Source organism: Magnolia sinica, chromosome 13, assembly GCF_029962835.1.
Source record: "Magnolia sinica isolate HGM2019 chromosome 13, MsV1, whole genome shotgun sequence".
In the NCBI taxonomy this organism is placed as follows: domain Eukaryota; kingdom Viridiplantae; phylum Streptophyta; class Magnoliopsida; order Magnoliales; family Magnoliaceae; genus Magnolia; species Magnolia sinica.
The window spans coordinates 1,169,008-1,229,955 of record NC_080585.1 but is presented as its reverse complement, the minus strand read 5'-3'; the positions used below and the strand labels follow the sequence as shown (position 1 = coordinate 1,229,955).

The 60,948-nt window shown below is 40.7% G+C and overlaps 5 protein-coding genes and 1 long non-coding RNA gene across 10 annotated transcripts; 4 read left to right on the top strand and 2 right to left on the bottom strand.

Annotated features, from left to right (window-relative positions):
- Nucleotides 1-5,768: 5,768 nt before the first annotated feature.
- On the top strand, nt 5,769-12,132 carry LOC131222333 (heat shock 70 kDa protein, mitochondrial-like). Its single transcript, XM_058217358.1, has 5 exons — nt 5,769-5,938; nt 8,511-8,587; nt 8,747-8,825; nt 9,983-10,549; nt 10,634-12,132. The coding sequence occupies exons 1-5, from the start codon at nt 5,858-5,860 to the stop codon at nt 11,864-11,866; spliced, it is 2,037 nt and encodes a 678-aa protein (XP_058073341.1). The 5' UTR covers nt 5,769-5,857; the 3' UTR covers nt 11,867-12,132.
- Nucleotides 12,133-14,774: 2,642 nt separating this feature from the next.
- On the bottom strand, nt 14,775-20,277 carry LOC131222334 (splicing factor U2af small subunit B). 5 transcript variants are annotated; one of them, XM_058217362.1, is made up of 3 exons: nt 19,128-20,277; nt 16,228-16,286; nt 15,442-15,549 (listed from the first exon to the last, which is right to left on the bottom strand). In XM_058217362.1, exon 1 carries the CDS (start codon nt 20,064-20,066, stop codon nt 19,227-19,229), a length of 840 nt encoding a protein of 279 aa, XP_058073345.1. In that variant the 5' UTR covers nt 20,067-20,277; the 3' UTR covers nt 15,442-15,549; nt 16,228-16,286; nt 19,128-19,226. The 5 variants fall into 5 exon arrangements, with proteins under 5 accessions (XP_058073346.1, XP_058073345.1, XP_058073343.1 ...); XM_058217363.1 differs by lacking the exons at nt 15,442-15,549; nt 16,228-16,286 and adding an exon at nt 14,775-15,091; XM_058217360.1 differs by lacking the exons at nt 15,442-15,549; nt 16,228-16,286 and adding an exon at nt 16,296-16,484.
- A 5,115-nt stretch (nt 20,278-25,392) lies between these two features.
- On the bottom strand, nt 25,393-34,229 carry LOC131222332 (mitotic spindle checkpoint protein BUBR1). The gene is made up of 11 exons (XM_058217357.1): nt 34,039-34,229; nt 33,885-33,944; nt 31,612-31,756; nt 31,342-31,499; nt 28,997-29,078; nt 28,835-28,905; nt 28,705-28,767; nt 27,931-28,087; nt 27,726-27,808; nt 26,067-26,150; nt 25,393-25,617 (listed from the first exon to the last, which is right to left on the bottom strand). The coding sequence occupies exons 1-11, from the start codon at nt 34,227-34,229 to the stop codon at nt 25,554-25,556; spliced, it is 1,158 nt and encodes a 385-aa protein (XP_058073340.1). The 3' UTR covers nt 25,393-25,553.
- Nucleotides 34,230-47,814: 13,585 nt separating this feature from the next.
- LOC131222331 (calvin cycle protein CP12-3, chloroplastic) lies at nt 47,815-48,573 on the top strand. The gene has a single exon (XM_058217356.1). The coding sequence runs from the start codon at nt 47,899-47,901 to the stop codon at nt 48,301-48,303; it is 405 nt and encodes a 134-aa protein (XP_058073339.1). The 5' UTR covers nt 47,815-47,898; the 3' UTR covers nt 48,304-48,573.
- A 155-nt stretch (nt 48,574-48,728) lies between these two features.
- Nucleotides 48,729-51,719, top strand: LOC131222330 (uncharacterized). Its single transcript, XR_009159999.1, has 2 exons — nt 48,729-51,014; nt 51,200-51,719. It is a non-coding gene; the product is annotated as an uncharacterized LOC131222330 (long non-coding RNA).
- Nucleotides 51,720-57,781: 6,062 nt separating this feature from the next.
- Nucleotides 57,782-58,588, top strand: LOC131223949 (vacuolar iron transporter homolog 2-like). Its single transcript, XM_058219547.1, has one exon. It carries the CDS (start codon nt 57,782-57,784, stop codon nt 58,586-58,588), a length of 807 nt encoding a protein of 268 aa, XP_058075530.1.
- The last annotated feature ends 2,360 nt before the right edge of the window (nt 58,589-60,948 follow it).

Sequence of the window (60,948 nt, the reverse complement as noted above, 5' to 3'; positions counted from 1 at the left end):
TTTTTTAAAAATGAGAGAGTGAGGAGTGGTATGTAAGAGATAAGGCATGGAAAGTATGGGTCTCTTTGACTTTTGGGATGAGAGGAATAAGCTAAGCATGGGTTTTATTAATTAGTTGGTGGGAGAGGTATGGGTGATTGATGTGATATTGGGTAGAGATTCTTTTCTTGAGATTTGTAACGCACGGCGTTTTTCTCTAACTGAACGCGGGCCCACATCTCCTGGCCAAGGTATCCCCTCGACGCGCGAGATGTGACATTGGAACCGTGACGACCGTGCGGTCGCACTGGTACAAGTCGGTCGAGTCGACTCAGATATGCAGGACTCAGCTTAGGATCGCGCGCAAACGTTGGTTATAGGTCGAGGGTTGCCGGAATTCGACCGGGAGGACCGTATGAGTATGCGGAACGGTACGGTCTAGGATACGGGTCTTACATGATCAGCCGATCAACCATAGTATAAAGATCGACACTCGACCGTGATTATATCAAATCCGATAGCACGGAGCCATCCGTCTACGGCGAATGGGGCCCACTTATTTGGGTTAACCTACTAAGGGAATGATGAGAATGGGCCTAACAAGGCCTAAGGGAAGGTCACAATGTGGGCATCCAAACATCATTGCTCATCAATGTGGACATCTAACCAACATTGCTCCCAAGGAGTAGCCTACATAGGGCCAAACATATAATGGGCCCATGGCCTTATGTACAATCACGATGTGCCTCATTTACATCACATAAGCCTCGTCATATGGACCAACATACATCTCATCAGGCCGCGAATACACAACAGGTGGGCCTCGCACCTGAGCCTCAAATATATCACAATGGGCCTCTTATGTCAAGCGGGTCACATCACATGGGCCGCATTATATGGGCTGCACTAACAGGTTTCATGTATATCAAATTGGTCACACCAATGGGCCAAATGTTTATCAAATCGGGCCCACCCCTATGTATTTTGAGACCTGACCTATTTATAAGATAACATAGAGATATATGATATGAAAACAATTATTAGATTAATTGGAAACTACCGTGGCCCTTAGAAGTTCAAACGGTGGATGTCACTGTCCACTATTTAAATGGTGGGGTCCACTTGAACTTTAGATTTGACCTGTTCTTTTGCTCACGCCATAAAATGATATTACAAGTAGTTAGACGGTATGGAAACAACACATGCATCATAGTGGGCCCCACCACCCAAACAATGGGCCGTGAAGATAAAACACATACTTCCTAGTGGGGCCTACACGTAGAATAGCAGTGGGTCCCACATAACTGGACGGTGTGGATTTTATCCACATGTACAACAGGTCCCACGGACCTAGCTGACGCCAAGGGAGCAAGAGCTGCTGGGCATGCAGCCTCAACTGATTAAAGATATAGAGGTGGGTCCCACGTAGGGCCACCCTCATATGATATAAAGTCTGTGTGTGTGTGTGTGTGTGTGTGTGTGTGTAAAATATAAAGTCAGCTGCTATATATGCAGCTTTTCTCAATTAAAAGGGAGAGGTGGGTCCACCTAGGGCCCACCATCTTACATATATATATATATATATATATATATATATATATATATATATAAAATAAAATACATACATATGATCTATGCTGACATCTAGGCCATTGGACAGCCTGGACAGTCACACGCATCAAGGAGAGCCCCACACGTGGGGGTGGGTCCCACCGTCCAAGGATGGTGGACACCACTCGTACATGATGGTGTGACCCACTCCAAATGGATGGATGGATCACGTGGGTGGATCCCATGGACCCCACCATCAGTTGACACTTCTCTGCTAGTCACCCTCACTAGGGAGCCGTACTAAGGCCTCAGCGTTGTAACGAGGTATCTCCACTCAGTCTGCCAGTTGAGCTATTAGATCTGGGTGTGGATGGATATCACGGAGGGCCCCACACGGACATAGGCCCCATCGTCCAGGGCGGTGGACTGTTTGGATAAAACACATACCCTATGGTGTGGCCCCACACGTGGGGTGGAGGGCGTGGATGGGTCCATGGACCCCACTGCCAGTTAACGCTTCACTGTTTACCACACCCCCTGTCAATCCACACTTCGCTGTTTAGCACACCCCACCACAGTACACACCTCACTGCTAGTCCACGTCCAGCGTCCCTCGACGCTGGACAGTGTGGATATGACACAGGCATCATGGTGGGCCCACTTGGACGTGGCCCACCAGATTTGGATCAATCCGATATTTGTGTTTCTCTTACATCCAAGCCCACCCAAAGGCGGTCAACAAGGTGGGCCCTACAGATGGGACAGCATGGATCATGCATCATAATGGGGTCCACAATACATGAGAGAGAGAGAGAGAGATCGGCGAGGATGGAGGGGCCCCGCCACTATAGGCCCCTCTTTGATACAAAGCCTACATCAAGGTGGGTCCCACCATAAGTGGGCCCTTACATCACAAAAATTAAAGAGATGAAGATTCAAGATCACCCACCGGCTTCTTCTTGCTCCCTTGGTTTCCTTTGCTCCTTAGCTTCGATCCTAATGGAGGAGATGAAATTTTGATGGTTGAGATGAGAGATGGGAGAGTGGGGAGGTGGGCCACACTTGTTGCTTGGGAGAGCTTGAAGAGGCTTAGACGTGGGATTGTTTTTCTTGTAGTTTGAGTTGCTTGGAAAAGATGGGAGAAATAAGAGAGAGAGAAGATGAGATGGAGTGATGGATGGGGGAGAGAGGGATGGGTGGTGTAAGAGTTTGTTGACTTTAGGGGTAAGTTGTGTAAGAAAAGTATGGGCTTGTGTAAGAACTTTTTGACTTAGGGGTTGCTTGGGAATGGGTGAAAGGTGATGTGTACTTGACATGAGATATGATGTGGTTGATTGATTGATGGGATTGATTTGACATGTTGTAGAGATTTTCTTAGGTTTTACAACACGCGGCGTTTTTTTCGAACCGAACACGGGCCCACATCTTCTGACCTGGGTATTGCCTCAGCGCGCAAGTTGCGATATCAGAACTGCGGCGACGGCGCGGTCGCAAGGGTACAGGTCTCGAGTTGAGTCGACTGTGGTTGACGGCATGCATCTCAGGGTCACGCGCAAATGTGGGATAAAGGTCAAAGGTTGCCAAAATTCGATCGGAAAGACAGCGGAAGCCTATGGAATGGTACAGTCTAGAATATGGGGCCTACAAAACGTCTACTATTGAAATAGAGGATTCGATCCGAACTATACCCAACTCGATCCGACTCGGTTTCCTTGACCGAGTTGGACTCAGTTCGGGTCAGGCCAGCAGTGTGACGGATCGAATCGAGTCAGAGGACTTAGACTCAGTCTCGGATCGAATCGAGTTCGATTTGATCATTGAAAGTTTCGAATCGAGTCGAGTTGGACCCAATCCGGTCCGACTCGACTCAATTCCCACCTCTACGGCTCTAACTGATAATAGAGATTAACTCGTTAAATTACTACCATTGAATACTTTTCTTTAAGCCTCTAATGCATTTTGGAATTATCACGCTCATTTTTTAAGTTTTATGTGGCCCCTTGACAAGTTCTTCTAAACTAGCGGCCTGATTTTTTCCATATGGATCAAATTTCCCACACGCTTGATAGTCTGACACGTGTAAGGCATGTAAAGGCGCCCGAGTGTGTGGGAGGGAAGCGGATTGGCTGGTGTACCACACACAAGCGGACGCGGATTTCCTGCTAAGGCTTTCCACAGGAAGTTTTTGCGCTGGGAACTTAGGTGGGGTCCACTGTGATGTTTGTGAGAAATCCTCTCCATCCATCCACTTTTTGAGTTCATTTTAGGACATGTTGCTAAAAATGAATCGTATCCAAAACTCAAGAGATCCGTGCTAAAGGAAAATGTGGTTAGAGAAACTCCTACCATTGAAACCTTCCCGGTTTCAAAAGTAATGTTTAGATGCCATCCATACCGTTAATAACATCATTCCTATTGGGATGAACTGAAAACAAAAATATTATCACAAATCAAAACTTCGGTGGCCCCACGAATATTTCAACTGTGGACGTTTAATTATCACATTTTAGGCTCTCTTGAGCTTTGGATAGGGTTCATTTTTGACAACATATCCTAAAATGAACTCACAAAATGGATGGACGGAGAGGATTTTACACAAACATTACATTGGCCCCACCTGGGTTCCCAGCGCAGGAACTTCCTGCGAAAATCTGCATCCCACTCCCAGTTGTATGAACGGTTCAAAGGATATCAAAGTTACATGGCCCACCGCGATGTATTTATTATATCTAAACTGTTCATATATTTTTAGAGTTCATTTTAGAGCATTACCCAAAAAATGAATCATATCTAAAGATCATCTGGACCACACCATATATAGCAGCAGAGAAAATGATTTTCACCTTTAAACAATTTGTAGGCCCAACATAACAGTTTATTTTACATCCAATCTGTTAATAAGGTCACAAATACCTGAATGAAGAGGAAAAACAAATTTCATATTGATCCAAAACTTTTGTGACCTCGGAAAGGGTTTCAATGGTAGATGTTCAATCTTCCACTGGTTTTTACAGTGTGTTCCACTTGATAATTAGATCTATCTTATTTTTAGTCTCAAGTCTTAATACGATCTCGCAGAATGAACGGACGGTTTGGATATAACACATACCTCATACACACGTAACTTGCTGACGTCACTAGAACCGATATATAGCTGGTGTGAGGTACACCAGCCAATCCGCTTCCGTGTGAGAGGCGTCCGTGCGGCCAGCAAACCTCCACAGGAGACGAGGTTTGCTCGAATAGATGTATTTTAATGTGTACATCGGAATTTCTTTCATTGCAATTTAGTTTTTTTTTTTTTTTTTTAATGACCTAAACCGTTTACGTGAAAGGGCGCCCCTTGGATGGGGGATGCCAGAATAATTTTCTCAGATTGAGTATTTCAACCCTTTGATTACATTAGGGTTACATTTACCGTACATTTTCTAAGAAAAAGGATCCAATCTCGAAATGACCGAAATAATCCAATTAAAAGGAGAATGTTGGTTTTTTATCCACCTTAAAAGTTGAAATTGATTGTATAAACGGTTTAGATGATTAGATGATAATCCAAATACAAAGGATTAAGTTCCAGTGTATCACATTTCAATACGTCAGGCTGTATTCGAGCAAACCTAAGTTAGTAGGTAGGCACGCATCTTTTCGCACGCGAACGTTGATATGGAGACGTCCGTTCCAGAATCGTCCCCAACACTTGTTTTCCACAAGCCGGTGAAATACCCAAGCATTATGGGGCCCACCATGTTGTATATATAAATCAACTCCATCCATCAGGTGGAAACCCTCATTTTAACCGTACATGCACAATATCAGCCCCTATTGTAAAAATCTGATGGCTCCTCTGCTGGGAACAACCTAAAAGCTCGTGGTGTGGCCCGCCTGAGTTTTGGACAAGGCTGAATTTTGTATATTGAATTCATCACTACGAGTTACACCTGGTTAACGGCTTTGACGACAAATACACAAATGGTAGCGCCACACACAGACCTACGGTTGACATCCCATATCAATCAATAGTTCCCTTGTTTTGTGGCCCACTTGAGCTTTGTATATGGCTAAAATTTTCAGAAAAAATCTAAAATAAAATATATAAGCTGATGGACGGAGAGGATTTTACATATTCAACATGGTGGGCCAACAAAGTTGGGGTGTTGTACGCATTTCGGGTCTGTTCTTGTTCAACTCTTCTAGAAGTTTCGTTGGGACAGCGTTAAAATGCGACTTTCCCCTTGTACAAGCTACCACGTCCTAATAAAGCTTTCAAGGGTTTAGGAAGGGGTTTTTCTCATTTCTCTGTGTTGCGTCTTCGCCGCCTCCCTCTCTAATGGCCATCGCTTCTCTACTCGTTTCCAGGCTCTGCAGATCAAAAGCAATTGCTTCTGGTGTTTCCTCTACCTTGGCGCAGGTTAGCATACGCCCTACCCTCCTTCCTTCTCTCTGTCTTGCAAATCTTTCCTTACAGGGTATTCCTGGCACCTTGGCGCAGGTTAGACATTTTGAAATGGCTCTAATCTGGTGTGAAACATCTCAGCGGTCCGCCCCAGCGGCCTGAGTGTACGGAACAAATGGCTGGCTGGAAAAAGCTTGCTTTATAAGTATATATTCGTTTCGTTCACTGTGGCCCACCTGATGATTTAACTGGCCTTTTAAAAAAAATAAAATAAAATTTCGGCCATGGTATCTGACGGTATCGCGGGCCTGATGGACAGCTCGGATCTTTCGTTCTTGGACATGATGGACGACTCGGATCAATCTTAAGAAAGATCGATCTGAGCCGTGCATCAGGTCCGCTATACTGTATAGGTTCCGTAGAGGGGCATTCTGGGGAAAATTAGAAAATCTATGGTGTCATGAAGTCAGGACACTGTAATGGAGGGTTGTGATTGGGCCCGGCTGGCCTTGTTCAAGTTCAGGTCCAGTATACTTCTCTAGCCCATGTTTGGATTGGGCCTAGTGGCCTGAGCTGGGCCGAGTCCTGAAATCTCGAGTGGGTGCTTAGCTATAGCAAACTTCCATAGGCTTGGGCCAAGACCTTATCAGCGGGCTGGGTAAATCCTTGGCGTGGGTTCTTAGCTCATGGATTGGGCCTTGACAACCCTCGGCTCGGCCCAGAGAAGCCCAGTTGCAAGCTGCAACTTGGGTTCTGGTCAACCTGAACCTGAATGACCCAACCCAAGCTTGGATTGGATTGTCAAGGTCCTTTGGTCAGTTGGGTTTGGGTTGAGCAAATTCAGGTTGGGTTAGGTTGGGTGGAGAATAATCATATGTATTTGAATTGGGTTGGGTTGAGTACAAAGGAATTCAGGTTGGGTTCAGGTTGTTCAAGTATTAGAGGACTTTGGGTCAAGTTGGGTTGCAGGTTGCGTCCGCTTGAGGTTGGGTAGGTCTCAGGTTGACCCTCAAGCCAACCCAACCTGCCTAAGTTGCACCCCTAAACACCACCTCATGCCTTGATGTATGGGCTATTATGTATCTCTGTGTATTATAAGACATTTAATTTGGTTAATGAATGTTATGAATGTGTCTGGGTTCATCATCACCACCACCACCACTAAGTCTTATTCCAAATGATTGGGCTTAATTATGCAATTCCTCATTCAACCATTCCACTCTATCATGAACCATATCCTCCGTTATGCCATAGGTCCTCTGGTCTTTTCTTACTACCTCCACCCACGTCCCTTTGGCCCTTTCCCTTTCCCTTTCCCTTTCCCTTTCCCTTTCTAGGGCCTTCAACTTGAACCGACTCACTCTTAATCATTATAGTTCTTGGTCCTTGTTGCATATGGCCAAGCTGTCAAGGTCTACTTTCCCTCATCTTATTACCAATTGGTGCTACTTTTAAGTTCCCTCGAATGCATTAATTTCTAATTGTATCCTCCGTCATCTTGCCACTCATCCATCTCAACATCCTCAGTTGAACTACACATTGTATGAGGGTTAGTATTTGCTTAACAGGCTGGTGGCATTCAGGGAACAACTGACAACAAAAGAAAGGCAATAGGCACCAACGGGCTGGGCTCAACTAGTTCAAAATTTGGGCCTGAACCAACTTCAGGTCCGCCTGTTGCCAACCCTAGGCACCAAGGTAGTTGGTTGCAACATACATTATGATGGAGTGAATAAGAGATAGGTTATTGTTCCCTAGGGCCCCTATCTGCATAGGCTGTCTAGGTCATGCTTGTACAACCCGTGTAGGTCATGGTGTCTTGCACTAGTTGTTTTATTCCTTTTTTGTCAAACACCTTGGTATAGAGAGTAGAGATGGACTGTTGCACATGTGAGGAGATGGTGGCAAATTAGCACGTATGTTCATTGACACATTTAGTACATGTAGGCCATTTGAAGATTGATGGTGGCATTTGTCGTGTGGCACATGCGCGATGCTTGCACATGGATAGTTGCACATTTGGCACATGTGACGCATGTTCGCGGAACATGGTGTTTGAGCACTAGACATGGGTTGTATGGGCTTTCCTTATCTTTATTGCAATTTTGTAGAGTCGTGTTATTCTTTCAAACAATTAAATTTTGGGGTCAGTCCACATTTTCCTCCATTCCTATGCATAACTGAGTTTGACAAAACATGGATGAGTTGTTTGCCTGGGAAGCTTGTGAAAGACATAACTTTGCTTGCATCCAAACAGCCCCTTAGAATTGACACTTGGATCGTGTTGTCCTCTAGAATGGATATTTGGTTTCTGCATTGTATGAGCTTGCATGCTTAGCTGCCTAATGGTCCACTAGGATATATTGTATTGCAAACCATTTCCTATACTTGAGTGAAGGGTGTGGATGTTTGGCATCAAATGAATCAACTGCATGATCACAAGTCTGCTGTAGTCTGTGATGGGACCAGTTCTCTATGGCTTTCAATTTGGAAGATATGGAGATTTTGGTCATGTTACGTGCATTCAAAATGAAAGACTATGGAACCATTTGATTATTTGACCTTATTGTATTGTGTTCCCTATCAGGTTTCTGGCAATGCGAAGGTATCACATGGTACATCCCTTTTGACACAAAGATGGGCAGCTGCAGCAAGGGCTTTCAGGTACAGTTCTGAACTTCTAAAGCAAGCTGGCATGTTTACTTTGATGGGTGGTTCTTTAGTTGTACTCTTTTGCTTCCTTGTTTTCTCATTTTCTTCGGTAGCAGCAGCTGATTTTTTTATTTTTTAATTTTTTTAAAAATCCATTAATGGTTGACTCAGCTCAAAACCAGCTGGAGGTGATGTTATCGGGATAGACCTGGGTACTACAAATTCATGCGTATCAGTTATGGAGGGGAAGGTATGTTTTAAGTTTTTTATGGAATGCGATAAATGTTTGTTCAAAAGAATGAGAGACATAAGGCAGATACACCGAGTGGATGACCTTCTTGATATGGTGTGTTCAATTTGAAAGTTTGAATCTCGCTTCAGCTGTTCTTATGCAGGAACAGAGTAGTTCTTCCAAATTGTCTGATAGATTGGTTTTGAACGCGAAATTGTTTGAATGAGAAGTGTGGCTTCAAATTCTTTTATTATATGGAGCAGTTCATCTAATGTTGTTGGATATGTTGGTTTTGATTCTCATGAAAAGTTTCAATGAGAAGTCCTGTTTGAGAATTCTTTTTCTAGTATCATAAATGTTTTAGAGAATCCTATTTGTGGCAATCCTTAGAAAGTTAATACCTCTTTAAAAAGGCTTGTCGATTCATATAAAAAGAAATCTGCAAGGTTATTCTTTCAAATTTAGAAAGATAATTTATTTGCCCTAAGGTATTCTCCTAAGTGTGGTTCTGGAGGTTTGGTTTATCATATTTCTAAAACTGGCTGACTCGAAGGCCGAGTCAACTCAATTCAGTGAGATTTTGAGCCTAGCCGCAGGTAAACTTGGACCTGGAAGGATTCATTGGGTCAACTTGATGACTCTGTCGACTCAACGTGACTCGAACCAAGTCGCTTGCCATGTTTGAGAGTTGTTAAAAAGAATACTAAGGGGCAATGAGGTTCAAACCCTAAACCTTTTCAAAGTAATCAGTGCTCTTTACCATGCAGCGATTCAATGCATTGCTGTTAAGTTTTCTGTATTATATTACTTATGATAAACCATTTTACAAATTTACCGTGGTGCCTTTTTTTAATGTAACAATAATAAGTATCGAGCCTAGTTGGGTCGTCTTCAAGTCAACCCGCCTACCTGAATGTCGAGTCGAGTTTTTGGGGGTTTTGAACTATGCAGTTGATATGAAATCTGGGAATGCAGAAAACGTTTTCTTGTTGTTTATATGGTTGAAAAAAACAACATTGATGAAGAATCTAAAAGCCTTTCAATCAAGTAAGATTTAAAAATAGTGAAGTCAACCTAAAGCTCTGCTGAGAGCGTAGAGGAACATCACTCCTGTTAGATACTTTTTGTAATAGCTTGATGTTCACCCAACTGAAGACCTGGACCATTTACTGCAGAACCCGAAAGTGATCGAGAATGCAGAAGGTGCAAGAACTACCCCATCTGTAGTCGCCTTTAACCAGAAGGGGGAACTCTTGGTGGGTACTCCTGCAAAGCGCCAAGCTGTCACAAATCCTACAAACACTCTGTTTGGTACCAAGCGCTTGATAGGAAGAAGGTTTGATGATGCACAAACCCAAAAGGAAATGAAGATGGTTCCTTACAGAATTGTCAAGGCTCCCAACGGTGATGCCTGGGTAGAAATGAACGGACAGCAATACTCTCCAAGCCAGATTGGTGCATTCGTCCTTACCAAAATGAAGGAGACAGCGGAGTCCTATCTTGGGAAAACTGTTTCGAAAGCCGTCATCACTGTACCAGCCTATTTCAATGACGCTCAACGACAAGCGACAAAGGATGCTGGGAGAATTGCTGGCCTGGATGTGCTGAGAATCATCAATGAGCCGACTGCAGCTGCCCTTTCTTATGGAATGAACAAGAAGGAGGGTTTGATAGCCGTCTTTGATTTGGGCGGTGGGACTTTTGATGTCTCAGTCCTTGAGATCTCCAATGGAGTTTTCGAGGTATGTATTCTTTATATTTCGCCTTGGCCTTCTGTTACTCTTGCAGCTCTCTTTATTTAGGGTGACATTTTTCACTGTTTTCAGGTTAAAGCCACAAATGGAGATACCTTCTTGGGCGGTGAGGACTTTGACAACACTTTGCTCGAGTATTTGGTGAGTGAGTTCAAGAGGACGGATTCTATTGATCTATCCAAAGACAGACTGGCCCTGCAAAGGCTAAGGGAGGCGGCGGAGAAGGCGAAGGTGGAGCTCTCCTCCACTACACAGACAGAGATAAACCTTCCTTTCATCACTGCTGATGCCTCAGGCGCCAAACACTTCAACATCACACTAACCCGCTCGAAATTCGAGATGTTGGTGAACCATTTGATAGAGAGAACCAGAAACCCCTGCAAAAGTTGTTTGAAGGACGCAGGGATATCAGTAAAAGAAGTTGATGAAGTTCTTTTAGTCGGTGGAATGACGAGGGTACCCAAGGTCCAAGCAATTGTTTCGGAGATTTTTGGGAAGTTGCCGAGCAAGGGTGTGAACCCCGATGAGGCGGTTGCCATGGGAGCTGCCATACAGGGCGGGATCCTGAGGGGTGACGTCAAGGAGCTCCTTTTGCTTGATGTCACGCCACTGTCCCTTGGTATCGAGACTTTGGGAGGGATATTCACGAGGCTTATCAACCGCAACACTACTATCCCAACCAAAAAGAGTCAGGTTTTCTCCACTGCTGCCGATAACCAGACCCAAGTTGGCGTACGCGTCTTGCAGGGCGAGCGGGAGATGGCTGCGCACAACAAGCTTCTCGGGGAGTTTGAGCTGACCGGCATTCCTCCTGCACCAAGAGGCATGCCTCAGATTGAGGTAACCTTCGACATTGATGCCAATGGCATCGTCACTGTTTCTGCGAAGGACAAGGCGACAAGCAAGGAACAGGCTATCACAATCAGATCCTCAGGTGGGCTCTCTGAGGAGGAGATCGAAAAGATGGTAAAGGAGGCAGAGCTCCATGCACAGAAGGACCAGGAGAAGAAGGAGTTGATTGATATCAGGAACACAGCAGATACCACCATTTACAGCATAGAGAAGAGCTTGAACGAATACAGGCAGAAGATCCCTGCAGAAGTTGCAACAGAGATTGAGGCTGCAATCGCTGATCTGAGGTCGGCCATGGGTGGTGAGGATGTGGACGCGATCAAGGCGAAGCTGGATGCAGCGAACAAGGCAGTGTCGAAGATAGGGGAGCATATGCAGCAGGGAGGGGGAGGGTCAGGGTCTCAAGGTGGGGACCAAACTCCTGAAGCTGAGTATAAAGAAGCTAAGATGTAGGAAGGTGAAGGTCAATTGTGTTTTCTATCTATTTAAAGGAAGTTAGGATTGTTGTTTTTTTAATCTTTGTTTTATCTTCTCCTCTATCTAAGATTCTAAGTAGGGGTGTTAAAATGCAATAGGTGTTTTAGAGCTGAGTAGCTGTATAGGCCATTGTCTCTGGGAACACTTTCTCTAGTGCTTCACAAACCACCCCCCCTTTCCTGTGCTTTGAAACGGACATTGATTGAAATTGATTGAAATGAATGATTTTTTAGGCTTCTTCATATATTTCTCCTTCCTGCTGTATTCTCAGTTTGAAAATAATGATAACTAAAGAATGTTTATTTTACAAAACAATGGCTATTGTTTTTAAGAAGTTTAAAATGTGCTTCTCAGAGGGTTTTATTATTATTATTATTATTTTTTAAAGGAATAAAGTAGTAATAATAATAATAATAATAATAATAATAATAATAATGTATTATTATTATTGGAAAGTGGAGTCTAGCTTTGTGGGGCCCACGTGTTGTGTAAGTCATCCAACCACATGTTGGCGTAGCCCACCGGTGATTCGATTGGCCTTGATTTTTTGGATTCTACCACCCATCCTGTTGTTGGATGGGGTCGTGGATGTCATACGCAGCCCCCACAATGTTCAACTCCGTATTTAGATAAAAAGACATGAGTTATTTCAGTCATTTTCATGTTTTGCAAGTTGAAATTTTAAAAGTTCGAAAGTAATACTAAATTTTGTGAAATTTTACAGGAAAGATCCACACACACGTATACATGAGAAGGTCTCAAGTCCAGCCGGTTGGACTGTTAAGTTAATGGTCCACCCAGCCAATAACTTCCAACCTTTTATGTGTCTGAGATCCAACACGTCCAATACGTTGGCCTTATCACGAGGATCTTGTGAAAAAAATATAATATATATTGATTGAGTGGACACTTCTTCTTTTTTTTGCTATTTATTAATGGCTAGAAATTGTTTTATATATTGTGGCCCCCTGATAAGTAGATAGGGATGGTTTTTTGCATTAGATGATCCTCACGGTGGGACCAACCTATTGGAAGGGTTGGATGTCACATGCACTTAATAGGTTGGATGTTATCTGCTAATTTGATTGTACTTTGTGGTCCAACCGTGATGTGTGATGGACACCCATGTCGTGCATTTTTTAATATTCCAAAACTCAGGTGGGCCTCACTGCATGAAATTATGGGAAATTATGCCTAGAACCTTTAAAAGCACTTGGTGGGGCTCACCTGAGTTTTAGAATGGGCTAAAATGCTAAATTTTAGTATGACCTCCCAACCAAGTGGGACATACACAGTGGATGGTCTAGATTTCTAAACCGCGTCTCACAGGCTGTACATACAGTCAGGAAGGTTTCAATGGGTAGGCATCCACTCTCAACTGTTGTATATGATGTGGCGCGCCTATGTCAGGAAGGTTTTTAGGCTCGCTCACCATAGAAGGGTGCATCTGATTATCTGGAATTCAGGTGGACCACACCATCTGAATTATGAAAAATCATACCTAAAAGCACTTGGGTTTTGGAATGGCTTAAAATTTGGTGTGAACTCTCGTCCCAGTAGGGCACACAATGGATGGGCTGGATGTCTAAAGCACATCTCACCGGGCTTTATATATAATCCGAAAGGTTTCAATGGGCGGGCATTCACTCTCAACTGTTGTTTGTGGTTGTCATGGATTTGGCTGGATTTTTAGGCCCATGGCTGACCACAGAAGGGTGCATCTGATTAATAGTACGGTTTGCGTATTCCTCTTATCATTTCAATTTCTAGAAATGTGGATATGAATTTATTTCTGAAAGGCTGTTGAAGGTTGGGAGGGAGCCCTGGGTACTTGATGGTTGCTTCGAACATTTTCATGGGAAAACCTCGCACCAAACTAAACGGAAGAAACTAGTGTAAGCTTTCTATATTCGAACTTACTTTTCTTGCATCTGCTTTTTTTTTTTTCCCGGTCCACGCGGGTAATATAGGAGATTTGTACCACGAAACAGGCAGGCCCTACCATGAAGGTCATCCTTTACAAATATCAGGCTCATCCATTCATTAAGTGGGCCATATGCGTCATGTTGATTAACAGCAGCAGCATCAGTTGCCCTTTTATTGCCATGGTACAACCCATCCGATAATTTTCATGCCAGGTTATAGTGGTGGGGTGTAAACATTAATCCCCATGGACAGCCTAAGTTTCTATTTTTAAGGTTATTATTATTATTATTATTATTATTTTTTTAATGTGCGAGTACATTCCCTTGGCAAGATAAATGTCCGGGTTTTTGGAAGCGGATAAGCATATACTGAGTAACTAATTACACAGCTCAACCCCTAAAATGAACTGGCAAAACAGATACATTCACCGTGGGCCCAACGGAGTTCACTCAGATAAAAGAGGTTCCGGCGTTTTCCGTTGGTCGCAGTGGGGCCAATTTCAAATTATCTAAATTTTCATGTGATGAACCCCTACCAGGGGCCAGACAATTTTCCGAAAAACCTATTGGTCGGACTTGAAGATCCAAGCCGTCCAATCTACAGGGAAGACAAATCAGGTGGTAGATCATCGTCAAAGCCACAATATTTGTTTCTTCTCTTGCATGACCTCCAAATTCAGTGGCCTTACACGTGGCGCATGTATGAGAACCAAGCGTTCACTTGCTGGGCTCTCTAGCAAAATCACACCGGTTTGTTATTCTGCTTGCGAGAACTGCAAAAAGGTCCAGACGTCACTCATTCAAGGGGCCAAAGGTCATCACAACAGCAGCTAGAATGAGCTGACTATAGCCCGACAGATGAATAATCCACAGGAGGAGGATTCTTTGTGAGTGGAGGTGGACCAGCCTGATTAAATGTGTCATTCATGCAAATTCAATTGTCCACCACAGCCCAAAACTCAAAACCTAAACTGATCCAATCGTTGGAATATAAAATGCATGGCTAAAGCTTATAGACTACGTTAAGGAAATCCTCAAAAGTCGGTATTAACCCTAAAATCCTAGTTATGGGGATTTCCTGCCCAAAATGACCCTTAATCAACACTCAAAATTCAACGGGAAAAATCTGCCAGTTGCAGGGCCAAGTGCAGATCCAGTGCTAGGAGCACGAACAGTTACTATCATTCCATGAAGCTTGAATTCAGTAGTCCATGCGGCATCAGCAATGGGGTTTCCTGTTCTTGTACACCACAAGTTAAAAGGTTGTGGGGTCTCTCTGTCATAAAACAACCTCAATGGCTCAAACTCCACCACAATGTACAATAAAAACAAAAAATTAGCAAAGGCAAGGCGTTATATAACTAACTCCAAAATATAAAAAATTCAACCATCTCCCGTTTCAAATTCAGCATTTTGGTCACATAGCGCCAAGCATCTTTCTTCATGATTCTCTGACTGAATGGTTGCCACAGTCCAATCAACCTGCTTTGTTTGTGTGGTGGCCCATCAGATCAACAGTCCCAATCACACACGTCTGACATGAGATGCATAGGCCTTTCGTAATGCACTCTGCACAATAGCATTTCTCACTCTCTCTCTGTTTTTTCTTTTTTTTAAAAAAAATAAAAATCCAGCGCATATATGATGTCATTTTCTAATTTTCCTAGTCCCTGTGCGTTCCTCATCAGCTGTCCTTCCTGCCCGCCTATGGGAGTCTGGGGTAACTTTCGGCACCTATTTGGATGCCAAAAAAATTGTCCCATAAAAGATATACAGGGCAACTAGCCATGGGAGCTCTATCTCAACACCCATATTTGCTCGGGTGATTGGGGAAGGACTGACAGCGTATCCTTGAAATCCAAATAAAAAAGGTTGAATGGACTGAGGATGCATGTTGGATAGTGGTTCATCAAGGCATGTGCATGACATAGGTTGTTTTATAAACACATATCACATGTGCCACCATCAACCTTCAAGCGCCCACAAGTTGTATGTGTCCATGTAAATGCACACATGCAGCACATGCCATCATCTATCAACCACTCCTCACTTGCGCCACCATCAATCTACAAATGGTGCACATGTGCAACATTTTCCATGCACACATGAGCAACATTGCTAGATCCTTCCCTATTCCAGACTTCCAGGGTGTTTGACAAACATGCAGATGGAATGTCCTTACATGCTATGGGACAGTACACAAGACAGCCTATCAGGGGCAAAAACTTTTCCTGCATCCAAACGGGACCTAAGGGCACAATATGCACACAACTATGTGCCAGGCTGCCAGCCCTAAGTCCCCGGCACCCGAGACCAAAAGATGGGCCAGGTGAAACCTATAACCTTAAGATCCCCCCATAGGCCTCACCCAATTTATCTGTAATGACATTAAAGAAACATAACATAGCACACCTCTGAAACCAGTTAAGAAGCTTTAGGTATTACGTTCAACTAGACTAGACCTGAAACACCTGGAAGAAGGGGAAAAAAAAAAAGTTAAAAAAATCATTGAGCTAGGGCATGATATACTTACCCCAATCATTTTTTGTACTACAGGAGCGGGTTATGACTCTGTTCCACCTTCCAGCTCGAGAAAAAACCTAATAGTCAAGTGAGATAGGACTCTATTGCAAAGGTAGTTTCATCAGGTGGGCCACAGTACCTAGATACTGTACAGACATGTAGTGCCACAAAGGAAAAGAAGATATATTATGTAAACCAAAAAAGCGCATTAGACTTCACGAGAAATGAACAAAAAACACAAGATAACGTGGGTAATAATGAGGGGCTAAGAATGTTTTGTTTTCTTCAGATCAATGAACTGTGAGTGACAGGAAAACTTCTATACTTGATAAAATAATCCTTTTTTTAAGGTAACAAAGATTTTATTAAGAGGAGCACTGAGATGGCGCAAGCTAATAACAAACTAGAATGGAAAAGAACAATCTTTAAGTCCTTCAATACTAGAGGCCCATTCAATTACAAAGTTCATTGCCCTTGGTCACACCCGCTCTACATTGCTACTAGCATTTCAGAAACACCACCTGTTTCTTTCCTCGCATATCGCCCAAAGGCACGCTGGAAGACTAAGGCTCCAAATATCCCTATCCTGCTTCTTAATTCCTACATCATGCCAAGCCAAAAGAAGACCACCAACTAACCCCGGCATAGCCCAGGAAATGTGAACACTCCTTTAAAATGCGCTCCATATTTGATGAGCAAATGGACACTAAACAAAAGGATGGGCGACTACTTCGGCATTTGACATGCACACATAAGAAAATCCTTTTTGTATAAATGGCTACTAAGAGAAATATAGCAATGCTACAGGTTCAATTTAAAGGATTCCCAAAATCAAGCTGATCACCATATCATGTAGACCATGTGTGTCAGATAATGGATGGTTTGTATAAAATGTTGAGCAAAGCATTCAACATGTTGGATGAATCCAGACAAATGCATACGTATGTGTGTTACAAAATTAAGAATGGCATGTATGTCACATAGATTTGCCATGTAGGCACATGTTCCTCGAATCCAGACACTGATCATCTAATGCATATATCAGGCCTAACCACTCGTCAAGACTGAGGTAACCAATGCACGCCCCTATTGGTACTAGTCAATCTACATTTTAGACCCACCCAATGAAGAGATGGATTTGTTTTACAAATCATCCCTGATTTTTGTCTTCAGTAGAGAGAGAGAGTGAGAGAGAGGACCTGTTGATGCAAAGAAAACAGCCGGTCTTCACTCCTCTGAAAGGAGGGCAAGGTTTACCAGCAACCACTTCTTCACTTCTTAGCATCAGAAGAAGAGTGTAGGATCGGTTTAGAAAAGACTTTAGAAGGAAGAGAGATACATGAAAACAGCCGTTCTTCACTCCTCTGCAAGGAGGGCAAGGTATAGCAGCACCCACTTCTTCACTTCTTAGCATCAGAAGAAGAGTGTAGGATCGGTTTAGAAAAGACTTTAGAAGGAAGAGAGATACATGATAGATGGTTTTGAATAGTTTTGAGATGGTGGACTTCTGATCATGGTGATGGTGAGAGAGATTGTGAGGGGAGAAATAAATTGCACACTGTTATGAACAGTTGTGAGAAAGAAAAAATAAAAAAAGAGAGGAGAAAAAAAGAAGGAAAAGAATATGAAGAAAGAGAAGTAAAGAAGTGGATGCTGCTAAACTGACGCAGCCCTCCTTACAGATAAGTGATGAAAGAGGAACTATTGTTTTGTATCATCAAGATTAGGTTTTCTGTTCCTGTCATTAGTTAATTGCCAAATGCATAAAATTAATATATACATATAATCATATAATATCATGGAATTCCTCAACATGGCCTCCATTTCCTCTTCTGCACATACCATTAGTTAAGCGGCAAATGTGTGTGTGATTATGGTCATAGAACATAGTGGGAGCATCAACCACGGCTCCAACTAGTTCATAAAGACCTGGATTTTAACAAGTGGATACTGAAAATGACAAAAACAGTGACCGCAACAAAATTGATGTAGTAGCTGAATGTAAGAATGAGACGAGGGCCCTTTCTTTTGAAAAGAATTTGAAGGTAGGCATAGCAACTAGGTGTATGGCCTCATATGTAAGGATGTCACTAGCGGCAGTACAAAGTTTCATTTGTTGTCATCAGAACACAATTCAACGTATTTCTAGAGTGCCAGTATAATGATCCTCTTTTTTATAGCCATTTCAATTTAGACAACTTAGGTGGGGAAGATAAAGACGAGTTCGGCTTCCACATGGAATCGATATGTGCACATCACTATATATTTTGAACCAATAAGCAATTCCTACAGAACAACAGGCACCCATGGATATGGATTTTACCATAAAGCAATTAAAATTTATTCTCCTAGCTTTTCATAGTAATAGCTTTGATTATCCCAACAAACTTTTATATCAGAGATTGTTTTGAGAGTAACTCCAATTTCTCTTCATCAATTGCCACATTTTCCTACAAGTTAAAGCAGAAACAGGATGGTGGGCAAATGGCAGCAATGAACATTCATGAAAAAACAGGCAGCCACCTACATGATTACCAAAAGGCAAAGCTATTTTAACTGAATAAACATATGAAAAAACATTAACTGGCTATGAAAGCATAAAATAAGATCAACAAGACCTGAAAAACCTTCAATAATCATTCTGTAGCCTGATGCTAATAACCTAACAAGAACAGTGCAAAATATCAGACATCAAAATGCTCATTCGTCTGCTGAAAAAAAAAAAAAAAAAACAACATTTTCAATGCTTGAAAAGCACATGGAAGATATTTTAAGCCACAGATAATTACCAGGGATGAGCAGAACAATACCGAAACCAGCTACAATCCGCAACGAGTCCTTTGTAAACACAAACTCCCAACAAAAGAACCAAAAGAAACCCATGCCCATCATTGATTTTGCTCTTTTTCCCTATTCCACTGTTCAATTCTAGCCCTTCGTTCTTCACTCCCTTCTCTAATGGGACTCCTGGCCCGCCTCGGGCTCCCATGCCTCCGTCTCCCACCATCGCCCTCATGTCTCCCATGCCGGCCCCCGCCCCTCCTCCCATTCCCACGGTAATCCCCGCCACGATCCCGGAAATCCCCACCCCGCCGATCCGAGTCCCTCCGGTGATGCTGCGGGCTCGAGCTCCGGCTCCGGCTCCTGCTCCCCCTCGACCTCCGGTACCTCCCGAAGAGCTTCCTCCTCAGCTCCCGGCCAATCTGCTTTACGTGCATGAAGTTGCAGTACCCGCCACGGTTGCAGCTGTTCTCCTCGAACTGGCGGCACGTGGCCTCGCGGAAGTCAGTGACGGGGGAGAAATCGACAATAATGGGGCGGCCGGAGTAGAAGCGGCCCTGGAGGGCCTGGACAGCGGCGGCGGCCTGGTCCTCCTCCTTGAACTGGACGTAAACGTTGCCGACCATGTGATCAGCGAGGTTGTCGCAGATGTTGAGGCTCTCAATCTCGCCGAACTTGGAGAGCTCCTCGAAGATGTCCTCATAGAAGTCCTCGAAATGCTCCTGGATCTTGCGGGGATCGATGGCCTGGCCCTGAGGATCGAGGCCCGGCGTGATCATATCTGGCCGTTGGTACATGTTGGACAGAAGAATGGTGGGGCTGATGGTGGGCCGATTGTGGAGGCGGGAGCAGCGGTCCCCGTGCCTGCAAGCACCGATCTTGAAGTAGAAAGGGCAATTCACACGGTCCTTCTCCGTACCGAAGATCGACGCTAGGTGCTCCGCCATGCCTCTCAGAAAACCCTAGCTAACTAGCTCTTCGACGAAACGAAACCTTAGATTGCAAGAACTTGGCGATTTTTAGAAACCCTAGGTTTTGAAATCCCGAGAGGCGCTAGGGTTTCGGGAAAGAGAAGAAACCCTAGATTGAGAGAGAGAGAGAGAGAGAGAGAGAGAGAGGGAGGGAGATTTAGGGTTTCGCCATTGGTGGTCGGTTGAGTGGGGAGTGGCTTCTCTTTTCTATATTTTTCGAGTTTTGACATTTATCACCCTCACTGTTTGCTATACTCCAAGTAACCCCCTCTTTTTGGTATTGCCAAATAACAGCTTCCTATTTTTACATTCGTCGTTGGTGTTGACTTTTAAACAGGACTGTCCAATGATAAATTTGCCCTTTATTTGGTAAGTACGGAGAAATTTTCATTATACACCTAAAAAAAATGAAAAGGTTACCAACACCCTTTCGGCAATTTTGATCCACATTTAAACATTTGAAATCGAATGTTGTGAATGGTCCATCATTGGACGGTCTAGATCATGTGCTCGTGTCGGAGTTTACGTAGCCAGCTGCTTGCATCTCTTCCAAAATAAAAATCTCTCATCTCATGTGGTCATTAATTAAAGCTAATAATCAATTATGTTATTGATCGTGAACTCTGACAAAAGTCAAAAGACGAGGTGTTTTTAAGATTGTATTGGAAAAAAAATAAAATGATATTAGTAAATGAGTTCGGATCTATTGTTTATGATAAATAGGGATTTCCTGTTTCATGCGTGAGTGGGCCACGTCATCACTGAGTGCTGCATTAGCATTAAATGGACGCAGCATCGGTAGCAAGGTGGGTACTGACAATGCTACGTGGGCCCCGCAGATAGCTGCATTAGCATTAAATGGACGCAGCATCGGTAACAAGGTGGGTACTGACACATGCGCACCTTTGTACACGTGCCATGGGTGTCTAATCTGAACGGTCCATGTGATGCGGAATCCCATAAAACCTCATAGTGCAAATTTTCACCCCGATCTAATATTCCAGTGGGCCATAGCAAAGAAAAATGCAAATCAAGGGAGGAAACTGTTTTCATTTTTCATGGCCCATCAAAGTTTGAGATCAAAGTAAAACTTGGGCCCTGGGGGTTTCAGGAGGTGCTGCTTCACATGAACGGTTCAGATTTTGGATCCACATCACGTATGATAGGTTCTCAAAAAAGTTCGTACGTAGTACGTACGAACCGGTTCGCAGGTGAGCGTTTCCCTATATATATATATATATATTAAATGATATTATCAAGATATACTTAAAAAGGGAAAAGGTACCATGCGACTCGACCTCACTATTAGCTCCCGTGAGGTCGAGCTGTGTGGGCCCCACCGTAATGCATGTTGACCATCAACACCGTGTATTTGATGGGTATCTTCTAAATTATGGGATATTCCAAAAATCAACCATATACGGAACTTAGGTGGGCCATACCATCTAAAATCATGTGAAACACCGTTAAAACATATAAAAGCACTTGGTGGGACGCACCTAAGTTTTGAATGCTGCTTAAACTTGGTCTTAACACTTATGCAAGTGTGACACACATAATGAATGGGCTGGATTTGCAAACCACATCTCGATAGGCTTAAAAAACTGATTATGAATGTTTTAATGGTGCACGGCCCCTCCCCACTTCTATATGTAGTGTGGCCCACACAAGTCACAGATTGACTTGATTTTTGAGGCCTAGGCCCATGATGGAATGGTGCATCTGACTGATGGGTTAGATGTTCAAAACGCTTCAAGATGGGGCCCACACAGCTCGACCTCATGGGAAAGACTCATGAGGTCGAGCGCATGGTACCTTTTCCATATATATATATATATATATGGAAAAGGTTCAATACGATTGAGCTCATGGGAACTTCCCATGAGATCGAGCTGTGTGGGCTCACCATGATGTGTGTTGAACATCCTACCCCATTAGTCAGATGCACCATTCCATGGTGGGCCTGGGGCTTAAAAATCAAGTCAACACGTGACTTATGTGGGCCACACCACAAACAAAACTTGAGAGGGGTTACCCTCCATTAAAACATTCATAATCATTTGTTGGGCCCACTGAGATGTGGTTCACAAATCCAGCCCATCCATTATGTGTGTCCCACTTGGATCAGGGGTTAGACCAAGTTTCAGATGCATCCAAATTTCAAGTGGGCCCCACCAAGTGCTTTTATATGTTTTAGGCATCTCTTCACATAATTTTAGATGGTATAGCCCACCTGAGTTCCGTATACTGCTGATTTTTGGGATATCCCATAATTTAAAGGGCACCCATCAAATGCATAGTTTTGATGGTTGACACGCATCACAGTGGGCCCACACTGTTCGATCTCTTGGGAAGTTCCCATGAGCTCGACCATATAGAACCTTTTCCCATATATGTGTGTGTGTTATCGGAGCCAGCCATCTATTTTTCCATATCATTATAGAGCATAATATCAAAAGTGAGGGAGATCCAAATCCCGAGTGGACCACACCACAAGAAAACAATGGAGATTGAATGCCAACCATTAAAAACTTCGTAGGGTTTAGTGTAATGTTTATCTGCATCCAACCTGTTGATTAGGTCACGCACCCCTAGATGAGGAGAAAACACAATTATAAGCTTAATTGAAAACTTTTGTGGCCTATAAGAAGATTTTAAATGTGATCACCACTCTTTATTGTGGTGTGGTACATATGAGATTTGGATCTGCCTAAGTTTAGGGATGACAACAGAGAATAGTCATAAAAAATGAATGGATGGCATGGATAGGATGCACACATCATGTCGGGGCCCACAGAGAACTATCAGTAGCTACCTCACAGTGGATAGGCTAAAATGCTGATAGTGACAATGTGGCCCCACCACAATGCAGTATAACAGAAAATTTCTATTTAACACAAACAAAGGATCCATTCCCTTACTAAAAGGACATGAGAGTTTTTTTTTAAAACATCTAGCAAACCGAAAGGGTGTTACATGTCAAGAACCGTTATTTTCTTTTTATCAAAGTAAGCACTTTGCTGGTGTGCCCCACGCCCACCACATGAGTGTTAAGATAAAGGGACCCACCTTATATGGGCCATAGGGAAAGGATACCGATGTTGGAGAATATTTTAAGTGTGATGGATAGCAAGAGATATCATAAGGGCCACATTTTGCTACCTGGCCCAAGTTGTAGATGAAACTTTTGAAATGCACATTTCTCCTTTAGTTATTAATTATTTTATTGGGTATTGTTAGCAACACTTCTAAATCTTTTAATTCACACCTGAATGTCTAATTAACATGAACTGTCTATTCTTTTATACAACAAAGGACAAGCCAAAGTACAAAAATCAGGCCAAAACTAATAAATCCTAGACATTTGATAAATAGAATAAAAAATAGACAATCAAAATTAAGCAGAAAAACAAAATAAGTCTTAATCATTATTTTGAAACATATCCAATATATCCTGCTATGTTGTTTATGATTCCAAAGGAATAGTTTATTCCATGATTCTAATAAATTGGTCATATTAAGGGTTAGGGTTATCTGATTGACATGATTCTTGTACCATGCTTTGCTCCCAATGGTGGTATTGAATGACTACCGTTTGATGATTGGTGTCCGCATGGTATTCACAAGGTGGATGTTGACTGGAGACCCAGTGACTCGACTCAGCAGGGTCATTTTGAAGTGTGTGTTTTATCTATGCCACAGTTTATTTTGCCATATCATTTTAGGGCACGGTCCCAAAAATAAGGCAGATTGAAAATTCAAGTAAAGCACATCACAAGAAACAGTAGGGATAATGACACCCACCATTGGAACCTTCCTAGGGTCACTATGATGTGTATTTGCCATCAGCATGATCATAAGGACATGCAGACCTCGTTTTTTTTTTACTCGCACCCACCCACACACAAACCACACATGGTGGGCCCCAACCGATCAATGAGAGAGATGGTAGGATCTCTTTCCATGGACATTCTCTGGGGTGATGTTGGGAAGAAAGGCTGCAGACTGGAGCCAGAGAAAAACACTTGTAGGGTCATAACGACTCACCACTATAGTTGAAACAGTGGTGCATGCGGCTGTGTTGGTCCATATCATAAGCTATGGCAGTGGCCTGTTGTAATTAAGGCTATTGCAACTTGGGTTTGGATCAACTGGAACCCAAGTTAGGGTCGGGTTGTGCAGGTCCTCAGGTTGGTTCAGGTCAAGTAAATTAGGATCAGGTTAGGTCGGTGTAGGTAATAAATAAATGCATTTGGGTCAAGAGTGCAGAGGGCTTTAGGTTGGGAACGTCAAGTTGGAATTCCAGTGGGGTTCGGGTTGGGCTAACGTTGACCCTCAGTCGAACCCAATTATGGGTGGCAATGGGCCTTGAGCCCACCCAATCCAATGAGTCTGACCCAGCCGTCGACTGGTCTTGGACCTTCTAGGTAGGTCCGTTAGATCAGGCTTAGACCTCGTATGCATGGCCTGATTAATTTTCGGGTCGGGCTTGGCTCAAGTAATTTTAGCCTGACCCCAACCCTGCCCAACTTTATTTGTACATATCTTACAAATAACCATTGGTTTCATTTTTCTAAAATGTTTATTTCCTTATGCATGTTTAACCAATTGATAAACAGATAGATTAGAAAAATCCAAGAAAAAATAGAGTTTTATATCAATTTTCAGGCTGGATCCGATCAGGTTGGGCCTAGGCCCAACAAAAAAGTTAGGTTAGGCTTGGGCCTGTGATGCTAGATCCGTGCTAGGCTTGAGCCTTGGGTCTTAACATTAGATTGGGCCCAACCCACCCGAGTTGCATCCCTTGGTTGCAACTTGCATCCAGTGGTGCACGGACCCTGCCTCAGAAGTCAAATTGACATAAAAATCACAATTTTCTATTCATGACCTAAGAAACTGTAATGGCCTGTTTGTTTTTTCAAAGCCAGTGAAAATACACTGGAAACAGGTAATTATTACGGTTTGCCGTGTTTGAAAATTCATAGGTATTTGTGCCATTGAAACTAGTTTGAAAGAGATACTTTTAATTTTTGAATGGTACGGTAATGAATATGATATATCCATTCTGTTCATCTATTTTACTACAATATTTTGAAGCGTGAGACAAAAAATGAAGCAGATACAACACTTAGGTAAGAAGAGTGTGTAGTGAATCATCAAAAAAGGGGCTTGAGGCAATGAATGTTGGGACCATCTATTTGTGCACATGGCAATGGTTCCAGCCTATCCAACCATTGGGCCAAATTAGAGCAACAATGGAGGTTACCAAAAAAATTTGTAAATAGACAAGTACCACCAAAGATTGTCTCAAATTTCTGTTTCTTCAATCAACATTCCAGCATTAGAAAAATGGAGAGCAGACGCTGAAGTATAGTTTACAACAACAACCAAACACATAATTGAGTCAGAGAAGCTTTAGAGATGGAAGCTCACCTAAGGTGCTATAAAACATACAAAAATATATCACCTGGGAAGACTACTTGGAGGAAAATTGCGAAGCGGGTTTTCTTTCAGCAGCTCTGTTTCTCTGCTCATGTCAAGACAAGAAGAGTTTCATCAGTTATGTAATAGCATAAGAGGTTTGCCAACCCCACATTAACCACTCTCCCCACCCACACACCGGACATGCCAACCTGGAACACAAGTGGGATGTATAATCCGTGCATAAGCTGGGCCCCACCATGAAAATGAACTGGGACAATAACAGGCACACCTGCTAATCAGGCAGGCCCGCTGAGCACAATGAATGTGGACTGTTGACAAGTACTTCAGAACTGTCCATCATTTTACGAGGGTAGCGCGCCTGATGAATGGACTGGTCTATTTTTGCACAAGATTATCTGCAGGGAGCCATCCGCTTCATGCATGGCTAACATGTTGCACTCATGCCAGGTATGCTGTGTATGTGAATGATGCATGTGGAGCTAGCAAATCTCATAGCAGAGTATTCGGGAGACAAATGTAGATATTGCATACTTTTTGAGGTTTTGGTTGTCCCCTCGTCTTAGCTGCAGTATCGAAGGGTCCACACATTCTTTGTTGTTAACCCCTGACAGTAATCTGAGCATAATAAAGTAGAAGAGGAAAAAAGTCCATGAGCAAGACAGCAAAATGCATTAGAATTTTGCAATTGTGCCGTAGGAGGCCGTCATAATTCCTGATTTTGCTATGGTATTTACTAGACAGCAATTATTTGTTAGTTTTGTTATTTATCTATGGAGAGTTATTTGATACTCTGTCAGCATATGATATCTGACACACAGGCACTAAGAAATTGTACACATGGCATATATTAAGAGAAAAATAGGACTGCAACAGAGTCACAACCAGTATATCAGGTCAGTTGAACAATCCGAACAGCTAATTTGTAGACGCTTGTTTGCTAAAATAGGACCATTGTATAAATTTTCATTTCAACCATCTAATCAAATAGGTTTAATATTTGGTATATGATACATTTAAACTGGGACATAATTTGGTCAGTTGTATGTTCACATGTACAATCTCTTGGTGCCTGAATACCATCCATCACACACTGCAAGGGTATCAAAGATTTCCTCTTTAAGCATATATTCTTCTGAAATCCCTCATCTGTTTGCTTTTTCCAGTCCTTATTTCTCACATCGCCTCACATCACATCACCTCACCTCACCTCCACCTCACCTCACCTCACCTCTCTCTCTCTCTCTCTCTCTCTCTCTCTCTCTCTCTCTCTCTCTCTCTCTCTCTCTCTCCTTATTTTAAAAAAATGGAAGGAGGTGTTCATATTTCACCCCAAAAAAAAGCGGGGAGGTATTTCATGTTTAGAGGAATTGTAGGTGTCATCAGCAATGTCTCATCTGCTTACACGCAGGATCCCATACAAATGGAACCCAAGGTTTGGTAGTCAAAACTGGGGATCTGATTGTCCTGATGTGCATGGCAGATACCCCAGAATTCTCAGAAGACCCCAGCACTTCAAACGCATCTGCATACAGAGAGACAATCTACCACTAATTCAAGTATTCAACAGAATAGTGGACAAATGTCAGAGGATTAGACTTCAATCTGGGAGGTTTCAGTGACTAGTCATTCAACTTAGGGCTGATAAGATTAACAGTATGAACCACATAACCATGGGCACCATGTATAGAATCCTGCATGTCAACAAACTACATTTTGATAATGAACTCAAATGAAATGTATCAGTCGCCACTCGGTACATGAAAATCAGATGTGAACTTTATTTTTGGAACAAGAACACTCATAAGGAATTATGTTAATGAACATAAGTAGTACATTCTCATTACAAACAAAAAATTTTAGGACTGAATTAGTTAGAGTACTTGCATTTTGCTCCATTCCCTAACAATGAGCTCTGACTATCTAGCAATTCACGGGAAGCATTAAAGAAACCAAGTCAGTCCTAGTCATGATCCAGTCAATTTGGCGAGTCTTTTGAATTGATTAATCAATAGAAGGTTTCTCACGATTTAGAGAAAGAGACGAAGTTACCTACTTGACTGGGTTCTAGATTTGTCCATATTGAATCAACTTGGAAAGGCGCTGATAAAGCTTGGGGCACAAATTCTTATTAAACAATAGAATTTACATCACATGCACAATCACATCCATTGAAGATTGCAGGTTACTTACTCTGCACATTCATCGTCGACAAACACCTCAACACAACTGCTGGAAGGTGCTGGTCGTGTTCTAAACCCAACACGCTGAGGAATCTATCAAAAGAAACAAATGCAACAGCTTATGTTAGAAGTGAGTTTCTGCAGAGGAGGAAAAACAAATATGGCAAGCAACAGTGACAAAAAGAAAAGAAAAGAAAAAAAACATAAACATAAACCTTAGTTGATGTCCATTTGGAAGGGATGGCAGAATTTTCTTTATTTCTCTCTACTCGGCTTCCAAGAGTATGCCAAGATCTGGCATCACCCTTCATTGACTCTGGTTGATTCCTTGTGGCAATTTGAGGGCTTTCATCCTTGTAGACGGAAAGTGGCGTGTTAGTAGCAACCCTACAAAAAGAAAAAGAAGTCAACACAAACTATCCACTGCAATCAAAGGTGTAATAACAAATTTCAGGCCATGTTGACATGGATACTGTTAATTGGTTACTCTATAGACATGAAGCATCAATGTGAAAAACCAAGTTTGGAAGCTCAATACAGGCTCAAATCTTCAGCCTGAGTTGACTCAAACTTGCAAAGTACTCAACTGAGCTGCAAAAGCTACGGTAGGGCATATCCTTCAAAGAAAAACAAAACAAAACACTGAGGTGGGCCAGATTTTTTTATTTTTTTTATTTTTGTACTTGATGAGTTTCATATAAACAAAGGTGCCCATTTTATTTTGTTTGGTCTTATTTGGTATAATTTGACAGGGCGGTTTTTTTTAGCACTCAGATACATTATTTCAATTATATTTAAAAATAACAATCAACTAGAAAATATCCAATTCTGAGAGTAAAAGGTGCTACAATTTTGCAGCTTTGCCACAAACTTATCCTAGAAACTATAATTTGCCAGCCTTGATTAGCCATTCAACAATTCAAGTAACAGAAAATGTAATAGAATGCAAATCTGATTTGTTAAATCCTTCGCTTTCTAGTAAAAAAAATCTAGATACTTGCCTTTGTAGCTTTGTTCTTTTTCTTGCCAGACCAGATGTCTCAGCAGTCTGCCTTCCTGCCACATTGACAATAACCTAAGTATTTGACAGTTATAAGAGGATGAAAATTATAAGAGAACTTACGAGCTTCTGCAGCAGTCAAGACAGTTCCAAAACTTCGAACTGGTAAGTGATTATCCATTGGCTCATCCTATAAATTCAAATGATATAAGAGAGTGAATGCATGCTCTATAGTTCCATATTCAGAATGAAATGAAGCTCTGAAGTGTTAAATGTCATACTTCAGCAGCTTTGCATCTTCCTGTTGAGTGTGCAAGAAATTTCTTGTAAGCTGCTTCTAACTTTTCCATTGGTTGTGCCTTCCTAAGATATGAAAAGTTACATGGGAAAAATAAGACAACACGGGAAAACAATTTATCACTGTACTATAGGCCTGAAACATGGAGAGAAATAGCTTCATCTTTTTTTCTTTTTCTTTTTTTTTTGGAAGGATTGGAGAGAAATAGCTTTCTACGGAATATTTGGTGAAAATAGAAGTCGGACTCTTGATATGTGATGACTACAAGAACTTCATCAGTATAAATGATTCAACAATGTGTGGAACCAAAAATATTAAATAACTAGTGAAAACCTATGTAACAATGACATGGCACTTTTCTGAAAATTGTATTGCGTTGCCACTCTGGTCGAGGTTCGGGCAAATAACTTTATGTTTAATTGTTATTATCTTTTATTTTCAGGATACTTCTTTACATAAATAATGAATCTTAAGTTTTAAATTTATCTTTTGGAATTGCATATAAGTACTTAAAGTACAAATATAAAAAATAAAAAAATAAAAAATTAATTGATATTTAGAATATTTGTGCAGAGATCTCAGCGAAGCTGACTTTTAAAACTCATCACGTCTTACCCGTGTTTTAAATAGCATGTATCCTACACTATAGTGTGCAGCGTAAGTTACATGGTACTTCTATTTTTAAAATTAAAATAATAAAAATTTGGTAAATAACAATAATAAATATGAAAATAACAAAAAAAAAAAAGGCATAAGAAAAAAATAATTCATTTTTCAAGTAAACGCATGTTCCAAAAAGATATATGCAAGGCAAATCAAATCAATAAGTTTATAAGAAAATTGCCTTTTGTCAATGTCTAAATAAAAGTATCAAACACCAAGAAAATAATAAAAACAGTCTCAAGTTCTACAACATACATGGAATTGATTTTCCAAAAGAGGAAAAAAAAAAAAGTCAAAATATATCCTAAATCAATCATTTAATCAATCAAAATAAAATAAAAATAATTAATTGAGATTAAGAGCTAGAAATATGGCTCTATTTATATTTAATTTAAATCAAGTGAAAAATGATCATTTCAAGCTCCACAATCGTATGAACATGAAATGGGGGAATCTTGATTTCTCCTTTATTTGGGCTTCAATGCCCATGGAATTTTAACCAGAGGATTCTCCCACAGGGCCGATCAAACCCCTGAAATCTCTTTTCAAATGGTTGGGTAGATAGGGAGAATCAAATCGACGAAATTTTGAGGGCCGGAGGGGTTTTCGCGTTAGAATTGTAGGGCTTTGAAAACCTTCTTTCCAAACCATTAATTTTGTAAAGGAAAGCATTTGCTGTAAGCCTTACACCATTTGAAATCGTAATGATTTTCCAAACTGTACACTTGCATGCTCATAATAGATGGTTACAATTGTGCAATGGGTGTGATTATAAATATATGCCCCATCCTCAACAAGACCCACAATTTGGATGGTCTGATGTATCGTGGTGTCTCATGTGTGACAAGGATGAGCCACCGCCATTTCAAACATGTGCTGAACTAACAGCTAAGAAAAAATTAAAAATTAAAAAGTGGTTTAATGGTGTACACTACATGTAACATACACTAAAGCGTATGCTACTCAGAACTTAGTGCTATTTGCATATGCTACATAGTGTTTTAGCTATGTTACGCTACGCTAAAGCGGACGCTACACACTACGCTGCAATGCTATTTAAAATTCTGTCTGACACCCCATATCTGTGTCCAAAGCCAACGCACATGCATGTGTACAAATTACAAGGTGAAAATCAAAACTTAGCAGTTCGCATATTAGATCCATAAACCATGATAGGAAGTGGAGGGATTTGGGTGTAGGAACTTGGAAGAATCCAATTCACAATGCAAGTGTATAAGCCTAGAAAGAGTGGGAGTTTTGACTCCGAAGTATGAGTGAGAGCAGCACCTTGTAGAAGGTTCATGCAACTAAGGTTTGAATCACATCCCTGATATTGCCTCATCAAACATTTGATGATTTTCTTTGCAGTATATACACATATCTACCTGCTTGGAATATATCTGTCCCTTTCCACAAATTACAAGTTACAGACAGAATTTTCTAAACTTCTAAATTTTACTAGCTACTGAATCTTTTAACGAATTTTCATCAAACTGTTTGACAAAGGCAGATTTTAGCATCAATTTCACTGGGACAACTAACTGTAATCTCTTATGATTTCGAAGTGAATGGTGAGTTTTTGAACAATATATGGAAGTGTTGCGCCCACATGAACATATTGAATGGGTAAGACGAGGTGAATGGAGTTCTGATTCTGGAGCTTACCTAGCTATACCAAGATTGAAAATCTCATCTGCCCTTTTCAACTTATTCTTAGACTCCATGTGCAAAGCATATGAAATATAATAAATGGAGTGAGTTTGCCCAATCTGATTTGCATCCAGAAAACCATATATCACTTCAGCATCAGCACAATTGTCTGCCTGAGTTTAGAATTGAAAAAAAAAAAAAAAAAAAAACTTCAAAGCATAAATAGTTGGTGGTCACAATAGCTAAAGATCAGGAAGGACACCGACACACTGATAAGAAACTTACATATTCCAACCAAACTTTCAGGTAACGTAGATCATCCTTGTAGCGGTCTGAATGCCAAAAAGTGCGTACACATTGCTCATAAATCAAAACCAATCCCGAGCATTCTCCCCCAGATGGGAAAGACTCCTGCACCCATTTGATGCACCTTTACAAGAAAGATGCAAGCCAAATTTAGTTGTCAGATGAAAGCATTCTACAACTAAAACATTTACTGCAATTCGAACTCCAAATGGTGATTGGCTGCAAGAGAAATGAATTTTATGTAAATTGCAACACTAGAATGACGAAGGAAAAAAAGATGCCAACTTCCCACAAGAAACTTCCTATAAAAAATGCAACCTATCTCTAGCGTGTTCTTGGAAGCAAAGTGAGGTCGAAATTGTGATTCATTGAAGAAAGATCAGTTTGTTTTTTTGTCTTTTTTTTTTTTCCTTTTTGAAGAGATAACCAACTTCATTAATGATGAAGGAAAGAGAACAAGCATGAAGCCGAAACACGAGTTACCCTATCATCACTCCAATGGGAGACCCACTGCATCAGAAATAAAAAGGGAAGAATCATAAAGCCAAAAGAGACAAAAACAACCACGACCAAAGTAGCTAAACAAAGTTTAGACTCAATTACAACCAGTCTATCTGGTGTGAATCAATAATCCACATTTCCAGCATGTCTAATGGTAATCTCTCTAGAATATGAGAAGTATTTGGAAACTAACAGAAAATAGAAATATGGTCTAGTGCAGGCAGTCTCCAAACAAATTTTAGGAAATTTAATCTCATAAGCGTTCTTCAAAGTATTTATATTTCATGAGTAATGCAATTGGCCTTGACAAAATGTAAATGCTAACATCTTCATTGCTTGTGTTACTCAACAAAAACATGCAGCAGATCAAAGTAATTCAGTCATTATAGTGATCGAATTTTCTAATAGCTCTCGCACATCTGTTCAATCTACTAAAACAACAAAGGTTTGTTTGAAAATCCTATCTTCATGTATGATATTCATATTCGCATTAGAATCCATATGTTTTAAATTCATATGTCGTTTGTTGCTAAGAACATCACAGTTGTAAATGTGGTGTATGTGTATGGTGATCAACACCATATACTTGGTGGGCCATCACAAGGTTATCAAGGCCACTGGCCTGTGTTAGCCATAAGATTGGGACCTGCAAGCGTGGTTCCAAAAAAAAAAAAAAGAAAAAAAAAAGTTTCAAAAATTGAGAGAAAAGCACTGTAGTAATCCACACTGGATGCCTATAAAATTAAAAACTGTAGGTCACTTGCAGCATTTCCTTCCACTTGAAAACATGAGCTTGAGCTATGCTTTCACTTGCAGGTATGTCACTTACACCCCAACAGCCAGATTTATTTATTTTAAATTTAGTGCATAGGTAAATTACTAGCAAATCATTTACTGATTGTAAATGATTTACTAGCAAAGCCCCCTTCTAATTTACCAGCAAAAATGTGAGTTTTCATTTACTAGTAAATGAGGAGATGGCAACAACTCTATTTTTTTTTAATGAAAGCCTATAAAGCAGATTTCATTTACCATTACAGGCTATCCAAATATTGTAAATGATTTACTATCCAAATACTATAAATGATTTACTAGTAAATCATTTACAACTTAAAGCCAAACAGACAGGCTGTAAATCATTTACAGCCTTTAATTAATTTACTAGCAAACCATTTACAACGTAAACCAGTTACCACCATCCAAACGACCCCTAGAATCTGCTCAAAGATTTATCTAAATGGGGCTTAACCCAATAGCATATCTTACACCAAGCTTTTTTATGTGAACTTGCACTCTCAAATGTTTGCATCATCCAATCACTGCACCTTTTTTGCTGCAGATCAGCAGCGGCAATCATTGTACATGGATATCATTTGTGCAGGGCAAATTTACATGAACTACACCTCATCATCACGGAGAAAAAAAAATAATCTACAAATTGAGCTGATTTCACATGCAAGAGTTAGTTTTTTCAAGGACCAATTTTGAGCAGTTCTATGTCTAAAACTGAAAAAATTCCAATCACACAGCTCTCAAAATTCGAACACAGCAGTTCCAAGAAAACCATCCATTGTAAAAACGAAGCCCAGATCATTCTAATATTCTATAATAGCATTAATTTGACCTAATCAAAGCCTATGTTTCCATACTACTTTCACCAAACTAACATCAGATACCCTAATTTCCTCTCAAAAACAAGCTGTACGAAAAAAGAAAACAGAAAAGAAAATCGCAATGGAAGAAATGCTCACTCGAGCCAGGGTTGGAGTGGATCGTCTCCTTTATACTCGTCGATCGCTTCAATCAACCTCCTAAAAATTTTTTAAAAAGAAAAAGAAAAGTGGAATGAGGCATCGTATCCAACACTAGATCTACCTGAAGAGATCGAAAGATAGGGAGATGTACCTGCGATTTTCATGAAGAGATTTCTTGATGAGATTGTCGGTTTGGGATTTGAGAGCTTGATTGAGGAGGCTAACGTTTCGGCCTCTTTTCAAGGGTCTGACGTTCTCTTTGTAGAGCTCCCATTCGTTTCCAGTTTCTTGCTTTGACGCCAGAAATTCCGCTTCTGGATCTGATATGGAAAGATCGGCCATGGCTAGCTGAGAGAGAGAGAGAGAGAGAGAGAGAGAGGGTAAAAATTCAAAATTTTGAAATCGGTCCAGATGCCGCTCCTCCAGTTGGCTCTCTCTAAAATACGCGGAGGGCCTACATACGTGGGGTCTGGGCTAGGTCTAGGGCTGTCTACGGTTCCGCTTGGGTTATCTTAGCTGGTTCAGGTCTTCCATAGTCCGGTTCTACTTCTCGTTGGATGCAGATCCGATCAGGTTCGGGTACACGTATGGCACCCATTGGATCTTTGAATCTAGGTTTCATGTTGTATTTGGAACGAATAAGAGCCATGATTTACATGGTTGGGCTGACCTGAAGGATGTGTGTGGACCGTAGACACATTCCACTTCCACACATGCATAGTGTGCAATGGGCTTTCTTACATGTATGTGGCTTAGAAAGCCTTTTCCAGTTAATATATATCAAGCATTTATAATTTTACTATTAAAATTACTTGGACCTGACTTTTACCGGGTCCATGCCCAAACTCAACTAAACCTATTTGTAACCAAGTCGAAGGTCAGACCAAACCATCCTGATTCATACCTGCAGTCCTACCCATTGACAGCCATAACTAAGATGGGCCAAGGTTGGAACTAGTCCCCTAAGCTTTAGCAGACGCCCTCTAAACATATGAAATCTCCCTTTTATGAACAGTAAATATACGAACAATGTATATTTATTCTGATGCCCATTTCTTTATCCAAATTTATTATTTTATCAACCTATCCAACCACTAAGATGATGCCGCGTGACAATATCAAATTCAAACCATCCAACCATATATTTACCCTTGAATTTGGTAAGAATAGTAAGAAAAATGAGTTTATTAGCTATAAGTAGTCTCATTCTTTTCTCATTTCAAGCATTCACTCCCATTTCAAAGTTTCCTCATTCTTTAGGAATTTAGTCATCTAGTCATCTCATCCCTTTATTAAGGAGAGCGAGAGCTAGAGAAAGAGAGTCTAGCCTAGCATAGCTAGAGTATAAGTCTCCTAAACCTTCATTTGAGCCACTCGATTCAGCCTTTACGATACTATCGTCCATCCAACTATTCAAACTTCAATAAATTTCATCTAATTCCGAGCATTAGTATTGTGCAACACTCATTCACTTCTCAACCATTTTTCTCATCAAATACACACATCACTGCATTGCATTAGGTCATTTTATCACATCTAATTGGCATGAGCATATGCTATGTGGTTTGTCTATTTAATTAAAGCCTGCCCACCAGAAATCTAGCCAGTTAGTTTCCATTTTGTCATAAGTATCAATACAATATCAAACATCTCATACATTATAATTCTATATACATAACACTCAACACACGGTCAATTTGAATGTATGCTCTACAGCTTGCTAATATAATTGGATTATGCTCATAAAATTTTCAAATTAACTAGCCATTATTATCATTTCATTTATCTTTTGTGTGTGAAAATTAATCATATCCTTCAGAAATTAGTCAGATCTTGTAAAGTAGAGATTGTACGCTTATATGGATAGAATGAGTGCCTAACACATTCCATCTCTGTAACCGTAGTCCCTTAATAAGAATTTATGTATTGCAAACTCAAGAGTCATCTTAGGACAGAAGTTTTTTCGGATTCTCAGTCTTAAGTATTTTTATGGGGTTTAACTGATTGTAGATTCAAAATATTTGGTTAGTGGTGACTTTGGTCAAATATAGCATGCTCTTAATCACAACCCCAAAGCCCTTGAGAGAGAAGCAACCCGCAAAAGCAAGTCAATTCCATTCGGGATCCAGCGTCCACTCTACTCTTAATAAATGACCTCTCTCTCTCTCTCTCTCTCTCTCTCTCTCTCTCTCTCTCCATAAAATGTATATATTTTAAATGAACTAGAATTTAATAAAAACTCTGTGTGAATTTACCCTTTGAGTTGACAGCGTTGCCCCCTGCGACCCCCGGCAAGCTCAACGTGAACCTCGACTAGCAAAAGTGTTGGTTGGATAAACAATACATATCTAATGATCAGGCTCTTTAGATCTTAATACCATAATACATCTTCAATCATTCCAAACATGTCACATGTGCTAATAGTATTAACGTGCACAAGTGCTATCATCTAGCTTTAAATACCCACATCTCAAATGTGATAATGCATGTCTTCTACCCCATATGCTGCCATACAACTTTAAATACCTCATATATATACTATGTGTGCCACAATTCAACTTCAACTTCCCACATATATCGAATGTCACATATGCCACTATTCATTTCCAAGCATCCTTCATTTCTAAATCGAATTTTGTTCTTAAGATTTTATTTTAAAAAAATTTTTTTTTTATAGCAAACTGCAAATTAAATCCTAGATTTTTTAAAAAACAGTACTCCATTTACTGCAATTTTATGAGAATAAGATTTCCCAAAAAACACCTGTCACGCCCCGAAATCCAGGTGCAAAGTGTGCACCCTCAAACCCGAGTTTTAGTTCGTAACTCGGACACAAAGTGTACTAATTTAATTCCTTAATCAATTTAATCAAAGATAGTAATTATATTCATTCTAAGTTCCACCATAATCTCAATCACATATACATAATACTTAGCATCAATCAACTAGGCATATATAAATCTTGATATCCTTAAAATAAAATAAATCTTAAAAATCATTCATTTACTATATCATAGTATTATAATTTTGTTTATACCATACTAATATTGTTTCAATGAAATAAATTTAAATAATTTCTTAAAATCTCAAAATCAATATCGATATTCATTTTACATTAATCAAACTATGCTAGCAAGTAATCAGAAATGGTTTCATGCAACCACTTCATCTTCAGATAAGTATGACTATATTTCACATGTATCGTGTTCAGGTACGGTGCATCCTTCCGGTTCTTGCGCCACATCATCTGCCAATGACTCCTCTGTACGATTTTTCCATCAATAAAAATGTAAGCTGGCTAGACTTAGTAAAATAACCCAGCATGGTTCATAATTATAACAATTAAAATAATAAAAATGGATGTACAATGATATGGGTGCAAATGACGTATAAATGCATTAGATGGGATGATCATCCATCTGCTTGGATTGGAGGTCATCAACCCACATCCACCCGTTGGGTAGGTTTCCACCTTTCGGTAGGCTTGGGCATAACCTGCATCTGGTAACGCTATGCTAGAATCGACATTTCTTCCAGAGAGGACCCTTACGATCGACCATGCATTATGTAAATGTAATGAATGATGGATGATATGTAAATGTATATTTTTCATATTTAACATAGTTGTCTTGATTAGAATATTCACATATGAATTTAGCGTACAATTATCATAACAAAATACTCAAATCAGTATATCAATCAATCAATCAATCACAAACGATTTATTTTAATTTTAATGAATTACGAGACAGGTTGGGTTACTCACTTAAGTCTGATAGTGTAGAATCCATAAGGTAAATGAGTTGGTTTGAATTTAGAGATCCTATCAGTTATATTAACAACATTATTATTCATCTAGTTATTTTATATGGTGGGGCCCACTTTTGATATATATCTTAGGTGGTCAAATCCTAAATAATCAAATAATTAAAATTATATGTTTATTAAATTTAGATATCAAAATTTAAATTTTCTTTTTTTAAGATTCTAAAATTGAATGTTAAATATTTAAGCGGGGTGGCCGACCGGATGATTGGATCATTTAGATTCTTAAGGTCTTGACATATTTTGCCTGTACACATTAAATGAATGGTATGTGGGACTTAAACTATATGCGGAATGGCCCACGGATCTATCTGTGCAAGGGACATGGCGATCAGGGGTCGGATAGCTTACCTAGCTGTGACGCCGCCATAGAAGCCGGATATGAATACCAGAATATCTGTAGAGCTTAGGATCTTCCTCTCCTTCACACCCTTTCTACAAATCAGTAGATGGGACTCGAATTTCTACTGTGGTGTAGGATTGGGGACCCAGCTCTCTTTTATAGAGTCTGTGGAGAGGGAGTTTGAAACCCATCACAACTCTCTCTCCCATGCTCCACATTGTAGCATCCTAGTTCAACTCAAACTGCTGTCTGCGTAAGACAGCTATAGCATTCCAGCCCTAGTACGCAGAGCTGCGCAGATAGACTGCGCAGTGCATCACCTGAAGTGGGGCCCACTGGTCTACTCAATCATCCAGTCCAACTGTATAACAATCCAGACCGTTGATCAGTGAGGCCCACTAAATAGAGTTCTTACATTCTCCCACTTGGGCCTCATTGAGCAACGTCAATGATAGTCATATATATAATAATTTTGTAAACAAGTTTTGATATTTTAAGAAAATATCTAAATGGTTAACCAATGAAAACAGTTGGACAATATGAGTAATGCTATTCAATCTGGTTCATCAAAACAGTCAGTATCGAAACGCGGTAGACATCACAACATTTAATTTAGGCGAAGTGAGTCTAAGCGCGATCACAAATACTTTCAATCTTAACGACATAGATTACGAACTAGGAAATGTGGTATAAGGATTACATATTTTAGTGTGATAATATATGTCTATCCTTAAGAGGTCCTGAAGCTTTTTCATGTCTCCAACGAGACACAACTGTAGTTCCACTTATTCAAAATTTGTGCATATATATAAATAAGCAGAAATAAATCTTTATATCAAAATCATCCAAACAAACTGTATAAAACGAGATCTCTAAGTGTCTGTGAAAATCAAAGTACGCTTAACTCCTACTAACTGAAAACATCTGTGAGATCAATGACTCCCATGGATGTTACATGCTCCTGAAATGGTGTGATAGGGAGCCCTTTAGTGAGCGGATCTGCAATCATCTGCTTAGTGCCGATGAATTCCACGGACACTTGATGATTCTGAACCCTTTCCTTTACAACAAGATACTTGATGTCGATATGCCTCGACCTTGACGAATGCTTGTTGTTACTAGAGAAGGAAATAGCAGCCGAATTATCGCAAAATATTCTCAACGGTTTCGGGATATGCTCCAGTACCCGCAAACCTGAGAAGAAACTCTGTAATCATAGTGCCTGATTAGATGCCTCATGGCAAGCAATAAATTCAGCTTCCATAGTGGATGAGGCTGTGGTAGATTGTTTCACGTTTTTCCTCGACACAGCTCCTCCCACCATCATGAAGATGTATCCTGAAGTAGACTTCTTAGTATCGACGCAGCCTGCGAAGTCTGCATCTGAATATCCGATCAACTCCAACTGATCAGACCTTCTGTATGTGAGTCCGAAGTCTTTTGTTCTCTGAAGATACCGTAATACTTTCTTTGCAGCTATCCAATGTTGCATTCCTGGATTAGATGGATATTTTCCCAACATTCCAGTGACAAAGGCAATGTCCGGTCGCATACAGACTTGAGCATACATGATGCTCCCTACTACTGATGCGTACAGAAATTCTTTCATTCGATTCTTTTCTAAATCATTCTTTGGACACTGAAATAAACCAAATTTGTCGCCCTTCACAATGGGGGACTTTCCTGAAGCACAATTTTGCATGTCATACCTTTCGAGTACCCTAGCAATATAGGTCCTCTGTGACAAGCTGAGCAGTCCAAGTGTTCTGTCACAGCGAATCTCAATGCCAATGATGTAAGAAGCTTCACCAAGGTCTTTCATTTCAAACTTTTGAGATAAAAATTTCTTGGTGTCGCTCAACATCCTAGTATCACTGCTAGCTAACAGAATGTCATCAACATACAAAATCATCATAATGAACTTACTCCCACTGGTTTTAATGTAGATGCATTCATCTGCAGTATTTTCTACAAAGCCATATGAAGAAATTACTTCATGAAACTTAAGGTACCACTGCCGCGATGCCTGTTTCAACCCATAGATGGACTTCTTAAGTTTGCAAACCAAATGTTCTGAGCCAGTAGCTATAAAACCTTCGGGCTGCAACATGTACACATTCTCATTCAGATCCCCATTGAGAAATGCAGTCTTTACATCCATCTGATGTAACTCTAAATCCATATGAGCTACAAGAGCCATTATGATCCTGAATGAGTCTTTCTTGGATACTGGTGAGAAAGTCTCCTTAAAGTCAATGCCCTCACATTGGTTAAAACCCTTGGCAACAAGTCTGGCTTTATATCGTTCGACATTACCTTTGGAGTCCCGTTTGGTTTTAAATATCCATTTACAACCAATCGGCCTTATTCCAGTAGGTAACTCTACAAGATCTCATACTTTATTGTCCTACATAGATTTCAACTCATCTTTCAAAACATCAAACTAACGAGAAGGATTGGCATTGTGTTTGACTTGTGTAAAGGATTCGGGATCCTTTTCCACCCCTATGTCAAAGTCGTGCTCCTGTAAGCATACGATGTAATCATCTCGATTTACAGGCCTTCTCTCTCTTTCAGATCTTCTCAATGGTTCAGTTTATTGGGTCTGATCATAATTTTCCTCATCAGTAGTTTGTATATGAGGTTCTACGTGGTGTTCTGCAGTGCTTGCAGGCTCAACTGCATTAGTAATATCCACGTGATTTGGATTGACTATGACTGGAGTCACAGTCCTTTGTTCCTCAAATACAAAATTTCTTATGTTCGTGCTCCCACTGTTTTCAGTTTCCTCAATGAATCTAGCATTCTCTTTTTCAACAATCTTGATAAAGTGAGATGGACAGTAGAATCAATAGCCGTCTGACCTTTCTAGGTATCCAATAAAGAAACAGTTTATGATTCTATGATCGAGCTTCCTTTCATGCAGGTTATAAATTTTAGTCTCACCAAGACATCCCCAGACATGTAAATATCATAGACTTGACTTTGTCCCATTTCATAACTCAAAAGGTGTTTTTCTTACTGCTTTGCTGGGAACCCTGTTTAATATATGCACTGCAATTTTGATTGCATCACCCCACAGAGATTCTGGCAATGTTGAATTACCGACCATACTTCGCACCATATCCATAAGGGTGCGATTACGTCTCTCAACAACTCCATTCTGCTCTGGAGTATCAGGCATAGTGTACTAAGCAACAATGCCACAATCTTGCTGGTATTTAGCGAGTGGCCCTGGATTGCGTCCTGATTCGTCATATCTGCCATAGTATTCACCACCACGGTCAGATCTGACAACTTTAATTCTCTTATCGAGTTGATTTTCAACCTCGGCTTTATAGATTTTAAAAGCATCCAGGGCATCTGATTTCTCACTGATAAGGTATAGATACCTAAAGCGAGAGTAGTCATCTATAAAAGTAATGAAATATTTGTGGCCACTCCATGAGGCTGTAGGGAATGGTCCACAGATATCTGTATGTATAACCTCTAATAGATCTACACTCCTGGTTGTACCTTTCTTTCTCGTTCTAGTCTGTTTGTCTTTTATGCAATCAATGCATACTTTATAATCAGAGAAGTCTAGAGAATGCAAAATTCATTCTCGCACAAGCCTGTCTAATCTCTCACGAGATATATGGCATAGCCGCCTGTGCCACAACATGGAGGAATTCTCATAGTCTAGTCTTCGCTTAGATCCCACTACATTTCCATGCAAGGTATTGATATTATAGACGTGAGAGGTAATCAAGTCTAACTGGTATAAGTTGTTTACTAAAGAGCCGGTTCCAACTTTAATCGAATTAAAGTAAATACTAAAACTTTTATTTTCAAAGTGGAACGAATATCCCAACTTATCCAAACAGGAAATTGAAACTAAATTGCGCCTTATAGACGATACACATAATGTATTAACTAAATTCAAAAAATGACCAGACTTCAACTTAAGCCTATAGACTCCTATTGCCTCCACGTCAACTTTAACACCATTGCCTACGTATACTGAGCGCTCCGCATCAGTTGGTGGCCTGGCCTGTAGTAATTCCTGCATAGAAGTGCATATGTGAATAGTAGTTCCTGAATCTATTCACCAGGAATCTACTGACACATCGGTCAGATTAGATTCAAAACAGACAAGAACAAAATGATTACCTTTCTTTATGAGCCAATCCTTAAAACCTTCGCAATCTTTCTTTAGATGACCCGTCTTTTTACAAAAGTAGCACGGCTTGCCTTTTACCCGTTTGCGTTTATATCCATTTCCTGATTGATTTTCATGGTTTCCAGATGGAGGACCAGAGAATCTATTATTAGAACCTTGTTTCCTCTTCTTTTACCTTTATTCCCTTGCCCATGCCCTTGACCTGAAGCCACCATATTAACATGTTGAACTTTGACCATCTGTCTGATCCTGTCTTCTTCTTGGATGCACTAAGTGATAAGTTCATCCAATGTCTGCATGTCCTTTAGGGTGTTATAGTTTACTAGAAATGTGCCGAATTTGGGAGGTAAGTTGTTCATGATCAAATGAACCAGTTGATCATCAATGAGTACAAGCCCTAGAGAACGGATCTTAAAAACAACTTCGATCTGTTCTACAATGTATTCACGGATGTTGCCTTTTTCATCGTAGGATGAGCGAGGTAATTTATTCAAAAGAATGCCCACTTCAGACTTATCAGATTTCTTGAATCTTTTTCCCATTTCAATCAGGAAAGTTTTGGCCTTATCTGTTTCAAGCATGGCACCCTTCATCGATTCAGAAATCGAATACTTAATGACTTTCAGGCATGTATCATTTGATCTAAACCATGCCTCTCATCGATTATATTCTGCTTCAGTGGCATTATCAGATGGTTTTTGTGGTTCTGGTGTTATCAGGGTAAGATCTAATTGAAGACAGAAGGACAACTTCAATGACGTTCTTCCATTGAGTATAATTAGACCCATTTAAGGCAGGGACTTGATGCGTATTAGTTGGTATTGAGACTAAAATATAAGAGATACACATATACTCACATTAGTTCATTATTTCACAAAATAGTTTAGTAAACAAAATATCAGGCAAAGATAATCAATTCAGTTGCTAAGTGAGGCATCAACTGAATCATCCAGGATGACGATGGGCCCAACCATCTCATCCTGGTGAGAATCTGTTACATCATCATCATTCCTCCTGTGGGTGGTAATAATAATATGCTAGTGATTCTCCTGAACATGAAGCTAAGTGATGTCAGTCATGTAAATCTGAGACACTCAACACCTATGAGTGAGATGAGTCTTTCAGCTTTACATCATTAGCACCATTTACTTCACCCGTTTACGTGTCTGTAAATGATAATCGTCTACGTTTTCGTTACCATAAGCATGAAAATGTGAACGCAACTGTATGTTATCCTCCTTATCCCAATTTTACAAATCTGTACTTGTAGAATTTTCATTGATTGAGGTCACTGTGGTGGCTAACACAACCGAATCCAATATTACTAATACAGACTTAGGATAACAATTATAATCCTGCCTTTCAATGGATTATATCTTAATCAATCTGATACGGCCCACAAGATGGTTGGTATTGATCATTGGAAAAATGGTAACCTTAATGTGAAACAAACTGAAAGGTTTCACACCATATATTCCAATGGTCCATATCAACTCCCAAGGATGGGTGATGGGCCAACGATAGGGCTGAATCTGAATTCTGTATGATCAGAACGTGTCTAATGAGCATGACTGAATCACTCCCTGAATAGCATGGAGTTATATATATATAATTAGATGGGTAGGTTCTTGCACATGTGTTCATAATACGAACAGATTAGTCTTAATGCTTAATACTTAGCATATAAGGTTTTCACAAATGCCCAGTGCATGAGTTAGTTAATATGCTCATGAGACAGTTCAGACCTAATAAACATGGAACGTTATTTGAACGGTCCAAAACTTGGCATTAAATGTACTAGACGGAAAACATGGCCCACCATCAACACAGCATACCGGGCCCACTACCAGAGGCCCAGAAGAGAGTAGGAATAAGTCCCGTTTGCGGGTACTGTGGTCGGACCCGAGTGCATGTAGTCGGGTCCAAAAACCCGAAATCTATTAAGGTTGTTTTCGACCTAATAGCTGCTGTATACGACCGAGCAGCTGCCGTCTTCGATCGACTGAGGCCAGCAGCGAAGGAGAGTGCGAGAAAAAAAATCTCCCTTCCTGAGATGAATCTCCAGCCAGACGAAAATCTCTGCGCCTCCATCATCTCCGACGCCGACGACCATGAAATCTTCCTCGAATCCGTATGAGGAGTTCGTCAACACGATGATGATGGTTGCTAGCAGACGGTGTGGCAATCATCAGGATTTATCGGCCATGAATGGAGGTGGTGGGTTTTGATCCAGTTGAATCGAGGGTTATAGACAGCATCCGTGAGATAATCCAAGTATCCATGGTTGTCTTCCACAAACCGCTGGTAAGGGTATCGAAAAACTTCAACTCGGGATTTCAGAATTCCTAACTGCTGGTTCTGGATGCTGAATCCGTAATCAGATTACTTGATTCAGGGATTTCAAAATCCCTAATCACCACCTGGATTTGGGGATTAGAATCCGAAATCCCTAATCGAGTGGATTTAGGGATCTGGGTTCAGAAAATCCCTGATCAGAATCTGGAATATGGGTTGGGGATCTGAAATTCCCCGTAGCTGTTTTGGGAATTGAAATCCCTAATTTGGATTTGAGATTCGAATCTGAAATCCATAATATGGATTTCTGGATTTGGGGTTTAGTACTGAAATCCCCAAATTAACTAGATTTGGGTTTCGAATAATCCCTAATTAATGTCTAGATTTGGGATTTGAATTCGAATCCCCTAATTATGGTATTGAGGATGAAAATCCCTAATCGGATTCGAAAATCCAAATCCCAATTTAGCTGATTTGGGAATTCGAAATCAGATCTGGAATTAGAATCCCTAGAGGATGAATCTGATTGTGAAATAGATAATCTGATCATCCATGCCTTTGCATAGAAGCTCTGATGCCAACTGTGGGACTTAAACTATATGCGGAATGGCCCACGGATTTGTCTGTGCAAGGGACATGGCGATCAGGGGTCGGATAGCTTACCTAGCTGTGACGCCGCCATGGAAGCCGGATAAGAATACCAGAATATCTGTAGAGCTTAGGATCTTCCTCTCCTTCACACCCTTTCTGCAAATCAGCAGATGGGACTCGAATTTCTGATGTGGTGTAGGATTGGGGACCCAGCTCTCTTTTATAGAGTCTGTGGAGAGGGAGTTTGAAACCCATCACAACTCTCTCTCCCATGCTCCAAATTGTAGCATCCTAGTTCAACTCAAACTGCTGTCTGCGTAAGACAGCTATAGCATTCCAGCCCTAGTACGCAGAGCTGCGCAGATAGACTGCGCAGCGCATCACCTGAAGTGGATACCTCTGGTCTACTCAATCATCCAGTCCAACTGTATGATAATCCAAACCGTTGATCAGTGAGGCCCACTAAATAGAGTTCTTACATGGTATGGATCTAACCACATATACACCAATGGCCCATTTCGACCTTCTATGCCAAGTGATACCAACACTTGCACAAAAATTTAATATTCATTTATTAAACACTTCTAGATCTGACTAATGTGGCCCAACTGATGGTCAGATTGATCTAAAAATTGTGGCCCATCTGATGGTTACATTGATCTGAAAATTAGAGCCCTTATATATTTTGGCCTTAGGGATCATATGATCCATATAGATCTATCTTAACATAATCAGATTCTATCTATTTAATTTATTTATAAAATATTACTAATCAGATCTGAAATCATAAAAGTATTATTTTATTAAAATTGTCTCTACATACTTATACAATGATTATGTGGATGATCCACACCATCCATTGTATATATCAAGAAGAAATTAACGACATAATAAAAATTAAAAAGATCTAACGATTAGAACTTCCCTAATCGAGCCTTCTTAGAATCTCCTCTCCATTTTTCTGCAAGCTTCCTATTTTTTTTGTTAAGCAGAAACCTGTAATTTTAAAGAAACTTCTGTTAATAAGATACGATGAGCACATTCTCTCTTATTTTAAATTTGAAATTTTTTATGATATTTGGTAAAAAAAATTATTATTACTACTTCAAAAATTGATCCAACCTATCTTTTAAGTAAGAATTTTTTATTTTTTTATTTAAAAATAAAATCTTCAAATATTTATTTTAAAATTTTTAATACACAAAAATTTAAAGTGGTTACAGCACTCATAAAAGAGGGTTCAATGAGAAGCATTTTAAACCTTACGACAGTCCTATGGCCAATTACACAGGTTCAAACGTTCATCGCTGCCCGCTTCACAAACGGTAAAGAAATGACGTCCATTTTCGCAAATCATATAAGATTCTCAATTCCTACAAGTGGGCCCATGGTTCAACGATCCATAATGTTGGTGTTTTGTATGCCACTTTATGGATTTGATGATATCTTAAATCTCTTTAATCGGACAATCTTAACCTTTTAATTGTGGCTGGTAAATATATTACCCCGCTATAAAGGGGAACGGATTGGCTACTCCCCCGAGCTGGTGGTTGGTGCTCTGTGGGCCTCACCATGCCATATGTGCTTCATCCATTCCGATCATTCATTTTTACAGATAATTTTCGATTCTACATAGAAAATGATAAGAATATAAATCTCAGGTCGACCACACCATACGATAACAATAGCGATTGGATATCCACCATTAAAATCCTCCCAAGGCACACTGTACCTTTTATTTGACATCCAATATGTTGATTAGGTCATACAGACCCAGATGAAGGGAAAAAACAAATATCAGCTTGATCCAAAACTTTTATTGCCCCCAAAAAGTTTTTATGGTCTAAATTCATTCAACACTGTTTTCTGTAACGTGGTCTACCTGAGATTGGGATATACCTCATTTTTTTCCCTCATGCAATAAAATGATCTAGAAAAATAGATGGACGGCATGGATGAAACACATACATCATGGTGGGGTCCACAGAGTACCGACCAGCAGCCATTGGCAGGTGGCAGGGGGAGTAGCCAATCCGTTTCCGCTAGAAAGCCCATCTCAGCGCATGAAAAAAACAAGGTTTGGCCATAAAAGCAGCTAGGCGTCAAACGCCTTCTGGAAGTTGCTTCCCGTCGCAATTTAAAACCTGGGTAGACCGTGTGAAACGAGGGATTGCGTATCATGTGCTTCTTCTGTAACCAGAGCCCAACCCAGGTTAGACTCTAACCAAAGTTAGGAAAACGCTGTTTTCATTGCTATATCCAAAGTCCAAACCCAATCAAACAAGAGATATACTTTGGTATTTTAACGGAGTGTGATGGAAGAGACGCAGGCAGTTGGAAATTACCGAGGAATTGCAAACTAATTCAAAATAAACTGTCCAAATTATGGAAACCAGTTTAGATATTTCAGGAAAAAGAAAGAAAACTTGCTTGATATTCTAAATATTAGATTGCTGGGCATTTATTGGACGGTTAAAAATGGAAAAGTCAAGCGGGCTTGCTTTAAGGAGTAAGTGTTCCCGAATCAGAAGTTAGGATCGTTCGATTTCACAATTCAGGTTAAGGAGGGTGAGTTCCACAATTTATCCAGTTTGATTTGGGTCAGTGGATGTTACGTTTAGAATTTGTAAGTGCCTGCGTATCAAGTATCATACGCAGCCGGAGTATCAAATAACTCCACATCAAACACGCAAGAGGAAAACGCACCGACGACTCCTCTTTCAGCTGGGAAAAGCCACCATTTTCATATCCCTTTCTCAGATCGTCGATTTCTTCCATCTCATCTCTCTTTTCTAATGGCGTCTTTCACGTCCGTAAACCATCATTCGTCTCTATCTGGAGATCCGAAGCTTTCGTCTGCTTTTTCCCGAAGATCTGCTCTTTATTCTGAGATCCCAGCCGTTCGTCTTCCAACCGGCAAGAAAAGGGCCCCTTTGAAGACGATGGCCGTCGCGAAATTCAAAGGGACGCAGATGAGGGAGAAGCATCTGACGGAGATGATAGAGAAGAAGATTCTGGAAGCGAAGGAGGTCTGCGAAGGGAACCAGGGCTCCGATGAGTGCAAGGTCGCTTGGGACGAGGTCGAGGAAGTCAGCTGTGCAAAAGCTGATCTTCGAAAGAAGATGGAGAAGAAAGATCCGCTGGAGTCGTTCTGCGAGGAGAATCCGGAGACGGACGAGTGTCGGATCTACGAGGATTAATACATCTCAGCCGTTGATTCTCCCCAAGGTCCGGTTCTTTCTTTTTCTTTTTCCCTAACGGGCTGTAAATCTGCGCGTTGGTTTATGCGTGCTGCTGCTGTGTGTTGGCTGTTTTCTTATTACCCCAGACGTTTAGTAGGAATCCTGAAATGGGCCACGGAAGATGGAGAGATCTTGGCCATTGATTTCTCGTGTAGACAACTAAATATTATATTCGTTCTTCTGTGCTTGATTAATTAGTTAATAATAAAGATTATCCGTTGTTGTGTACCAGATGGATTGAAGACTCGGACAAGTCGCAGTCGACTTGAGGGAGTTGGGCTGATTAATCCCCGACCTGGCCGAGTCATGGCTCGACTCGTGACCGTTCGAGTCGCCGAGTCTTATATGTTCTGTACTCGGTAGTTTTTTACTAGTTCAGGTCACGGGATCGAAACAGCTGTTATGGAAAAAATAACCTGTAACTGCCATTAATGGCCTGTTATGCCACCCTGTAAAGGTCTGTTACGTGGCAGATATAGGTTTTTTGGAATTTTTTTTCGATGTCATGGGACAGATACAGGTTTTTCGGTTTTTTTATTTTTTATTTTTTATTTTCTCAATAAAAAAGACTGTAACTGCTGTTATGACTGTATCTTAAAGGTAACAGTGGTGGCCATTATGGCCACCATTACTGTTACGGAATACCTTGGTCATTCTTGCTTGATATATTTGTGGTAAATTTATGGAAGTTTCTGGTCACAGACCGGAAAAGTTAATACATTGCTATTGCTGGACACTGTCACTTTTTGGAGAGTCCTTGTGTAAAATCGAGCACTGGCAGCTATAGTGCAGTGAGAGTATGAGAAATGCTAATTGCACTCTCTTGAGTGCTCTATGAAAGTGCATTCAGCTTCAAGGAGCGACTTACATGCTCTGGGCAGCTCTTTAGGGAGCAGATTGGGTGAGGCGCTTATGTGGTGAGATTTGATTGGGCCATGTAAAGTATGTTTGAAAGTGGTTGGGTTGAGTACGTACTTGGCTGATGGCACATGTGGCTGGACCAATCAAATCTTGCTGCATTAGGGCTCCCAGCTCTTTAAGGAATCCTCTGACTGTTTAGATTCCATACATCAGGAATCTGGAAAGTATGGGGCACGGATTGGGTACTGGCCTTGCCTGTACTGTACTTTCTCTGCCCCTGACATGGCGGGATTTGATTGGATGGCAGGCTTCTGTTAGAGATGAGGCCCAGTCAAGTATGTACTCAACAAAACAACTTTCATTTATGCTTTGCGTGGGCCTCCTCTTCGGTAGTGGCTTGCCGCCGTCCAATCAAATCCTGCCACATTAGGGATGGAGGGAGCTCGGTTCAGGCAGGGGCAGTAACCAATCCATGCTCAAAAGTATGATTGGGAAGCAGGCCATGCATGTAAATAACTTGGAACAACATCATCATCCGAGGCTGCTCTCAATTAATCAAGGCAGGTGTAAGTAACAAATCCTGTTCCACTCTGCCTAGGACTCTTATCATCAGTTAGACCCTAGCTCGTTGAATGTTTTCTTATTATCTCTGCCTGCGTTCTTTCGCTCTTTGTACCTTGCACTATGCACATTTATAGCATTTGACCTGGATACTGGTGTAGTTTTTGGCCTTCGATGCACATGACCAGACTGTCTAGGTCCACTTTCCCTCATCTTATACCTATTGGGGCTATTGGTAAGTTCCCTTGAATGTATTCATTTCTAATTTTCTGTTAATGTATTCATTTCTAATTTTATCATTCCTTGTCCAATTATTCATATAGCTTAATTTCCTCATTTCAGCTAAAGCCTTTCTATGAATGTGTTGTTCCTTGTTCACCAACATTCGGTCACAAAGAGCGTGGCTTATCGTTTAGCTGTCCTATAGAATCCCCCCCTCAATTTGATTGTTTTGTGGAGATAATGCAATTCTCTAGAAACATGTTCCACTTCATCCACCCAACTCTAATTCTAAATACCATCCTTAATCTCTCTGTTCTCATGAATTATTGATGTGGTCATTTAGGGATACTTCTTGACCATCAATCTTAACCAATCCCTCAATTGTTACTAGAATTGCATATCATGTATATTGCTTTTGTCCTGCGAATTTTAACACCTTTAGATTTTAAAGCATCCTTCCATAGTTTTACATTTACCACCTTCCCTGTGTCATCAATCAAACTACCTTTACAATTACTTCCTCGTCTCATCTATCAGAACTATGTCATTTGCAAATAACATACACCATGAGATCTCATGTCTATGTAACTCATCCATAACCACTGCATAGTTCTACTGTAATTGAAAACTCACATTTCTCTTGTTAGTGGTCTCAAATTAGTTACCTCTCTCTCTCATAACAATTTATCCTTTTGAGACTCCTTACTTTCCTAAAATCCACCAGTTTTATCCTATTCTATGCTTCCTCAAGTCAATAAGGACCATGTGGAGATTTCCTTGCACATAACTTCTCTACCAACTATCGAGAAAATAGCCTTAATGGTTGACCTCACTGGCACAAATCTGAATTGATTTTCTTATACATTCATTTGATGCCTTGGTTTTTGCTCAATCAGTCTCTCAAATTTTCACGATATGACTTGTAAGTTCAACCCCTCTGGTAGCTATTGTAAACTCGACTTGTAAATAGGTACCTCAATAGTCATACTCCATCCGGCTGGCGTTTTCTTCGTTTTTACAATCCTGTTGAATAACTTAGTCAACTGAGATAAGCCAATCTTCCCTCATGCACTTCCAGACTTCTACTGGTATTACCATATGGCCCTAAGGCCATTCTTCTCTTAAACATTTTCTCATGAATTTGACTCATTTGTCAATGTACTGTAGTTGTTGATTTGTTTTATAAGATATGGTCTATCCGATGATGTAGGCTTGCTTCTCTCTCTTTTATTGTCATTTATTTTTATAAAGATAACAAGATGAGGAATATAATTCTACCAAATGTATGCTCATGGTGCTGCCAAGATAAGGAATCGGAGGATCATCTCTTTATTCACTGTTCATTTGCACAGGGGGTTTTGGATAGCTTGGAATTGTATGGGTTTTGCTGAGGTCCATTGATCAATTTTTATTTTTTTTTATTTTTTTGGTTTGGCATGGTGGTGGTATAGGTAAAGTCGGGAAGAAAGTTTGGCATCTCTATATATTAGCCGGAATTTGGTTTCTTTGGTTAGAAAGGAATAATAGATGTTTCAAAAATTGTAAAGGGCAAGTATTGGAGGTTTTTAATAGGGTTAAATTGCATGTTGTGGAATGGGTGATTGCATCAAAGGCTATTCGCTTCTTCCCTGACAGCTAGATGGATCTGTAATTATTCTTTTTCTTTTGTCTTTTGTAATTCTTTAGGCTGCGGCCTTTCTTTAATAAAGTTATTGCTGTTCAATTTTTTATTCTTATTGTAAAGATAACAATTTTTATTAAAGAAGAATAAATGGATACAGGAACACAAAGGAGAGTTTTCAATGCAAATGGAGGACTTATGATCTTCTCCCTTAGCTGAAGCATCCGCCATGGCATTTGCCTCTTCCAACATGAGCAGATCACAAGTTTAGCTTAAATCAAGATGACAAACATGATAAAATGTGAAGGTGAATTTCCACCGTCTATCTTGGTTTTTCTGAACCCATGAGATGACATTCAACCAGTTCTCTCTTTAGTGATAATAATTGGACCAGAGAGCTTTTATGTGAACAACCACAGAGCTCTCAAAAACATTGCCTCGGCTCATTCTTCCACACTCCCAAACTGTCTTTCTGGACCCAAAAAAATAATGATAATCCAAAACTCAGGTGGACCAAAACATAGGAAACAATCGGGATGGAACGCCCACCATTCTATGGGGCCAACAGTGGTGTTTACATGCCATCTAATCCTATCATCTGATGAGGCAATGAAAGAAATACCAAAGAATCAACAGTATTTCAAAAATCAGGTGGGCCTTACCCCATGAACTTGGAATTTTTAGTTACAACTTTTTGGTGTTAAAAAAAAAAAGTATAACCTTTTAGGATAGGCCCACCTGAGTGTTGAATCACATTTTTTGTGGTTACCATCTTTGTTCACCACTTGCATGGGGCAGTGTTAAGCATGATTGTGGATCCTTGCAGTGAGCAGTTCATGGTTTCCATCCTGATTTTGGAACTTTGGAACTGCTATTTTACTTTACCCGTTCAATTGATGGTTAGGATTGCTTAATCATTGTGATTTTCAGGACATGATCCCTTCACAAAGCGTAATTTACAGTTTTCAAAATAGACTACTGTAATGGGAACCTTTCCCCAGTTTGAATTAGTCCGGTGGGGCGTGCAGGGCATTGGGACTGAGTAGCATTCAGCCAATTTTACCCCTGCAATTAGTCAAGAGAGGGCATAGACCTTTTTATTTTAAAAGCCACGTCAATCATCAGATGTGCCCCTAGATGTTAGGCTTTCTGGCAAAATAAAAAAATAAAAAAGAAAAAAAAGAAAAAAGAAAAAAAGAAGAAGATAGGAACATAGCATAGCATTCGCAGAGACATGGGAAGAGATCTTCCTAAGCAAGTTCCCATGAATGCACAGGAAAGAAAAATCTTTAAAACATGAACTAGGAATAGATAAATTTTACAAAATACATATCATGTTGAAGTTGGTGTCTTGAATCTATGCTGGAAAAGGGCATTTCGATCAATCAACTATCTGGTTGAATTGATCAATAATATCCTGAATATATAAGTTGGTTCACTAGACAGTTTTTGGTAATTTCGATCGATTGACTATTTAGGTTTGATTGATCGGGAAAATTCAAAAAAAATAATATAACTCTTTGGACATTTTTGAGTATGTTCAATTGATGTAAATTTGTATATGTTTTGTGATTGCTTTGTTAGCATTTATCTTTCATTTGTGTTATTCAAATTCGGAATTTAGTTCCGTAGTTCTCAACATATGATGCCTTTAAATAGGCAATGCATGCCCAAAACCTTATTGAAACCAAATGGTACAATTTTTATTAAAATAATTTTCTTTTCTAAAAATAGTTAAAATTGTATGGATCTTAATATTAAAATCCAAAAATAAATATATTGATATAAACAATAATGCTGGAAGTCTTAAAACATGTAAAAAAGAAAAAGAAAAAGAGAGAACAACTGCAAAATCAGTTGAAGGCAATTGTCTATTAGAGTAGTTATCCCGTATAGACGTTTTAAACCATATATTATGGGTAATAATAGGAGATTGAAGTGAAAAGTTATACCCATTGAAGCACGTACTGCATCTTAAGCCATTTAGGCAATTGTCTAAAAAATGCTTTGCTGCCCGTTCTAAAGCCACAACAAGAGACAAATCATGGAATTTTTCCCAAAGCTCCGCGGGGCTCTACTTGAGCCGATTCCGATTTGGTAGTGACCTCCTTATCTCTACTGCTCAATGCTGGAAAAGCTATGAGCCCCACCACGATGTATGTGTTTTATCGATGCTGTCCATCCATTTTCAGTGCTCATTTTAGGGCATGATCCCAAAAATGAGGCTGATCCAAATCTCATATGGACCACACCATATGAAAGAGTAGTGATTGAATGCAAACCATTAAAAAGTTCTTGGGGCCCCAAAAGTTTAGGATCAAGCTGATACTTGTGTTTTCCCTTCATCAGGTCTTACCTAAACAACAGGTCCACCGTTTCCTGTGGTGTAGTCCACATGAGACTTAAATGTGCCTCATTTTTAGGCTCCTGCCCTAAAATGAGCTGGAAAAATGGATGGACGGAGTGGATAAGAGTTACATTGGTGGGCCTACAGCACCGACCAGCTGCCGAGTCCGAGCCTGCGTGCATGCCGTGTGACCGTTCATTGGGCGGTGCGCCTGTCTCACAAGGATAAGGGACACACAGGACGCCGATTGAGTACTGCGGCTACTGCCCCCGGAAGCGGATTGCGTAGTAAGCAACTCTGTGAGGTCCACCATGATTTATGTAGTTTATCCGCTCCGTCCATCCATTTTACAGATACCACAGGAAACAGTTGAATTGAACATATACAGTTGAAAAATTCTTGGGGGCCATAGAAGTTCTAGATCAAGCTTATATTGATGTTTTCCCTTCATCCATGTCCGTAAGATCTTATGAACAGGATGGATGACAAATAAACATCACTGTAGGGCTAGAAATATCAACGGTGGAAATCATTATCCCCCTGTTTACAGTTGTATGATTCACTTGATCTTTGGATATGCTTTAATTTTGAGCTCAACCCCTTAAATTAGATGGAAAAACGGATGGAGGGCGTGGATAGACCACAAACATTTAAGGTGGGGCCAACTGAGTTTACTCAGTAGTCAGTACGCAATCCGATTTCACCTCCCCCGCCTGTCCAGATTTTGGTGGAGGTCTGTGGGCCCCACCATGATGTATGGACACCGTCCATTCATTTGGTGTGATCATTTTATTTTATGAGCTAAAAAATGAGACAGATCTAGAGATTAAGTATACCACACTACATAAAGCAGTGGGAACAATGATTTCTACAGTTAAAACCTTTCATGAAGAGAAAAACAAACATTAGATTGATCCAAAATTTCTGTTCAATCTCCACTGCTTTCTGTGATGTGGTCTGTTGAGATTTGAATCTGCCTAAGTTTTGGCCCGTGCTTGGAAATGATATCCTAAAATGGACAGAAGGTGTGAATATAACACATATATGATTGTGGGGTCTACAGAAACTTGGTGACATTAACACACCATGGGAGGTTGGTGGTGTGTGTCACACGCAGGGGCGTGAGTGCCTGCTATGTTGGATAGGTGAGACCCAAGTTTCATGGATTACCGTGGGGCCCATCTTGATGTATGTATTATGTATACTGGTGATGTCAAAATTTGGGTCACCCTCCACCGAGCCTTGAGTGCTCAGAGCGAACCCTGGTTTTGCACAGAACAGCAGACAAAGGAGACCCTGGCTCAAGCAGGGGACCCTCCGATGCCAAAGTCAGGATAGGAAAATTGGGTCCAAGTTGAGTAGAGTAGAATGAGGGTGCGAGATCTTGTGTACCTGTTTCTGTAGAAATGATCTGTATTTATACTTGAGGGTCGCACTGAACGTGCCCGATAATCTCTGCACGGTCTTCGCCACTACGCGAGAGCTTCGTGTGTGTGGTCATTGGCAGTTACCCGGAGATCGTGCGTTGGACATTATTCTAGTCATGCATTACTGGGGTTGTGCATTAATGATGTTGCCGACTGAGTTCCCATCCGAGCTGACCTCATGGCTCAGACCTTGCTCCACAATTCGAGCCCACAAATGAACAAGTAGAGGGGCTCGGCTCGGGGAAAACAGTGGACGGGTAGATAACACTCTTTTGCATTCCGAGTCAACATAATCAGGTTAGAGACAATGTTATTGCTCCGAGATCTTGCTTGTAGGATGTGCGATGACTCCTTCCAAGTCTCGGGTTAGTTTCGTAGCTTCGCTGAAGCCCTCAGGTCAGACACTCACCTTAGATCGCATACTCATCAATCTGAGGCCTCGCTCATTGATGCCAAAGTTGTCCTTAATGCAGCTCGGTTTGAATTCACATATAACATATATTGTTAGCTTGAGTCACCAGAAATGACGCGGACCAATGAGAACTGAATGCACTGGAGTTTCCTGTGCAATTATAATTTATATTACTTGAGTTTGAATTGGGTCGGGCAACCTAAGACCTCAACCCGGGCTGACCCAAGTTTTTTCAGGTTGGTGTTTATATAGCCTCGAATAGCCCAATCCGATATGGAGGCCCGGTTGAACCCGCCCGACTTTCAGCCCTACACGATAGCTTTTAGCCTTGGAACTTCCCGCGACACCCATTTTGTCGATTTCTTTCTGGCGTGTACACCTATGTTAGGATTGAGCGGGAGCGGGTTAAATGCTTCCCGGCCTCACCCAAGACAGTGGGACACTTACCATGGAGCCCACTTTGATGTATGTATTTATATCCACAGTGTTCATCCGTTTTTCCAGATCATTTTAAGTCATGACCCCAAAAATTAAACAGTTCATAATCCTAGGTGGACCATACTTATAGAAAATAGTGGTAATTGAATGCCCCACCATTAAAAAATTCCTACGGCCCATCGTAATGTTTTCTAATGTTTATTTTCCATCCAACCTGTTGATAGGGTCACACGAACCTGGATGAAGGAAAGAAACCAGTATCATCTTCTTACAAAACTTTCGCATCCCACAGTATGTATTTAATGATCAATCACCACTATTTTCTAATGATATGGTCCACTTAAGATCTCGATCTGTTTCATTTTTTTAGCCCTTTATATAAAATGATCTGCCAAAACGGATGGACGGCGTGGATATAGAATAAATACATCAAGGTCGGCCCCACGTAAGGGCCGCACCTAATCCGCTCCCTGATGGTGCAGGCAACAACACCTGCCCCTGCGGAACTCCGCATGCAAATGCCAGCCCAACAAAAACCGAAGAGTACAAACCTTTCACACTCAATCACATAAGAAAATTCAACTCTCTTAGGTCCCATCGTCTCTCTATCTCTTTTCACGTAAACACCTATGCATGAAATGCCAAACGCGTAACCTTCGGGTAACGGAATCCACTGTAACCCTTAGCCCTGTGGGGCCCACTGCGATGACATCCACTCCGTCTATCATTTTTTTCAGCACATGTTAGAACGGGTGCCCAAAAATTAGGTAGATCCTATACTCAAGAGAGCCACAATATGTGAAACAGCAAGGATTAGACGGCCACCAGCAAAACATTCCTGGACCCCACCGTGGTGTGTGCATGAAATCCAATCCGTTCACGAGGTAATTAATTCTTTAATGGAAAACAAAAATATCAGCTAGATCCAAAACTTCCGTGTGGGTCCGAAAGTTTTCGATGGTGAGTTGTAATGCGAGCATTCAACTCTTACTCTTTCTTGTGGTGTGGCCCACCTAAGTTTTGGGTCTATCTAATTTTTGGGTCCAAGATCCATAATGAGCTGAGGAAACCAATGTACTGAGTAGATGGCACATGGATATCATGGTGGGCCTCACATAACTTAGAGTTACATGGGATTCCTCTAACCTGTTAGAGATAAATAAAAAACAAAAATATCAGCTCGATCCAAAACTTCTGTGGGCCAGAAAGTTTTCATGGCATTCAATCGTCACTCTTTCTTGTGGAGTGGCCCACCTGAGTCCTGGGTCTGCCTGATTTTTGGATCGATAACCATCATGAGCTGAAGAAACAGATGGACAGAATGGATGACACATGGACATTGTGGTGGGCCTCACAAAGCTTAGAATTACATAGGAGGATTCCTCTAACATGGGGTTAGAGATAATTCCCCTTAGATGCCGACCTGATACTTCCTAAGAATTCCCACACCACCTTTGACATTCATCTCTTCTTTTTATATATATACACACACGCGCCTGGAGCGTGCTCGACACCAGAAAGCCACACTCCCACCCCCACTTTTTTTAATGACAACCCCATCTTCCCCACCAGCATGTGCCGAGCACAAGCTCTCGTTGCCACCGCCCGAAGCCGACGAGAAGAATCAGCAGGTACAGAGAGCCGAGAACGTGCAGCGAGCCCAGTGGCTCCGCGCCGCTATCCTTGGAGCCAGCGATGGGTTGCTTTCCACAACCGCTTTGATGATCGGCGTGGGGGCGGCTAAAGATGACCATTGGTCTATGATCCTCTCCGGCTTCGCTGGTACCGTTGCTGGCTCCTGCAGCATGGCGGTTGGGGAATTTGTGTCGGTGTCGATGCAGAGAGATATCGAGAAGGCAGGCCGCAGGCGGAATTTCAAGAGCGAGAAATCTGGGTCGCTGCCTTCTGTTACACAAGAAATGAGCTGCAGTGGTGCACCGAGAGAGCTGCCGGAGAGCCCGTCTCCGGCTGGGACGCCTGCCCTGACGTCTTACGAGCGGTCGCCGATGCTGAGGGGGATCCCAGAGGATGTGAATGCCGAGAAAAAAGAAGCGAAGGTTGATGACGATGAAGGTGAGATTCTGCCGAATCCGTTCATGGCTGCCGTGGCGTCGAGTCTGTCGTTCGTGATGGGGTCGCTCGTGCCACTTGCGACGGCCTTGCTACTGAGGAACAGCAAGATCAGGGCCGTGATGATCGCTGTTGTAGCGTCTATCTCTCTGGCGCTCTTCGGGGGAGTCGGGGCCTACCTTGGTGGGTCCCCCATACTGGTCTCGGCGATAAGAGTGCTGATCGGAGGGTGTATATCTATGGGGATCGCCTACGGATTGATGAAGCGGTTCGATGATATATGATGGCTAATAATCCTACCGTGCATTTCCATGGGCTGAGATAGCCGTATCTTTTATGAGCAATACGACCGAAAGTATTTGTACCGGGGAAATATCCGAATATGTTATAAACTTTGCAATGCAACCAGTGTTTTAAATATCGATTATATTGGCTGATATATTTTATGATATATGTTGTATTTCACTTGTGCCATACGAAACATACAAGTAGTGAGATTCATCCTACATGTTTGATTCGGTGAGCATTCTTTTTTTATCATTTTTTAAAAAATTATAAATCATGTTAAATAAGTGTTAAATTGTTAAAAATTCATAATTTTTTATGTTTTGCATGAAAAATCATGAATTGAGAGCTTCGATTTAAGAATTGGAGGAGAAAATCCGAGTTGCAGAAAATTAAAAAAAAATCAAAATTGAATATATATGTAACCTAATATAGGGATTTCTCTTTTACTTTTGAATGTATTGTTTGTGTTTTCACCTATCTTTTTACATTTATAAATTACATTAATAGACTTTGAATATACTTGCTTTAATTCAATTAGACAACGCATAGATTAGAATTCCATACAAAGAAAACCTATTACGTGCACTTATTTTTTATTTTATTTTTGTAATGATTTGATTTGTAAGTGTGTATTGATGTCTTTTTTAATAACTACTAAAATTTCATTGAAACATTTGACCAATTTCCAATGCTTCCCCATGTTTGTAACAATAACGATACATTACGCAATACAACTGATATATCTCATGCGATAACTGATACGTATCCGTATCCCAAGGATGTAATATGTAACGTGATACCGATATTTTGAACACTGCTTGTAACCTGTCCGAATTGTAAAAAAGAGCTTTGCTAAGCCTGGATGCATGTGCAATAAATCTCATGGACATGTCAAACATCTGCCAGCATGGCACGCGATAGGTCCGATATCCAATCCGTCCATCATAATGGAATCACTATGTTGATGCCCTGGTTGTGGAATCAGGTTGATCCACTTGTCATGTGTGCCTTATTTTGCAAAATAATGTACGGCTATGAAAAACTTGGCTGAAGTTTTTTATTCCATCCACCGGTTTCCAATATTGGGGCCCACATGATTACTGGGCTAGATTTGATTCTTTGGGCCCAAAAATATCTAAAATGTCCGACCAGATTAAATATCGCACCTATGTGCCATGCAAGCATATGTGTGGCATGTACACTAGCTTTATGGCACGCGTGAGCGCTTGGGAAAGCTCTTGTGAAGAAATTGCTTCCAAATGTGATATAGGCCCCGCTGGCTGATAACGGGTAAGATGGACCATTGTTTTAAAACCTAAGGATTGTTAGGATGATTTTAAGTTTTAAACCAATTACTACGGAAATACGAGTTACAGGAAATGAGTTTCAAGTGTAAGTTGTTTAGATATAAGCAAAATTACCCCAAAGGATTTTAAATGGACCAAAAAATTAAGTGTGACATGTGGGTGTGTGCTTTTGAAAGCAAACTTGCGCTCTAATTCACTCGCTGTGTGGATGTGATGGGATTAATTTCAGTTGTATATCTGATGATTATAGGTTATTTTGGACATATATAATATACCTTAATTATATATGTTGCTGTCTTAATGTTATCATCATATGAGTTATTTTGTTTCTGTAATATGGCCAACAGGTGAAGCTGATGTAGAGCTGCCCCTTTTGATGGATATGCAAAAGCTAAAGAAAATGTGAGCAGTAGGAGAGGGTGTTTTGGCTAGATGTGGACCCTTCGATGCTTAAGTCAGGCTTGTAAAAGATGAATGTGAGGGAATGGATTAGGCTTAGGTGCATTACCTCTTTTTTGCACTCCATTTGGCTTACAATATGTAGCCCTATATAGGGCATAAGAGAAGGTTTTGGACTTCCGAATTCCACTTTTCTATGCTGGAAGGTCTTTGATTCCTGAATATGTCGGAGTGATCTTTGGTCGAGCTGGAATATGTCGGAGTGATATTCGGCCAAGCCAAAATATGTTGGATTGATTTTCAGCCGAGACTAAGCCAAATCCGTCTTTTCTGGATCTGGGGCGAGATTCGCTCTGGACCTCTCATACCACCTCTTGTCAACCTGGTCAACTAGGGATGTTGGGAAACTCGGTGCTTAGAGCCTGAGCTCCTCCCCCATAGGTTCCTTACTCGTGTTGTAGACATTTCTAGTAGGGTGAGTCCTGCCGATTAAGAGTAGAAGGCTGTTGGAGATGAGATCGTCGTCGAGCTTTCCCTCGAGCAAGCTACTGACAAGGAAGGAGCTGTTGAGACCGCCCCCTAGTAGGAGAGACCCCGTCCCCATAGGTTGACTACGCTAGGCCTAGATTTTGTAACCTTTGTAGTGTGCT

Coding starts and splice junctions, on each gene's coding strand:
- LOC131222333 (XM_058217358.1), top strand. CDS start 5,858: ATGGCCATCGCTTCTCTACTCGTTTCCAGGCTCTGCAGATCAAAAGCA. Junction 5,939..8,510: donor TTTCCTCTACCTTGGCGCAG/GTTAGCATACGC, acceptor GTTCCCTATCAG/GTTTCTGGCAATGCGAAGGT. Junction 8,826..9,982: donor TATCAGTTATGGAGGGGAAG/GTATGTTTTAAG, acceptor CATTTACTGCAG/AACCCGAAAGTGATCGAGAA.
- LOC131222334 (XM_058217363.1), bottom strand. CDS start 20,066: ATGGCGGAGCACCTAGCGTCGATCTTCGGTACGGAGAAGGACCGTGTG.
- LOC131222332 (XM_058217357.1), bottom strand. CDS start 34,229: ATGGCCGATCTTTCCATATCAGATCCAGAAGCGGAATTTCTGGCGTCA. Junction 28,768..28,834: donor ACTGCTGCAGAAGCTCGTAA/GTTCTCTTATAA, acceptor TGTGGCAGGAAG/GCAGACTGCTGAGACATCTG. Junction 28,088..28,704: donor CTACAAAGGCAAGTATCTAG/ATTTTTTTTACT, acceptor TGCTACTAACAC/GCCACTTTCCGTCTACAAGG.
- LOC131222331 (XM_058217356.1), top strand. CDS start 47,899: ATGGCGTCTTTCACGTCCGTAAACCATCATTCGTCTCTATCTGGAGAT.
- LOC131223949 (XM_058219547.1), top strand. CDS start 57,782: ATGACAACCCCATCTTCCCCACCAGCATGTGCCGAGCACAAGCTCTCG.